The 62,787-nt window shown below is 51.1% G+C and overlaps 3 protein-coding genes and 1 pseudogene across 8 annotated transcripts in view; 2 read left to right on the top strand and 2 right to left on the bottom strand.

The window, feature by feature from the left end:
* Slc30a2 (solute carrier family 30 member 2) overlaps positions 1-1,458 on the top strand; it is an 8,794-nt gene extending 7,336 nt beyond the window's left edge. The window contains exon 8 of the mRNA XM_015485476.2: positions 45-1,458. Coding sequence (XP_015340962.1) covers positions 45-190 — 146 coding nt within the window. The 3' untranslated portion in view covers positions 191-1,458. The remainder of the gene's footprint in view (positions 1-44) is intronic.
* A 914-nt stretch (positions 1,459-2,372) lies between these two features.
* On the bottom strand, positions 2,373-13,727 carry Extl1 (exostosin like glycosyltransferase 1). Of its 3 annotated transcripts, XM_015485473.2 has the most exons (11): positions 12,101-13,725; positions 8,417-8,507; positions 8,046-8,153; positions 7,691-7,810; positions 7,145-7,277; positions 6,859-6,965; positions 6,054-6,143; positions 5,336-5,422; positions 4,775-4,935; positions 3,742-3,910; positions 2,373-3,568 (listed from the first exon to the last, which is right to left on the bottom strand). In XM_015485473.2, the coding sequence occupies exons 1-11, from the start codon at positions 12,871-12,873 to the stop codon at positions 3,392-3,394; spliced, it is 2,016 nt and encodes a 671-aa protein (XP_015340959.1). In that variant the 5' UTR covers positions 12,874-13,725; the 3' UTR covers positions 2,373-3,391. The 3 variants fall into 3 exon arrangements, with proteins under 3 accessions (XP_015340959.1, XP_015340961.1, XP_048672012.1); XM_015485475.2 differs by lacking the exon at positions 8,046-8,153 and having other exon boundaries at positions 12,101-13,726; XM_048816055.1 differs by lacking the exons at positions 2,373-3,568; positions 3,742-3,910; positions 4,775-4,935 and adding an exon at positions 3,971-4,774 and having other exon boundaries at positions 12,101-13,727.
* An 11,829-nt stretch (positions 13,728-25,556) lies between these two features.
* Positions 25,557-59,798, top strand: Pafah2 (platelet activating factor acetylhydrolase 2). 4 transcript variants are annotated; one of them, XM_048816057.1, is made up of 12 exons: positions 25,617-25,710; positions 31,970-32,004; positions 32,253-32,389; positions 34,580-34,733; positions 35,966-36,062; positions 42,227-42,295; positions 42,962-43,103; positions 44,171-44,284; positions 47,847-47,938; positions 49,231-49,401; positions 51,446-51,600; positions 56,281-59,798. In XM_048816057.1, the coding sequence occupies exons 3-12, from the start codon at positions 32,300-32,302 to the stop codon at positions 56,373-56,375; spliced, it is 1,179 nt and encodes a 392-aa protein (XP_048672014.1). In that variant the 5' UTR covers positions 25,617-25,710; positions 31,970-32,004; positions 32,253-32,299; the 3' UTR covers positions 56,376-59,798. The 4 variants fall into 4 exon arrangements, with proteins under 4 accessions (XP_048672015.1, XP_015340963.1, XP_015340966.1 ...); XM_015485477.2 differs by lacking the exon at positions 31,970-32,004 and having other exon boundaries at positions 25,558-25,710; XM_048816058.1 differs by lacking the exons at positions 31,970-32,004; positions 51,446-51,600 and having other exon boundaries at positions 25,557-25,710.
* Positions 32,693-33,291, bottom strand: LOC107142101 (annotated as a pseudogene).
* Positions 59,799-62,787: the final 2,989 nt, after the last annotated feature.

The following is a 62,787-nucleotide window of genomic DNA, read 5'->3' on the forward strand; positions in this document are numbered from 1 at the left end:
AAGCACTGAGTAAACAGGTCTCCCTCGGTCGTCTCTTCCTCCAGCTCAGAACGCAGACGCCCAGGCGGTTCTGAAGGCAGCCAGCACCTGTCTCCAGGGGAAATTCAACTTCCACACCATGACCATTCAGATCGAGGACTACTCTGAGGACATGAAGGACTGTCAGGCGTGCCAAGGCCCCTCGGATTGACTGCCTAGCCAGGCACCAGCTGAAGTGTGGCCAGGACTTGCAGGTGGCTGGACCGAATGTCCCACAGCCTCCACCAGGACTCTGCCTACCCACTGTGTTAGGAACCAGGTTTATAATGCCTCTTTCTGCTCCGGGTTCAGCATGGAGCCCTGCCTACCGCAGCGGTGGGCCTCTTCCTGGCCTCCCCTGTTTACAACAGCCAGCACCTGGGTGGGGACTCAGCAGATGTAAAGCCAGTTTAACCAGGCTCCGGATCCCCAGGGTTAGCTCCGGAGGGCTGTGTTCTTCAGAGCTGACACCCATAGTGGGGAGGCATTGAGGTACAGCCTGGAACAGCAAAGGGGAGACTGGCCTCAAGGTGTCCTCACTGACCTGCATCTCCCACCTGCATGATTGGCCTTTGCCTATGAACCTATAAGAAGCCGCGGAACAGAACCTCTACCTCCGCCATCGCCATGACAAAACGGTTTAAGGCCAGGGGATGGGGGAGTTGTGAGAGTTCCCTGAGATGGGAAGCCAGGGGCCATCTGAGGCCTGTCTGGGCCTTAGTCACATGTACTGTGGGCCAGTGCTTCCCTTCCTGGAGGGGGAGACTTCTTACTAGGTAAGAACCTGATGGGTTTTGTCTTTCCTTATTTCCTAACCCAGGAAGCTGTGCCAACACAGGAAGCCTTGCCTCAGGTGGGGGCAGGCCCACACAGCACCAGGGCCACTTCTCTTGCCCTGATATGCAGGCTGTGCAAGGACTGCCAAGCCCGAACTCATGATTGAGCCTTTTCTGTGGCCTGCCTATGCAGTCCAGGGCCCTGGCTTCCTGGGGCTTGTGCATGAACAGTTCTAACTTAGGGGCTGGGTATGTTTACAAGATATAAGAGGGGAGACCTGTCCCCAGTCCCACAGAGTCAACACACTAGGGAACCTCAGGGCCTAATGTCTACCACTGCCACCATGAGCAGGTGACCTTGGCCAGTGGGCCTCTCAATGCCTCTTGTCTGGAGACCAAGAATGTAACACCTACCTCACAGGCTTGTTGTGAGGACAGTCTGCCAAGCACCAGTGGTTGTTGGTGAGTAGTTCCCTTCATCCTCCTGGAAAGGGGACTTTGCAGTCTGAGGCTGCTTATGAGAAGCCCCCTGGGCTTCCCAGCCTCCCTAGGGGCAGTACTGAGTTCTTGTCCTGCCCAGTGTGTGTGTGTGGGGGAGGGGGCTGGTCAACTACTTGCCCCTCTGAGCCTCTCCCCATTAATAAAATGACTTCTTTGTGCCTTTCTTCTTCTGGTGATGTAGTTCAGGGGGTCCTTCAACCCCTCAATATCTGTGGGATCAGGGTTGGCCTGGAAGTAGGGGCCACTGTTTGTAGCTGCTGCAGTTGACTCTAGTCTCAGAGGGCCCACTCTTCAACTCCTGCAGGCCCCAGCAAACTGGATCCTGGGCTTCACTGTATACCAAGTCCTTACACCCCTCTTGAGAGACAGGCATTGCTGTCCTCCATTTTTAGAGAGACTGAGTCACTTGCTTGAAGTCACACAGCCAGTATGAGGCAGGTCTAGGATTTCTGCCTCCCTTCCCTAGACCACCCCTATGCAGGGGATGGGGACATGCCCTGAGTTGCATGCTGGTACAGTATGAGCCCCTGAAGCCAGCAGTGCCCTCCCCACAGGCACAGCCATGCCAAGGCAGTTCAGCGTCCTGGGTACAGAAGCCAAGACTGGAAAGGTGCCTCTCCCCTGGCTGGGCCCCTGCTGGGAGCCTTCCCCATTCCTGGAAGCTTGCCTGGGTCACAGCTGTGTGCTTCCTCACCCACCCTCAACTGTTCTTGACCCTGGGCCAGCCTCCCCAACCCCCGCTTAGTTTCCAGACCTTTTCCACCCTAAGCAGCTGACAGTCTCCCAAGGGACAGCCCACTCTGCAGGCCCAGCTGTGACTGGCCCCAGGGAGCACCTACGTCATCCAGAGGTCGAGCTGAAGGATGGGGGTGGGAGGCTTTGGAGAGGCCTAGGGGACGGCGTGTTCTGACCAGCAACCTAGTCACGGGAGTTTCCAAAGCTTCAAAGCAGGAAAACACCAGACACCCTGGGCCTGGCCTGACCCCTCCCTCTGGAGTCGCCATGCTGGGGGGGTGGGGGAGTCCTGAGCTTCCCTGCCGCCCCACAGCAGCTGTAAGGGTATTTATAGCCTGAGCGTGAGGGGCAAGGGCAGGCAATTTATTTCGGAAGTGATAATTCCAATTCCAGGTGGATGAACCCGGGAGAACCAGCGTCCCCTCCCCCTTTACACCCTCACCCACAGGGACCTGGGGCATCCCTCCTCCCGTCCAGCCCACCTGGAGATGGCCCGTCTTAATGATCTCCAAGTGTGCAGACCAATGGGGTAATGCTATTTCAGATTCCTTCCCGGTTTGGAGTCTCCGGGCTGCACACACCATTGACCCTCCACGCCCCTTGTCCACCATCTCACCAGGTGTGCGTGTAAAACTCGGGGCCCTCCGCAGTAGGGAGTGCGGGGCGGCGCTGACCTCTAGTGGCCCAGGACGGTAATGCAAGGCACCCGGCTGAGCCAGAGCCAAGGATCTTTGGCAAAGTTGGGACAAACAGCCTGCATTTCCATCCGTACTCCTGGCTTCTCGGGCACCTCTTTGCTTCTCTGGGGCGCGAAGATTGAGCCTGACAACTTAGGCGTCTCCGGATAGCTGTGTCTCGGTACACCCAGACCACACTCCGCCACGCCAGCATAGAGTCAATGTCCCTTCTATCTATCTAGTCGTCAAATATTTGCGACGCACCTGCCAGGCCAGAGAGAAGAGGACACGACCCACCCTCCGGGGCTCCCAGGCGGGTCCTAGGACCCAACGGTGGACACACAGCCAGCTAGCCAGCCTGAACACTGCCGGGACTGCGCGAGCTCTAAGCAGCAGAGCGACCCCATCCGACGTGAAGGGCAAGGATGTGAAAGACAGGTAGAAATCAGCCCAGCGGAGAGGCCAAGACAGGCCTTCAGCCACGGGAACCAGCCTACCCAAGGCACAGGTGCAGCCGCCTAGTGGGGCGCATTCTCAGCCCCGCCCGAGTGAGGGGAGGCCCCGCCCCTCAGGACTCCCTGGCCGTGATTGGCGGACCCAGGTCTGACGTTTGGCCGACTGGCTGTTTTGATTGGATCTCCGACGTCCCGCAGGCAGGTGCCGCTGCGGCCACCGAGGTCTCTCCTAGGGTTTCTCCAGACTGCGGTACTTCTTTCGCTGCACAGACACCGGGTCCTTGAACAGCACCGGGTCCAGACGGACGCGAGAAGATACCAGGGGCATGTGGCCGAACTCTGCCGCCATCTGGTTGATGCAGTCCGGGACGGAGGGCTGGGGCTCTGGCCCGGGACCACCAGGAGCCTAAGAGGTGGGAGAGAAATGCACCGATGGCTTCTCTGCCCTTTCAACCCCGCCCCGCGCTGCCCGCAGCAAGAAGGATTTGGATTAGGACATGAGAGGGACTACCACTCCACCTCCCCCAGCCCGTGCCCTCCCAGTGTCCACCTGTCCACCCGTCCACCCGAGCTCCTCACCAGTGCAACAGCTCCCAGAGGCTGCTTGCCATAGGGCACCTTGATAGGGGGCAGCTTGGTGACTGCTGCTACTAGGAAGTTCATTAGGACGTCTACACAGGTGGGTGCCTCATCTGCCATGGTCCTCAGAGCCTTGGGCAGGGAGTGGGTGAAGAGGGTGTGGTAATACCTAGGGAGGGAGGGAGGGAGGATGGACAAGGAGAGACTGCAGCCAAGTTCATCCCCTCCCCCAGGCCTCATTCTCCTCCCTCCTGACCTCCCCTCTCCTTTGTCCCCAATCCCCAAACCTCTTTCCAAAGCCCTGATCCCGGCTCTGGCTGCCTCAGAGAGCGCCCACTCCTGGTATGAGCCCCTCTCAATGTGCGCTGCCCGTGGTGAGTCTGCCTGCAATAGCGTGAGCCTGTCCTCTCCCTCAGCTTGGTGCCCACAGCCTGGGCTTGAGGTCTGAGCTAAGGCAGAGCCAGATTTGGGGAGGGGATGGATCAGCTGGTTCCCAAACCATCAAGCATGGCACCCAAAGACCAGCTTCAGGAAGGATTAACCACGCTGATGCTGCGCTGAGTGTCACTTGCTTCCCACCACACCTTGGCCCCCCAACAGGACAAGCTGGGTCCACCCTGCAGACACAGGCTTCCTCTTCACTCTACTGAGAATTCCCGGCAGAGCTCCAGGATAAATCTGCAGAAGGTTCCACGTTACTCAGATTTGGTTTAAATGTGTTTAAGGGGCCCTCCAGAATCTAGATCCTGCCCCAAGACTGGCACATCAGGCAGATTCCTGAAATCCTGGGATGGTTCTACTTAACATTAGATATTGTTGAGATCTGTGTCCAGGGATGGGATGGTCATACCACCTCTGTGACATGTAAACTCTCACGTTACAGATGAGGAAACTGAGACTCAAGAGAAGCAGGGAGACTTGCCCAGGGTCTCATAACTGGCAGATCTGGGCCTTGAGCTCTAGGCCACCCTACTGCTGGTTCAGTGAGGGGTCTCTGGTCCTCTGATCCCTGTGCCAGGGCCTGTGTCTGTACCTGTGGTAGAAGGCAGCTGTGCTGAGAACCATGGAGAACTCGTTGGCCATCTCAGCAGTGTAGCCCCAGCCACCCCTGGCCTCGTCCCAGAAGTGGCTGCACGTCAGAAAACCCACCATCCGCTCTGGGAAGCTCTGCCACACCGAAAAGGCAAAGTCCACCTGGAGAGGGATTTAAGTGAGCTCTGAGGAAGGACTTCCTGACCAACTTGGGACATCCTCACATCCTATAGAGGCAAGGCCGGTCTGGCTGAGGGGCTGGGACAGGGCTCTGGGGAGAGGGGATGGGAGCCATTACTTCAAGTTGACAAGAAGTATAGCATTAACATTTCCAGGGAATTCCTAGGGGAACTTTCTCATAAGGGAGCCACAAAGGCAATGTTTTGAAGAGTCTGCAGAAGCTTCTGTTGGATTTTTAAAGAAGAGGTTGCTGGCTTGTTCCATTGGTTTCCAGAATAAAAGTCTGCCCCTTAGGACCCCTGGTTGTCCCACCCCTGGGAGTCTTAGGGGCTGTCAGTGCCCTGAGTCTCTGTCCCCAGGAATCCTTGAGCCTGGGCCTCACCTCACTTGTGGATAGATTGGTGTGGGCATCGAGGCTGAGGATGGCGTCCGTGCTGATGGCGCTGTACGGGAAGAAGCGGTCACTGACCTGCAGCGAGGGGTAGGGGGGACAAGCAACTCAGCTACGAGAACCCCCCGACCCAATAAGTCGGAGCGCTTCCACACGGTGTGGAAGGAAGGGACGGAGACGCACAGGCCTCTGGGACTCGTCCACCCTCGATTTCAGTTTTCCCTTTGGTGAAGTGGAGCCGTTGGTCCCCAGGGGCCCTTCAGGTTTGACATCTCAGGTTTCCTCTACCGTCATATTAGACACTCACATCCACCCTGGGGGAAGATGTCAAACTTCCTTCATTTGAAAGAAACAGATCCAGAGTTGAAGGGACTTGCCCAGGGACCCCTGGCCAGTGGGCAGTTACACTCATCCTGCTTCTCAGAGGCCACCGGCTCCAATTTGCTGCCCTGTGTCCATATTTCCCTAAGGTCCTAGGTTTTTCCCCATCCCTCATCTGAGACACTCACGCACTCCTCTGCCTTCCCTCATGCTCTGGAAGCACGATTCACAAGGGCCAGGGAGGGAAGAGAACCATTTCTGTTAGATCTGAAACTGGAACCTGTGGCCCGATTTCTGCAGGCTTGTGTAGAAGTCTGACTCTAGCCTGGGCCCAAGTAAAACAGCCACGGGCGCCCTCCCTAGTTCCCAGCACAATCCCACCCCTCACCTTTCTGCGCCCCTCAATGACAGTCAAGGGCACAGCTGTCTCAGGCCACCTGGATGGAACTGGCCTGTCACTGCTCCAGAGAACCAGGATCTAGGAGGAAAGGGGGATTGCTCCTGAAGTCTGGGGTCTGGGGCAGAAAGAGGTCCCAGGAGCAATCTTTGTCAAGGCGGAAGGAACGTGGGAGAGCCGCTGTGTGTGCGGGAGAGAAGGGATGGTTCAGTGGGATCCCCGTCCTCTCCTGGGTTCCCTGTCCTTGACTCTGGGTTTCTGGAAGGCAGGAATTCCTGTGCAGTTTGGTAGCCCCTAGCCTGGGCTCTGTCTCCTGCCTCAAGGTTTGCTCTTCTTCCAGCAAATTTGTCATGCCAGCCCCGCCCAGCCCCAGTGTCCCATTGGTGGAGCTGTTCCTTCTGCGCCCTGGCTGAGCTGCTTCCTCCCTTGGCAGGAGGAAATGCCCACTGAATCCGAATCCTGGGGCAGAGCCCTCTCCTGCTTTCTCTTTGCAGCCTCAGCTCTACCAGGGCCTGGCCCAGAAAATGACTGCAGAGCGAAGGACTGAATGGATGGAGGGGTGTGAATGGAAGAATGGGCGACTTCCCCCGCTCTCCAGCCTCTCAGGGCCTTTATGGAGTCCCCTGAAGTTGGGGGAAGGGAAGAAACTTGGAACTTAAAAAAGAAGGCAAGAAGAACCCTTGGAAATCCTCCCTGTTCCCCGCTCCCGCCCCCAATGCGTGTTCATCCTTGGGGTCTAGGAGTCTTCAGGGATCCCCCCTGGGTACCAGGCCTCCAGCTGGTGAAGGGGCCGGACCTGGGCGCAGTGCTGGGAGCCTGCCACAGCCTGGATGAGCTTCAGGGGGGCCTGGCCAGGGGGGCCCACCCAGATCAGGGTGCTGAATCTGCCCTCGGGGCGAGAGCCTGGAGAAGGAGACAAAGGCTGTTAGGGTGGGAGGAGATGGAACCCTGTGCAGAGAGACCTGAGTGGGGGACCCCAGAGCCAGGAGACACTGGGGGTTGGGGGGGTCTTGGAGGGGTTTCATGGATGAGGTGGGGACAGACTTAGAGTTGAGGGGACAAGTTGTCCCACCCACACATACCTAGTTGCAGGTGGTAGAAGGGAAACTCCTGGGGGCTCAGGGAAAAGGTAGGTCGGGCCAGGAGTGCTCCTGGGGGGCTGTTCCACAGGAGAGAGGGGTGAGTGGGTGCTCCAAAGAACCGGTCCTGAATAATCTGTGAAGTGAGGGGGTGCAGAGGGAGCAGGGAGTGACTCCTGGGGCCCCATGCCGGCCCTGTGGGTCTGGGAAAGTCAGGGTCTGTTGCAGCCCCACGCCACCCCGCTTCAGTCTCTGTGGAGGGCAGCAGCCAGGTCACCAGGCCCCTGGGAGCAGAGAGGTTGAGAAGCCAGGCATCACCAACCAAGGTCATGACATTCTCAGAATCCTGAAAGGTCCTGAGACTTTTCCCAAACCAGCACCCAGGCAGCTGCTGCCACCAGCTGACCCTCTGCGGAAAGGGAGAGTGAGGTCAAGATTGGAGAGAAACAGGTCCCAAGTGTCATGGCTAAGTCTCGGGTTCATCCCACCATGGCGCGGGCCGGATGAACAGGAGTCCAGGGTCAGGCCCCTGACCAGGGAGCTCCTCACCTCCAGAGTGGTCCAGATGACCTTCTCCACTGATGAAAAGTAGGCATCCCACAGAAACTGGGTCTGCTGACGCAGGGCGAGGACCCGTGCAGGGGACATCTCCTGGAGGGCAGACAGGACCTGGGGCACAGAGGGAGAAGAGGAGCTGGGAGAGGTCAGGGCTTGCTCTCAGAGCCCCCAGGGTCTCCCCCTCCTGCTGACTCCAAGGGAGCCCCAGAGGAAGGCTTGGGGCTGGGAAGATTAGTCAATTTACATAGATGGGGGACAGGAAGGAGGACTGAGGTCAGCCTGCGGCCAGGATTCTGAAGTCCCTCCCATGTCTGGTCCCCACCCAGTGCCCAGGGATCTGAGCTACCTGAAGCGGGAGCCTGTCATCGACTATAATGGCGGCCTTGGTCCAGTCAATGACTTCAGAAAAGGGCAGCTCCCAGCAGGGACTGAGAAGCACAGGAATGCAGCCAGCCTAGGGGGCAGGGTGGTCACTGGGGAAGCCAGTCCCACCCCCACACCCTCATTCCTCCCCTACCCCAGTTCCAAGACAGCCACTGCTGCTGTCGGGGCCGAGGGGAGGAGGAAAAGGAAATGGTTTTTGATTTGAAGATGAAGCATTGTTTTGCACCCCTGAGCCCCAGAGCAGAGAAGTGGACAGCTTGCTGCCCTTCCCCAGAAGCCCAGCATACCTGCCAGCTCGAGGGGACAGAGGATGGGGATGTCCAAGGACTGTACCTGCAGGGCTTGGAGAAAGCGCCAGGCTTCGGTATGGTGGCCAGGGATGAGGCAGAACGTGGCGTTGGGTGGCCTTTCCCCTGGGAGTGTCCTAAGGAGGCACAGCAGCCTGAGATACCTCACCCTACCTGGTCCCTCCACAGCCCTAGCACCCACACCATGGCTCCCGAACACAGCCCTGCCACCACGTCCTCGTGCTGACCAACCCTTGTGGCACACACTGACACACCCGCTACACACGTCCCCCTCTGCTCTTGGACCAGGAGACAGGAGCCCCGAGTTCTAGCTCAGCCTGAGGCTCCTCCCTTCGCTTCCCTGGGCCTCAGTTTCCTCACCTGCAAAATGGGAGGCAGTGGGACCTGAAGTTTCCCAGGCCCCTTCCCACTTCCACTCTGCCACACGGAGAGTCTTCCACATCCCTCACCTGAGTGGCCTCCATGCCCAGCCCTTCCCCACCCCCAGCCCAGGCCCATGAAAGGCCTCTCTGTCAGGAGGTGGGCTGGGCCCCCAGCCTGGAACCACAGGAAGCTCTTGCCCAGAGGTCCCCTCGCCAGGCGGACAGGCCTCCTCTGTTCCTCCCACCTCTTCCCCGCCAGCCCCAGGGCCACGCTCAGGCTGTGCCTGCCCTGGGGGAGGGGTAGAAGTCAGAGCCACCTCCCTGGGATTGCCCAAGACCCAACTTGGGGAAAGAAGGGGGACCAGGACCCCTGGGTTGACAGGGCCTCAGAGTGAGACTGACGAATAGGGGGCCTGTCTGGTGCTGAACCTGATCTTCAAGAAACCTCAACATATTAGGCAGCCTCAGCACCAATCCCCATTGAAGGGATGGGGGACTGCATTGCAGAGAAGCCTAGGGCCCGGCTGGGACTCAACCTGAGGAATCCTCCTGCTCCATGTTAACATGTGAGCACAAGCACCACCTCCTGGGAAGCCCTCCTGGGTCCCCCAGCAGACCTTGGGGCCTCAGTTTCCTCATCTGTTAGGTGGGGCACTAACAGTGCACGCTTCCCATCTCTGGGAGTTGCTGTGAGAATGATGCGAATCAGTGCATGTGAAGCATGGAGAACGGTGCCGGAGCTCAGTGAAGGTCAGTATGGGGTGGCAGCTGGGTGTGAGGATGCACGCCTGTAATCCCAGTGGCTGGGAGGCTCGGCAGGAGGATCACAAGTTCAAGGCTGGGCTCAGCAACTTAGTGAGGCCTTGTCTCAAAATAAAAGATAAAAAGGACTGAGGGTGTGGGGATGCAGCTCAGTGGTAAAGTGACCCTGAGTTTAATCTCTGCTACAGAAAAAAAAAAAAAAAAAAAAATAAAGATGGGGGTGGGGCTATATATATGTGTGCGTGCCCAGAGCTTCTCCGGGGACACAGGAGAAACTGGTACTTGGCTCCAGAAAGGAAACCTGGTGGTTAGGAGACAGGGTGGGAGGGAGAGGAGACTTTTTACTGTACACCCTTTTATGCCTTTGGAATTTTGTACCCTGTGAATGAAGCACCTATTCATAGAAATAAATAACAATTTAAATGGGTGGACCTTCTTCCAAAGCAGCAGGAGCCTATTCAACCAGGGTGGAAAAACGCGGGCTTTGGAGCCCAGAGGACAAGGGTTAGTTGTTTGAACTCCAGGGTTTCCAAGAGCCTGATCCGAGACGCGAGGGCTCGGTGAACAGGCCCCCTTGTCACCTACGGCCCTCGCGTGGCCACTTCACACCGCTCTCTGAGCCCCCGTGTCCTGCGCCCTACATGGGGATGGCGAGGCCTCCCTCCAGGGGCGCCTGGGACAAGTAGCCACAGTTGCGCCTGGCTCCGTGCCTGGCCCTGCGCCCTCCTGCCAGCTGAGGGAATGTGGGACCGTGGCGGGGACTTGAATCGCCTCTTTCTCTGCCTAGTGCTTGTTTATTCAGGCCACTTTCTCGGGCTGGCCCCGGGGCCATCGGCCTCCCTCTCTTCCTCTGTCCCTGGACGTCTGTCTGGCCCAGGCATCTGCCGGGCACTTCTGAGAAAATGAGGCTCAAGATACCCCAGAGAGGGGGTCCTGACGCCTGCAGGTGGGCCGAGGTCAAGGACGGTGACACTGCCACGCTCAACCCTGGGAAGTAGACTTAATAGAGATGCAAACCAGCAGAGGGTGGCCCCCAAGGCCTGGAAAGCCAGACGGGGACGGGGTCTGGTCCATTTTAGACCCGTTAGGGACACTTAGCCCGCACCCACCTGCTCGCGAAATCAGAAAAGCCAGGGGTGGCGTGGTGACTTGTCACCAAAAGTGAGCCTCTGCCTGGGCCGAGTGCTGAGCTTGAGGGGCCTCGGGGGTCCCCTGCTCCTCTTCAGGTTGCTGCTAAGATGCTAGGGACAGGTCCCGCTGGAGGGCCGTGGGAATGACAGGGCCATTCCCTTTTAACCCCTGGCTGCTTGGCGCCCCGAGGCCCCCAAGTGCCTTAGGAGGAGGAGGGATTTCATTCCCAGGGGAGCCCTGTGGCTGGGAGAAGCCCCAGGAACCCCAAGTGGCCATATTGGAGGTTGGCCACGTGAGGAATGCCTGGGAGGGAAGCAGAGCTTGGAATAGCCATGTTGTTCCAGCAAGAACAGAAAGGGAGCCCAGGAGGAGCCCAGGAGGGACACCAGAGTGACGGTTTCCAACTCAGGTCCGCCCCAGGGGATGGGGAGGGAGCCCTCTGCCACAAGGGCCTGGACAACCTCATAAGGCTTCCATGTTTTGGCTGCCCAGACAGCCTCTGGAGACCGCTGGCCTCCTGGAGATGTGGGGGTTCAGAAGCTTAGGGGTTAACTCCTTTATCACCTGGGGTGTGTCACCCCAGCAAGCCCAGTGAAGGGAAATTTCTGCATAAGCCATGTGCCACAGGCCACCCATGTCCTTATCTATATTCAGGCATTCTCACTGGCAGGAAGTCCTTCTTTAGATCTAACTCAAGACACACATATTTGCTTTGGAAACAACCAAAGGCTGTTTCCTTGAGAAGTTAAACCCAAGATTAGCCACAGGAGCAGCTTCTAGCTCTGAACAACTACTAATCTCTCCACCTTTTGGAGCATTTGACAAGGTCAAAACTCAGAATTCTGGAGGTTGGGGGGATAGCTCAGTGGTAGTGTGTACTTTGCATGCCTGAGGCCTGTGATTCCCAGCACCACCACAAATAATGAAACAATAACAACCCAACTCAGAAATCTCATACGGAAGGCTTTGGAAACAGGCAATTTTGGATTAAAATACTAGCAGTTCTCATTTTGGCTGGGTGGCCTCAGATAAGTTACTTAGCCTCTCTTAAGGCTCACTTAAGTGATAGCAATTAGTATTATTTTATTATGCATAATCATTTATATAAGAGAGCTTAGCACAGAGTAAGCATCTTGCAAGTGTGTAGTTACATAAAATGTTAGGGTAGGAGGAATTGGATTAATGAGAGGGAATAAGCAAGCGTGAGTCATGTTTTGTTTTGAAGATTCCCAAGGGAGAACTACAAAATCTGCCTTTGACACCCCTTGAGACAAATCTCCATCTCGATGAAAGTGCTCCCTGCTGTCTAACCTGATCTCCTCCTGCTTCAGCTGACACCTAAGTTTGCCATGACTCTGAGTCCTCCATCTCACTCCTGCCCTAAACTCTGGCCTGGGCTCACTCCTCTCACTGTCCCCCTCCCATCCATCCCCCGCAAAGGAAGGTTCACTTACGGCTCAGCTCCAGAGTCCTGCTCACAGTGCCCGTCCCAGCCAACAGGAGGGGAGTAGACGTCTGCCGGGCGCCACCTGCCCATCTTCTCTGCCACAGCCAGCAGGGCTAGCCCGGGCTGGGGGCTGTGCTGCCACAGCTGGCCAGGAGCCCCGCCTCGCAGCGGGTGAGCTTCGGGGAGAAGCGGGAGGGCCACATCAAAGCCGGGACGGAAGGTGTCCACCTTGGGGCTGGCCTCAGCCACCATCGCCCGTCCCAGCTGAGAGGCCCAGGGGCAAGGGGCTGAGTGGAGGCTGAGGACCAGGTGGTTGCTGCCTGAGTTCCAGTGTGGAGGCTCCGGGCTGCAGCCTCCAGTTGGGGTGTCTGAGCTGAGGAAGAGGAGGAGGCAGGCCTCGGCGGGGCTGGAGGCGACGTAGCGCGAGCCTTCCAGGGAGGCCGTGACCCGGTGATGCATCTCGGAGGTCGGTCCAGCTGCTGGGTACACGAACACCTTGAGGCCATCTCTGCACCTTGAGGTGTCAAAGCAGGTTCCCCAGGTACAGCGGCCACCGTGGGGGGATCGAGGACACGCAGGGGCATCTTCTGTAGGCTCCTCAGGCTGGGAGAAGCTCTGCAGAAGTTCTGCATCCAGCCAGCGGGGCCAGCCTGGGGAGGCCCCTGGCTGAGGCCTGGGCGGCACTGCCAGGCGGAGAAGGGGGAAGACCCCCAGGAGGACAAGAAGGAGCCAGGAGGCTGACAGTGCCACCCAGAGAGACTTTCTCTTCAGGGACTGCATGTGGCCGCCCACGGCCAGGGCTGGGGAAGTGGGCAGCTCTGCAGTCACACAGGAAGAGCGGGCCTGAGGTCAGCTTCCTAGTCCTGAGCGCCTACTGTACAGACGGGAAGACTGAGGCCCACCGAGGCAGCTCCCTGCCTAAGGTCCAGCGGGGAGTCACCAGCCACACGTGAGGAGGACCAGCTTTCTGGACTTGCTCTCCTGCTCCCAGGGGGACTCTGCTTCCTTGGCTTTGGGACACTAAGGCAGCCTTTGCCCTCCTCACAGGGCCCCTGCCGCCCGGCACGGCTCAGGATGATGCAACCCTTGACCAGACAGTAAGGCTGTGGCCCTCTGCCCTCCCGGCTGCAACCCCTGACCTTGCCCTAGACCAAGAGGAAGGCCATCTGCCAGGCCACGGAGGGCTGTTGGGGGCTTCCATGGGGCAGCCAGGCTAGGGATATGGGCTGGAAGGAAGCAGGCTGGTGTCCCCTACCCAGCCCTCCTGGACAGCTCCTGAGCAGCCCTGGCCCCCCGCTGTGGCCCCTGGCAGGCACTCTTGGGCGGGACTAAAATTAGACGCTACACCCATTGGGCCACCGGGGTCAGCTGAAGGCAGGACCTGTGTGCCGCCAGGGACCCTGCCCGGGGGCGTCCAGGGGGACTCAGGGTCCTGGTCCTCTTCCACCCTGCCGCCGACCCCAGCCCAGGAAATGCAGCCCCTTCCCAAGCTCGCAGCTGCCCGGCACCCTCAGGCTCAGAGCTGTCACAGGGCAGAAGCCAGGCCCGGGGCACCGAGCCCCTGCCCCGTGTCCCCCAAGCCCTGCCAGCGTCGTCTCGTTCCCTCGCAGCATCTGGCCGGTCCACAGCTCGCACGGCCCGGCTCCGCCCCTGCCGGCCTGATTGGCTCCCGGCTGGGAGGCGGGGTCTCCAACTTAACCCCTTCCCACCAGTTCCCAGTTTGGTAATTAGAACCCGGGACAGGCGCCGCTCTAGTCCACGGGGAATTTCTTCCTGAACTTGGCTTCCTTCCCACCAGCCTGTGCCCCGTCGAGGGACCCCCTGCCTGGTCCCTTGGTCTGCGCTCTGGGACGGGAGTTGAAATGGGGGATGTCATCCACTGATTGACTGCAGAGGCGGTGGGGGGGGACACAGGAGCCCCTGTCTGACAAAGGAGGGTTCAGAGGGCAGACCTGGAGTGGAGCGGCCTGCTAGGCCCAGAGGCGTGGGGCTCTGCTCCCGAGTAGACAACATCCCCCAGGGGATGGTGATTAGCTCAGATCCAGGCCTAACTCCAAGAGGTCCCCTGACACGGGGTGGCCTCTTTGCCTGGCTTTGACTCCCCTTCCCTCCTCAGAGGGCTGCTGATCTGACCCAGGAGCCACCATCGTAAACCGAGGGTGCAGCACAGACGGAGCACCCAGGCCTGTCCCGAAAATGCCCAGCTAAGGAAACTGGCCTCTTGCCACCAGCAGAGGGTCAGTCTCTGTTTTGGATGACCCAATGACCGTCCCGTAGGCACCAAGTCCTCTCGTGCTTAAAGAGGCCTTCACACAGGCCTGGCTGGCAGTTTCTCCCGCCCGGCCACCTTGCCGGCTTCCTCGTCCGCAGGCTTCAGGAGTCCGGGGAAGGCTCCCTTCCTGCAGGAAGCGGCCCCAACCCTCCTGGGCTGGGTTAGGGCCTCCGCTAGGGTCTCCTGCCACTCTTCATTTCTCTACCCGCTCATTCCTTCCTGCACTGGTGCATCCAGCAAATGCGCAGGAGTCTTAACTGGGCGGGTCCCCTGTGAGGCTGTGGGATGCAACACTGACTGTGCGCCAAGCACACAGGAGGCGCCCGCATGGCGCTCATTCAGTCCTTCCCCTGACCCTACGAAGGGGATACTGTATCATCCCCATTTTACAGATGAGGAAACCAAGATCCAGAGAATTTAGATCACTTGCCTACATTCCCATGGCGTAGCCAGGGCCATTTTAAGCATCACACCATCCTACCAAGACAGACATCCCTCACCCTCCTGAGCTCACCGACCAGGAGGGAGCAGTACCCAGCAATCAGAATGAGCAGAGGAGACAGGCCGGCATAGAGGGCGGCTGGCAATGGCTTCTGGGAAACCAGACTTACCCTAGGACCCGCAGGACAGCACTATGGCATCTTGGATTTTGCTTTGTGTTGGTTTGTGGTGCTGGGATGGAACCCAGGGCATGCTCCGCTCTACCAATGCGCTCGGACTCAGCCCCAGCCGTGTGTTTTTTAGAAAAATCACCGTGGCTTTGTAAGAACGGGCAGGAAACGGGCAGCCCTAGAGCAGGGACAGGCTTTGATGCTTGGTCTGTCAATCAAGTCACTCCTTCAAATGCTACTCCATGAGCCCCTGTAGAGGTGTGGCCAGGCCAGGCAGGTCCTGGGGCTGTGAGCAAGCTGGGGAAACCCTGCCCGCAAGGAGCTTCATTTCCAAGGTGGGGAAGGAGGCCGGGACAGAGGAACAGGAGGTCTGTCTCCTGGCCGTTTGGCGGTAGCTCTGGGAGAGGGGGAGGATTAGGGGTGAGGGTGGGAGCCCACTGCACAGAGAAGCTGGCTTTGGGGTAAAATGCTGAAGAGGTGAGGGAGGAGTGGAGGGTATTTCTAGAGGGAGGGTCAGCCGGGGTGTGGGTTCTGAGGCAGGAGAATGGCTGTGTGCCAAAGGCATCGCCTGACCTTGCTTTTCCAGCACCCTGGAGGGGTCGTAGGAGAAGAGATCAGCTGCAGGGGCAGGGCAGGAGCGGGGAGCCCTCCTGGGCCAGACCCTCGTGCCAGGACAGTGGCTTGGCCCAGAGTGGCAGGAGTAGAGGTGAGAGGTCACTGGATTCAGGAACGTTGTGTCCAGGGCAAAGGGCAGGCTGGCTGAAGGATCAGGTGAGATTTGACCTGAGCCAAATCTGAGAGTGAGATTGTCACCCACTGAGACGGGGAAGATTACGAAGTGGGGGGCAGTTTCGGGGAGGATCAAGAGTTCAGTTTTGCGACTGGCGGTCAGGTCTGCTGCCAGCACTAATACGACACATGCCCGAGGAGGGTTGGCGGACAAGTGAGAAGCACATGGATGGAGAGAAGCAGAGTGGCCAGGAGGCCAAGGCTACTGGCTGGGGGCATGGAGGAGACGCTGTCCTGCTCCTGCTGCCCACCCCAGCCTGGCCTCGCTGTCTGGCTCATGCCCATGCCCATGTTGGAGCATGCACAAGCCCTCTCCTGCCTTCACCCCCGCAGGGATGTGCTCAGGCCGGCCCGAGCATGCCTGGGCTGTGATTCACAGGCTTGCCAGGCGTGGATGGGGGAGAGGAAGGTGGGGCCTCCTAGCACAGAGAACTGAGCTGATCTCATATTAAAAAAAAAAAAAAAAATAGATCCTGGGATCTGTCAAGGGCTCCTGGGCATCTGTAGGGTACCCTCCTGTAGCTGGGCTCTTATCTGGGGGCCAGGAGCCAACACACTTGGGAGAAGGGAAAGGGGCCAGGCAGGAAGGAGAAGAGAGCAGTGAGCAGGTGGAGGAGACCCGGCCAGAGAAGCTGGGAAAAATCCTAGGAGCCTTCCTGGAGGAGGCAGGGCAGGCTGAAGCAGGTCTTTTTGTGGATTCGAGGACAAGGAAGTGTTCTGGAAGGGGATTCTGGACCTCAGCGCAGCAGTGTTGGTTTCACCGGTGGTTGTTCCACCCTGAGCCTGTGGGCTGCCTGGGTACGGAGTTGCTTCCTGCCTGAGGCACCAAGTGTTTGATGGAGGCTCCAGGAGAGGGGGGAAGGTGGGAGCCCACCGCACTGAGAAGCTGGCTTTGGGGTAAAATGCTGAAGAGGTGAGGGAGGAGTGGAGGGTATTTCTAGGGGAGGGTCAGCCGGGGTGTGGGTTCTGAGGCAGGAGAGTGGCTGTGTGCCAAAGGCATCGCCTGACCTTGCTTTTCCAGCACCCTGGAGGGGTCGTAGGAGAAGAGATCAGCTGCAGGGGCAGGGCAGGAGCGGGGAGCCCTCCTGGGCCAGGCCCTTGTGCCAAGACAGTGGCTTGGCCCAGAGTGGCAGGAGTAGAGGGGTGAGCTACATCCCCAGCCCTGTTGTTTGTGTTTTTTTTGAGACTGGGGGTAAAGTTTAGGGGTGCTTTCCCACTGAACTACCACCCAGCCCTTTTTATTTATTTTTTTATTCTGAGATGAGGTCTTGCTCAATTTCAAGTTTGGCCTCGAATTTACCATCCTCCTGCCTCAGCCTCCTGAATTGCTGGCCACTGCGTGTGGCCATTGTGTTTTTCCCTCCAGAAGTCTTCACCTGACTTTGACCCTCTCTGAAGGCTCAGGAAGCCATGTGCAGCCTCCCTCCAGTTAGTTCCTGGACCCTCCGGGGGCAGCCAGCCCTAGTCACCAAGGAGTTAACCAACAGAGCTGAAGGTGTTTACCCAGCAAGGAGGCTGCAGAGCCCAGGTAATGAACAGTCCACGGTGGAAGAAGGATTTGTTTCTCCTCCTCCCTCCCCTGGGAGGCTGCTTGGCAGAGTGAACACAGCCCTCTGTTGGCTCTTGAGGAGATGCACGTGGAGGGGTGGGAGCTGGGGCCCAGATCAGGCCTGGGGGCGAAGGCCCAGAGGTGGGCTTCGAGAAGGACGAGAGGATCTCAGACTGACACTCTCCTCGCAGACTTCGCCTCACTTAGTTCTCAGGACACTGGAAGGGCTGGGCGCCCTTATCTCTGCTTCCAGATCAGGGTAAGAAGACAGAGAAAGGTGACGTCTCTTCCCTAGGGTCGCCCAGCTAGTGGGTGGTAGAGCCCGGACTCAAACGTGGCCTGTCTGGCATCAGATCTGCTGGGCTTTCTGCTTCCCCTGATGGAAGAGAAAGAGTTGATTTGTGGAGTCCCTGCTCCGTGCCGGCAATGTGTTGGGCGCCCTCTCCAATCCTGGAGGTATCCTTTTCTAGAAGCCCCACTAAGCCGTCGACATCAGAAGAGTGAGGTGGCGCTGTCCAGGCCGGGGAGGGGACAGAGGTGGAGATCCCAGGCACAAGAACAGGGTGGCCTCCAGTTGTCACTTGTGATCCCAATGGCATCCCCACCGGGCGTTCATCATGTCCTGTCAACACCCCTCCAAACCAACCCTGAGACCAGCCTCACCCCACTCCCCCGCCCCCACGACAGACACAGCTGCCATTATTTGGCACCTAGATCACAGCATTGGCCTCTGGTCTCTGCCTTCCTCTTGTCTCTCCCCTTCTCCGTGCGGCAGCCAGAGGCTCACTCTAGAACACAGGCTCCCTTCCCTTCTGGGCTTGAACTCTGGACTAACCATGTGGTTGGATTTTCTGCAAAACCTCACGGAAGCCCAGGGCTCATCGCACTTCACTGTCTCTGGGAGGTTTGTCAGTCATCATGGAGGAGCAGAAGAGACAGCACTTCCTGGGGTTTTCCATGTGCTGGACCCTCCGTGCAGTCACTCCAGTCACTCTGAATTGTCACAACGACCCTCTAAGGTACTAGGATTACTATTTCCACTTTGTAAGTGAGGAAACTGAAGCTCAGAGAGGTTAACTAACATGACGAAAGTCTCACAGCTGACGGGCAAGAGAGCGGGAACTCAAACCCAGCACCCCATGTCCCAGCATGGCGAACGTTCACAATAAATAGGAGCTAGCACTGTTAGCAAAGATCAGATTTCACCCCCCAATTTTCTTTAATATAGAATTTGAATTCCTTTAGCAAGTCATTTACTGTCCTGTTGGCCACAGTCCCCATTTCCTTTCATCTTACACCAATTTACCTGACTTATGGGGACCCCAATGGCATTCATGACCCAAACTCTTCCTCGTCCACTCGCTCTCGTAACCAACACCCACCCTGCCAGGCACCGCGCCAAGCCTGCGGGGGGTGAGGGAAAAGGCCTCCTGGTCCTAGGGGTCACACGGAGAGGCAGTCCTGCACCAGGTGGCTTTGCTGGATGCTGTGTGCTGTCCTGGGGACGCAGGGAGTGTTAGGGGAGCAAGAAGAGCACGCAGTGGGGGCGTTCAGCTGGAGAAAGTGACATCTCCGCTGGATTCTAGAGCCCCGGCAGGAAGCAGAGGAGAAGGTGCAAATAAATGCGGAGCATGGCTGGCTGCCCACTTGTCTGGGGGCGAGCAGTCACACTGGATGTGCAGGAGCCGTGAATCTGGTTGGCAGGAGGAAGTGGATCTAGATATTGGAAGGCTCTGAGTTTGGATTTGGGGACTGCAAGCAGCTCCCGAGGGATTTTTATTTATTTATTTATTTTTGGTACCGGGATTGAACTCAGGGGCACTCGACTATGGAGCCACATCCCCAGCCCTATTTTGTATTTTATTTAGAGACAGGGTCTCGCTGAGTTGCTTAGCGCCTCACTTTGCTGAGTTTGTCTTTGAACTTGCCATCCTCCAGCCTCAGCCTCCTGAGCTGCTGGGATTACAGGCATGGGCCACCACGCTTCCAGGAGGATTTTAAAGCAGAGACTGACACAAGCAGAGGATTCCACCCCCACCCCCGCCCCACTCCAGCTCCTGCCCCATTTCTCCAAAGGTACCTACCTTTGCCAGGTAGGTACCCAGCAGGCTGGCTCCTGTTCTGCAGGCCTTTGATGGGCTTGATGATAACAAGGTCAAGAGCCAGAAAGAAGGCTGAGACGGGAATTCAGGCCTGCCTTGGCCCCTGGCACCTCAGAATTGGCCCAGCCTCCACAAATCATTTTTGATGAGAGATTCTGGGAAGCAGGATGTTGACAAGGCCAAGTAAACTCCCTAAGGCCCAGAAGGAGCCAGAAAGCAGAAAGGGTAAGGCCCTCACCAGCTTCCCTCTGCTCATCGCGCTTCTCCTGCTTCTGAGCTACATCTCCAGCCCTTCATATTTTGAAACAGGGCCTCCCTAAGTTGCTGAGGCTGGCCTTGAACTTCCAGTCCTCCTGTCTCAGCCTCCGGAGTAGCTGGAATTACAGGCACCAGCTTGTCCAATCCCTTTCTTTGCAGATTCCATTGTCCCTCCCCCTCCCAGCTAGGGATCTGGACGATTTTGAGAGCAACCTATGAGACCCCAGTTCCTTTTCCTTCCCTTTCAGCTAAGCATCAAGGTATGATGGCAGAACAGGTAGATCGGGGGGTTTATTTTGTGTTGCAGTATTAGCAATGCTCTGCTAATGAGCTACATCCTACCCACCCTTAACCCCCCCCCCCCATATCCTTAGCATTTTTAATTTTTTATTTGGAGTCAGTCTTGCTAAGTTGCCCAGATTGGTCTCGAACTTATCATCTTATGGCCTCATACTCCCAAATAGATGGGTACAGGGGTGCAACAGCACACCCACTTGTTTTTATGTTTATTGATTTTTTTTTTAACTAGGAATTGAGCCCAGGAGTGCTTAACTGCTGAGCCACATCCCCAGTCCAACCCTTTTTATTTTTAATTAATTAATTTTTAGATTAGTTAATTAATTTTTGGTATCAGGGATTGAACTCAAGGGTACTTACCCATTGAGCCACATCCCCAGTCCCCCCCTTTTTTAAAGTATTTTTTTAGTTGTAGTTGGACACAATACCTTTATTTATTTGTTTGTTTGTTCATGTGATGCTGAGGATCGAACCCAGTGCCTCACACGTGCTAAGCAAGCGTTCTACCACTGAGTCATGACCCCAGCCCCCAGCCCCAGTCCTTTTTATTTTTTATTTTGATACAGGGTCTCACTAAGTTGCCTATAGCCTAAGTTGCTGAGGCTGGCTTCGAACCTCAATCCTCCTGCCTCAGCTTCATGAGCCCCTGGGATTACAGGTGTGCGCCACCATACCCAGCTTTATTTATTTTTTTATTTTGAGTTAGGGTCTCACTAGGTTGCTTATAGCCTCACTAAGTTGCTGAGGCTGGCTTCAAACCTGTGATCCTCCTGCCTCAATTTCATGAGCCCCTGGGATTACAGGTGTGTGCCACTGTACCCAGCTTTTATTTTGAGATAGGGTCTCACTAAGTTGCTTAGGGCCTCACTAAATTGCTGAGGCTGGCTTCGAACCTGTGATCCCGCCTCATCCTCCAGGTGCTGCCGGGTTCATCTAATTCTGGTTTTGCCAGTCATTAATTAGAAGACCTTGCTACCTGGCTTCAGTGTACCTCAGTTTGCTGCCTGTAAACTGGGGACGATGCTACCAGCCTTTCAGAATTATTGTGCCAATTGAATGAAGTCAGGAGTGCCAAGCACTTGGCACAAGTATGTTCCTTCCCAACACTGGACACTGGTGTCCACCGTGGAGGATGGTGGGGACGGGGTGAAGGTGGATATTGAGTGGGTCACGTAGTTTCAACATATTTCTGCAGAGAAAGCACTTGCAAAGGTTTGGATGGGTGACAGGGCAAAATTGGAGAATATTATGTTCCCAAACAGTTTGCTGTGCCTGGAACGAATGCTGGTCAAGACAAGGAAGAGACCAAAAAATGATCATCTGGGATGAGGATGGGAAAGGCCTTGAGCCAGGCTCAAGGGCGGGGGCTCCGCCTGCAGTCCTGCTGAAATGTGGCCTGGCAGTCACAGCTGGGGCCATGTGATTCATATGGACCTGGACTCGAATTCCAGTTCTGCCACTTGGGCAAGTCCCTTAAGCTCTGTCTTAAGGAGTTCCCGCTGAAGCAGGCCCTGAGACTTGGGTGCTGGGACTAAATTTGGGAAGTGATTTTAAGAAGCAGAAGTGAAGGCTAAGAAAGTAATAGGGGGCACATCAGTGTGCAGTTGTCCTTCAGGTTGAGTCCCAGCCTGGAGCCCGGGGAGAGGTGTGAGCCCCACCTCAGAACCACGCTATCTGAGCTGGGGGAGGATGGGCTGGGTACCAACTCGCTTGATGGTTGAAGGTGGCCCTTGGGGTACGGGACACCTCTCCCTTTTGCCTGGTCCCCAGATGCCTAAGCTGAATGAAGCAGGATCTTGAGTTGGCAGCTCAGCTCACTAGAGGCAACCACAGGGGAACTCAGAGGAGGAACGAGGGTGGGGCAGCTGTCAACAGCACCTTCTGTTACCTCTTTGAGCATCTGCCTTCTCATCTGAAAACACGGGAAGAATTTTTTTTTCATCTTAAAATGGGAAGACACACTTCACAGGAGGATTCAGTAAGGAAACACACTTGAAAGGAACTAATGAGATGTGTGACACATGGTGAATCATTAATACGTGGTCGATACGCTGCGCTCAGCTCAACCACCAACTTCTCAGAAACTCCCTCCCTGACCTCCGTCCTGTTTTCTACGGAGAATGCCTGCAGCATGTAACTAACTGTCTTGGTTAGATGCTGTTTATTTCATCTGTCTTTTCTCACTAGAATGAAAGCAGCATGAGGACAGGGAGTCCATCTCTCCTATCCATTGCTTTACACCCAGCCCTGGGCCCAGTGCCTGGGGCATACTAGGTGCTCAATAAATCTTTTTTGAATGGAAGAATTATTGCAGAAACAATAAAGAAAGATAGCTACTGTTCTTGACCTTGTACTAAGCACATACTCTGTTAATAACAAGTTCAAGAGGATCATCTGGACTCTAGCTGGGTCCCCGTGCTGAAAATAGTAGGTACCGCTCCAGTCAGGTGACTCAGGTCAGTTCCTGCATCCTGGTGCACTGCCCACTAACTTCTAGGCTGCAGTGCAAGAACTTGTAAGAGCACTGAGCGGCTTCAGCTTAGGACATGGGTGTTTGGGGAACACTTGTTTGAAGGTAGAATTTTAAAAGAATAAAGCTATTGTATAATTTTGCCCTTTCTCACCATCAGTGATGAGAAAGCTAATGAAGTTTAAGCTTCAGAGCTCCTTGAATGTGTTCATGTGAGGCTCATGTGATTTGCAAATTTAGTAAAAATAAGTGATTAAAATGGGGATTCAAGTTGGGTACACCAGTAATCCCAGTGACTTGGGAGGCTGAGGCAGGAGGATCACAAGTTCAAAGCCAGCTTCAGCAACTTAGTGAGACCCTATCTCCAAATAAAATATCAAAAGGGCTGGGGATGTGGCTCCATGGTTAAGCACCCATGGGTTCAATCCCTGTTATCAAACAACAACAACAACAACAACAACAACAAAAAAAAACTTGGGATTGAACACAGGTACACTACATTCCCATGAGCTACATTTTCAGCCCTTTTTAATTTTTTTTATTTCAAGACAGGGTCTCACTAAGTGGCCTAGGCTGGCTTCAAACTTGCAGTTTTCCTGCCTCAGCCTTCCAAATAGCTGGAATTACAGGTGTGCACTACGGGGCCTGGTTTAAAATTATTTTTCTTAAAGAGCGTGCTCTCAAAATTGTGTAAGCTTCAGCCTCACAAAACCTAGATCCACTTCCGTCTTCCATAAAACCCAAGAAACCAGGGATCCATGGGTTTTAGTCCATTTCATAACTCCACAACGGGAACACTACTGTTATCCCAGTGGAAGAAATGGAGGCTTAGATGGTAGTCCTTGCCCCAGGCCTCAAGGCCAGTAGGTGGCGCAGCTGCACATTCAACAGTCTGGGGCTGGGGTGCAGCTCAGTGGAGGAGCATGCGCTCTGTAGGCAAAGGCCCTGGGTTCCACCCCAGCACTAGGAAAAGTCTCAATCTCTTGTCTCCAGATCTGACCCTTAGTTGTCCACCTTCCCCACTCACCATGAGGTCTCCAAGGACACAGGACAAATCACTGATATACACCTGGCCACCAGCCCAGAGGAGGAGGCACCAACACAGGTTGACAGGTAAGAAAGAGAAAAGCAGCCTGTGATCCTGGCACCCAGCTGGCTTCAGTGTTCCCCTGTTGAACCCAAATTTCACAGAGAATCAGTGGCAGATAAAGCCACTCAGCGACTGTGATGGGTCATGACACAAACAGGACACTCTCTTATGATGTCTAGCATGGACAAAACATGAACATTGTTTAAACCAGAAAAAAAAAAAAAAAAGGATCAGCCATCCCTTTTCATTTTTTATTTTGAGACAAAATCTCACTACATTGCTAAGGAGATTGCTAAATTGCTGAGCCTGGCTTGGAATTTGTGATCCTCCTGCCCCAGCCTCCAGGAATAGAAGATCGAAAGAAATGACCTCCAGCTGTCCAGCTCATGACAAGGGACTCTGATTTGTCATGAGTGTTCTAGGCCAGCTACACAGCCCCTATCAGTTAGCCAAAGGCTAACTGTTCTGATTCACACTAAGCTTTTTATGTATTGTGGCCTGTGCCACCAACTACAGCTTTAATCAAATCCGGGCTTAGTCACCATAGTGCAGTATGTCATCGCCCTCCTGATGACTTTATCTTGACTCCCAGAAAGATGGTGGTGGTGAGAGTGTTCCAGGAGAGAGAAGCCTAAAGAAACCTAGAGCGGAAACTAGACACTGGTGAATTTTGTGGGGACGTGGATAGAGCATATAGAGGACTCCTGATCTCAAGGAGCTCACAATCCATTGGAGAGTTAAGACCTCCAACCTGATAGATGTCGCAGGTAGTGAGGATAAAGCCTCCAAACAAAAGGTGCATGCAAATGTTCCAGCAGAGATACTCTGGGACAGGGAAGCTTCATGGAGAGGGGGAACTTGGAGGAACTTCAAAGGCAGAACAGGATTAGAGGGTCCACCAGGCAGGGCAGAGTACTTGGTGGTACCAGGGTACCTGATGGAGGGGGACAGCCTGTGCATCCCGAGAATTTGGAGGGGAGACAGTAGTCGCGGACAGGGCAGTTGAAGCTGGGAGAGGCTTCTGTCTGGGAGTAGCAAAGAGCAATGCCAACAGGGTGCGGTGGAAGGACCTTGAAGGCCAAGCTAAGAAGTTGGGACCTCATTCATAGGTCGTGGAGAGCTGTTGAGTTTCTGAGCGGCACGAATGATCCGAGTTTCTAATGGAAGTTTGCCGGTGGGGCCCTGCCTACCTCTCCCATGCACCTCCCCCGTTTAGTCCCTCACACTCTGTGCTCTGGCCAGCAATGAACTTTCCACGCAAACTGTCCTAGGCACTCTTCGCGCTCCTGGTACTCCCAGCTAAGTTCTTGGCATTAGGTCTCAATTTTCCCATCCCTTCCTCTAGGGAGCCTTGGGGACACAGCTTTCCTCCAAGCCTGGGCAGGTGCCCCACATCAGTCCCCCACACTCGCTGTTTCTCCCATTATTAGAGTGCGTGTCGCTGTGTTGTCATTATTCCTTTGTCCGAATCCTCTGCTAGATGGGTTCGGTTGAGGCTAGAGACCGCATCTCATTCGCCAGCGTGTCCCTAGGAATCAGCATAGGGCAGTAAAACGGGGATGCACTGAGGGGTTGGACCCGCTGATCTCGCAGGTTCCTCCCTGGTCGGGTCTCTAGGGAGTCTCTTGCGAAGGACAATGGAAATTAAAGGTGTCAACAGGTGTAGGCTTGTAGGGAATGTGCCCTTAATTGGAATGATCAGTCTCATCTCCAGGAAGCAAAATTTATGGAAACAAAGAACCTCCTCCCCACCTCCCTGAGAGTAAAGCGAAGCCAGGGCTGTTTCCAGGCACGCCCGCGAACTATTTGCGAGACCTTCAGGCGGAGGGTTACTCACTGGGACTATAAACTGTAACCCTCCGCTCGAGACCACCTCGCCGCGGTTTCTGCTCAGACCGCCAGAGGGAGGAATCGCACCGCACCCTGGCCTTGGGCGGTTTCACCCATCCGCGGGCCCGTAGGGCTCTGGGAATTGTAGTCTTAACGGTTGCGATGCTCGAGACGGCGCGGTGCCCACCGGGAATTGTAGTTCAGTACAGAGAGGCGGGAAACGCTCTTAAAAGCGTCCACGTCGACTCCTGGAAACTACAATTACCAAGGGGCCATAGGACCCTGGGCGGTTTCTCTTTTCCGTCGAGTGAAACGTCTGAAGTTGCTTCTGAAGGATCACCTTGACTGGGTAAGTTGGTTGGAGAAAGTTCTCGTGGTGAACTGAGCTGGCTGCAGACTTTTTCTTACGCCAGCCCGGTTTGGGGCTCCCTTGCCTCTCGATGCCGGGAACCGCACCTTGACCTTTAGTCTTCGTGCCCTCCCCCCCCCGTTCCCTATTCAGACACCTCTGGTTTCCCACCCACACGCTAAATCCTCGCACTGTCAAACTCGCGCGCCCCGAAATTGTTTCTCTCAGCGCAGCCTCGCGCTCTGTGCGCTTGGCCCCGTGGTTTTCAGGCAGGTGGGTGGGTCCCTATTTCTTTTTCGCTTTGCCGTGAGCTTTAAGTCAGCCAGTGTGGTTCTCATCCAGCCCAGCCTCTCCCTCTGTGACCTCCCTGGGACCCGCTTTCTTCCTCTCTAAACTGGAGGTGGCCGTCAGCCTTCGGGCGAGGTTGGGTTGTAGAGCTGGCCGGGGTGTAAGTGGATCTGTAAACCGTCAGGTCTCCACAAACGACATTTATCGCGACCTCATCGAGGCTGCTTTTCTAGACCCAGCAAGCTTGTTGCTCAAGCGCGTCCTTTTGAACCCGATGTCTCCATTTAAAAGCAGGGTGAGATTTCCTCACTTCCTCCAGAGACCGAAGGTCACACAGTGAACTTTTAGTATCCCAGGGGCCCTTGTCTGAAAGGAAGGCTGCTAGAGAGGCGCTTATCTTGGATTCTGTCCTGAAATAGCCAGTGATGAAAGGTTCACCCAGCTAGCAGAGAGGCCGTCCCTACTCCCTAGAAGCAGGGCCCCAGCAGGAGGACAGCTGCAGCGTAAGCCCTTGTCGATGCCCTTTGAGCTCTCTGGGGCCTGAGTAGTAACTCTGGCTTTGGCAGGGTGACTGAGACCTGAGAAATCCACTTTACTGAAGGGTATAATCCAGGAAAAATGAAAGAGACCTTGGCTGGGTATGTTGAAAGAGAGACTTACCGTTGTTAACGAGTTAGTTCCTGACATTTTGTGAGTACTTAAAATATACCAGGCCCTAGGCAATATCAGTTTACTCATTTAAATTTCACTTATGAAATGTCCCCATTTTACATATAAAACAACTTAGGCTCAGAGAGGCCATGTAGTTAGTTAAAATAACTGTAGGTATAGCTACCTTCCGTGGCTCTACTGCTGTCTGAATGTCAGGGGCTTCACATATATTACTTAATCCTCTTCAACAGCCTCATGAGTAGTGTTATTTCTATCATGTGGTTAATTCTTAGAGGTTTAGAGTTTAAGGAACTTGCTCAAGATCTCACAGCTGCCAGGCATGGTGGCGCACGCTTGTAATCTCAAGGGCTCAGGAGGCTGGGGCAGGAGGATCACGAGTTCAAAGCCATTCTCAGCAATTTAGTAGGCCCTGTCTCTAAATAAAATATAAAAAAGAGCTGGAGATGTGTCTCAGTAGTTAAGCACCGCTGAGTTAATCCCTGGTACCAAAAAAAAAAAAAAAAAAACCCTCATAGATAAGAACCAGAGGAATTCAGTTACCAGAGCCTTTCTTTTCCTACTATGCCATATAGTTTTATTTTTAGATAAAAAAATTTAAAAAGAATTGAGGGGTCTGGGGTTGTGGCTCAGCGACAGGGCACTTACCTAGCATATTTGAGGTGCTGGGTTCAACCTCAGCACCACAGAAAAATAAAAATAAATAAAGGGATTTAAAAAAAAAACATGGATAAATGGTTTGGCCTACAAAGAAGTACAAAACAGTCTTTTTAAATTTTCTTTTAATTTTTTAGTTATAGTTGGACACGATACCTTTATTTTATTTATTTATTTTTATGTGGTGCTGAGGACCGAACTCAGGGCGTCGCCTGTGCTAGGTGAGTGCTATACCACTGAGCTACAACCCTAGTCCAAAACACAGTCTTTATCCCTGGAATATATCTAAAAGTTTTAACTGTGGGAAAATTTAAAGAACATTCATTGAATAAATTAATTATTGAGACCAACTGTGAAAAGGGCACTACATTAAGCCTAGTGACTGGTAGGAACTTACTTTTGGGGTGGCCATTGGCGATTATACCCGGTAAAAACTTAGTCATAAAAATCAGGGGACAAGAATACAGGGTACTGTCAGTGTTCATTGCATGCACACAGGTCTGAACAGAAGAAAGACCTCTCACTATCTAGACCAGGTGATTAGAAATACCAGGAAGCTTTTAAAAACTAATTGGGGGCCAGGCATGGTAATGAATGTCTGTAATCCCAGTGACTCAAGAGGCTGAGACAGGAGGATCATAAGGTCAAGGCCCTAAGCAACTCAATGAGACCCTTCTCCCTCCCCCACCCCACACAAAAAAACCCAAACTAATTGGGGGCTAGGGTATAGCTTAGTGGCAGAGTGCATGCCAAGCATGGGGGCTGTGGTTTTATTCCTAGCACCTCAAAAAAAACCATATTGACCTCTGAGAATGGAGGCCCTAGAATATACTTTTTTTGCCCAGGGTTTGGGGAGGGACCCAGGGATTGAATCCAGGGGCATTTAACCAGTGAACCATATCCTGAGCCCTTTTTATTTATTTATTTTTATTTTGAGACAGTCACTAAATTCCTGAGCCTAGCCTTAAACTTGCAGTCCTCCTGCCTCAGCCTCCCAAATCGCTGGGATTACAGGTGTAGCATGCCTGGCTAGAATATACATTTTTGAAGTTGCCTGTGTGAATGGGATCTAGGCCAAGGAATACCTGAGCTACATTCCACATGGACCACTGTTGGAGGCAGGTCACTGTTGAAAGCTGCTAGAAGAGCTGCCTAAAGCAGCCCTGTGATTGGATTCTAGATAAGAGATGGGGACTGTGCTCAGAAATTGAGAGGAGGAAACATTGGAAAGACTTGGGAAATATCCCCAGAGGACATGGTGACCTCACTGGGCCTGGATGGATGGAGAGGCTCCTGGACAGGAAAAAGCCTACCATGAACTGTTCAGGCAAGAGGAGCAAAAGAAGCAGAGACACCTGCACCGATTTCCTTGGAAAATTCCACAGTGTTTTTAGAAAGGACTCTGGATGCTCTGGGTGGATTGTCTTCAGTAAAATTGGTCAGGTTGGGGTTTTCCATCTCATTCTATCTGAGCACCAGTCAGTGTGAGCGTAGGGAATACAGATTCATCTCTTCATGAAAGCCTCACTTCTGGCCAATGATCTTTTTTTCTTTTTTCTTTATTTCCAATCAGAATTTAATTGATGACCTTCTCAGAAGTTTGCCAGGGATATCAGAAACACCTTCTCCCCTCTGGGCCGCTGTTTCCAAATCCACTTATCTTGCCGCCTGTCCCACACGCTGCTCCCTGTGTAGGATGAGACGAAAAATCTCTTCCCATAAGAAGTTACTGTCAATGAACCCTGAAATCTGACTGTCTTTGGCTCTCCCTTCTCCCTTGATTCTCCAAACCTATACAGTTGCCAAGTCCATTTGGGGAGGAGGGTGGTACTGGGCATTGAATCTAGGGGACTCTACGACAGAGCTACATCCCCAGCACTTTTTATTTTTTTACTTTGACACACTGTCTTGCTATGTTGCTGAATCTGGCCTGGAATTTGCGATCCTCCTGCCTTAGCCTCCCTGCAATAAAGAATTTTTTCTTGGGCAGTGCTGGGGATGAACCAGGGCCCCACAAGTGCTAGCCAAGGGCTCTACCGCTGAGTTAGCCTCCCAGCCTTTTCCAAAACCTGTTGTTTTTTCAATCAACAGATATTTTCTGGAATCTTGCTAAGAACCAGGAGTATGCCAGGTGTTTTCAGTGCATTATTTCACTTTATCTCCTAGTGTCCCTATGAGGATGAGAAATGAGGCTTATGAGAGGTCAGATGACTTGTCCAGGGGAAGCAAGCTAGGCCGCAATGGAGCTGCACCCCAAGAGCAGGTCTTTCAGATGTGGTTTCTTGCGCAGCAGCCCTTGGACATCTGCCACCTCATTTCAGAGCAGAGTGGCACTCCTTAGTTTAGCTGCCCTTCAGCTTTCTCCTCTCCCCTTCTGTCCATCATTAGCCGCTCCCCGTTTCTCATTCTTAGCACACTGCCTTTGCCCACTGTTTTCCTACTTGAATATCAGCCTTTCCCGTTTCCCCCTGCTCCCAAGCTCAGGAAGCACTCTGTCCCCTCAGAACCCCTGTTATCTGTCTCTTATGACAGAACTTGGCAGTTGCTTCACTGTCATGTGGATGGCATGCTTCTCGTGACCCAATCGTGCTGTGTGTCCATCAGCAACAAAGGCAAAAGTCAGGGCCTGAGGCTAAGAAGCTCTGGTCAACCACTGATTACATCAGGAGCTTAGCATCCTTTTAAAGAGAATTGGGTTGATTTTCAATATTTTTTAAGATGGTGTCTTCCAGTGTTGCCCAGGCTCACCTTGAACTTGTGGAATCAAGTGGTCCTCCCATCTCAGCCTGCCAGAGTGGGATTCTTTTAAGATTTGCTTCATGGGGCTGGGGATGTGGCTCAAGCGGTGGCGCGCTCGCCTGGCATGCGTGCGGCCCGGGTTCGATCCTCAGCACCACATACAAAGATGTTGTGTCCGCCGAGAACTAGAAAATAGATGTTAAAAATTCTCTCTCTCTCTCTCTCTCTCTCTCTCTCCCTCCCTCTCTCACTCTATCTTTAAAAAAAAAAAAAAAAAGATTTGCTTCAGAGAAGCAAAATGGAGTTAAGTCTATGGTACAAATAAATGAGACTGAGAGCATAGCTATCTTAGTGATAGAGTGCTTGCTTAGCCTGTGTAAGGCCCCAAGTTCCAACTCTAGCTCTGTAAAAAAAGAAAAGAAAATTGTTTCTTACCTACTAACGTTAAATAGAATGATATTAGGATTATTTGGGGGTGTCCATTGGACCAGGCAGTTGGAAGTTGGAGAGCAGGAGATGTGTGTTTAATAATAATTCTGGTTGTGACATGAGCAGCTCACTTAATCTCTTAGGATCTTGGCTTCTTCAGTAAAGTGCATGTATGTACCAGGCCAGGGATGGAGAGATGATCAGGGGAGGATTGGCAGGAGCAATTTCTGGAGGACTTTTCTTGCCCAGGCGTGCTTGGACTTGAACTCTCTGAACCCTCTGAGAGCATCTTGCAGGAAGCAGAGTAATACAGTAATTAATAACGGGGAATTCTTTTAGCTGCTCTTGATTGCAAGCAATAGGAATCTAAATTCTGTTGGTTTATTAGTTGTTGTTGTTTATTTTGCAGTGGTGGGGACCAAACTCAAGGCCTGGTGTGCGCTGTTGGGAATGTATTGACCCGGGTGATCAGAAAGTCCAGGAATGGGTCAGGTTTCAGTTATAGTCTAATCTGGGGACTCATTTCCCTGTGGTTTTCTCAGCTCTGCCATCTGTGAATGGAGGACATAGAGGGGCGAGGTGGCGCAACAGTGACGCAGGTTTATTCATGACAAACCTGCGGAAGGGGCCCGGTGGAGACTGACACCTGTCTTCTACTCAGCCTGGGCCAGACACAGGGGCATGAGGGAGTGGGAGAATTTTTGCAGTTGCGCCATTGCTAGGAGATTGACCCAAAGGACGTCACCTCTATTCTGTGAGGTGCTCACCGTTCCATGTCGAAGCAGGTGTTTTCAGGGTTCCCGTCCCAGATAACCATGTCCTTAATTTGTACGACAATGAAGCCTTGTCTGGGGCTTAAGGTCAGGCTGAGTCAGAGTGACCACAAGGTGACTCTTCTAAGATATATTTCAAAATGGCGTTGCTGTGTCAGGTTCTGCCTAATGCTATCCACCATGATAGCTTCATTGGCAAAGTACCTACAGCAGTTCAAGGCCAGGTGACCTGTGACATCTACATTTCACACTAGTGCAAAACAACAAAGAACTTTACTCCCCTCAACCATCAAACCAAACTAGCATTAATATTTTAGGTCAGCGGTGTTGTGTGTGTCTGAGTGTCCCCCATGAGCAGGGTCAGTCGTGGCTAAGAGCTCCGTGCCTGGCCCCGGCAGACCTGTGTGTGCTCCTGAGCGAGGTAACTTGGGAAAGTTATTCAACCTCTCAAGCCTCAGTTTTCTCATCCATAAAGTGGATCTCAATACTGCCCACCTCCAAGAGTTGTTGAGAGAATTAAAGGAGCTCATGGATGTGAGGAGCTTAGCTCAGTGCCCATAGGGAACTGCTACACCGGTAGCCTGTGGAGGGCAGGTCTGTGTCTCGGTCTCTGCCACAGTTACCCCTGCACTTGCATACAGTAGGTGCTGCATAAACACTTACTGGAAGTCTTCAGTTCCCACTTTATTTCTTTCTTTTCGCAGTGCTGGGGTTGGAACCCAGGGCCTGTGCACGCCAGGCAAGTGCTGCATCCCCAGCTCTTGGCAGGTTTGAAGATGGAAGTTCTTTCTCCTCTTCACCACCATCTCCTCACCTCCCCAGAAAGAAATGCAGCCCCTCTACCTTAGCAAATGATTTAATGAGTGACTGGCAGGGAGGATGGGGAGGTGAGGGGTGAGGGGACGGAGCGGCAGTGGCACATGACTCATGAGTAGCAAAAAGCCAAGAGGAAACCAGCAAGAGGCTGTTCTGTGTTCCACCCTCCAGCCGTCAAGTTCAGCACCGCCCCAGTCACAGGATCAGTTGCCGTTGAGATGGGGACCAGCCAGTCGGTGTGCTTCCCAGCTGTCTCAGGACCCCACCTTGTAGGCTGTGGGGATGTGATGGAGGGTCAGAGTCTCCAGGTAGGTGTCTGCAGCTCCTCCCCTACACGTCTCCCCGCTTCGATCTGTGCTGGGTCTTTTTTTTTTTTTTTAATATTTATTTTTTAGTTTTAGGTGGACACATATCTTTATTTTACATTTAAGTGGTGCTGAGGATCGAACCCAGTGCCTTGCGCATGCTAGGTGAGCGCTCTACCACTGAGCCACAACCCCAGCCCCGTTTTTTTTAAAAATTTTTATTTATTTATTTAATAATCTTTGTTTGTATGTGGTGCTGAGGATCGAACCCGGGCCGCACGCATGCCAGGCGAGCGCGCTACTGCTTGAGCCACATCCCCAGCCCCCCAGCCCCTTTTTTTATCTTTTATTTGCATTTATTTTATCTGAGTTTATTCCTGTGCCATAGTTTTTGCTTCTTCATTTTTTTCTGGGATGCCTTTACTTTCTGTGCAACCTTCTCTTCTGGTTTAGAAACAGTTTGTTCCTTTTCAGTGAGGATCCTCTAGATGGGGCAGGGAGCTCAGGAGTGGGTTAATCCAGACGTCTGTAAGGACAGCGGTGCACCTTAGGTGCACTGTTCCATGGATATGTTCAAACACCTGAGAATCTACATCTAAACCCTTGAGTTCAGTGTCACTCTCTGCATTTTTTAGCAGGTGCAACAAAAATTCAGCATTCTTTTTGGGCCACCGACCCTGTGTCCAGCCCTGTTTGGCCTGGACACACCTCCCAATTCCACCATTGTAACTCCGGAATGGTGCACATCGCTTCTTTAAAGTGACGCCTTGCACGGGCTTGGTGGCTTTTCGGATATGCATACCCTTGATGGCCTATGTGGTTTCATGAATCTTCTTAAAGTGAACATGAAGATCTGAACCTCTTGATTTTGTGGGGTTTTCAGGGTCAAGAGAGTAGGGAACCATTTTCACAGATCATCTCAGGCCACTGAGAGGAGGAGCTGTGCTTGGTCTTCATGGTCACGGGTGAGAGTGCACAGTTCCAGGTGGGGAAGCTGAGCTAGCGCTGGTCTGGATTTGGTTATCAGCCCTCAGGGCTGTCTTCCTCTTATCAAGTACCAGACACTTCCCATTTGACCTAGATGAAGTGTTCTTTCCTCAGCCAGGAGGAAAGGGGGGCGGGGCTCTAGCTCAGGGGGCAGCTCCCAGCTCCTCCCACCTGTCTTGAGGGCAGATGCCTGACCCACCCCAAAAGGTTTTCCATTTCATCCTTATGGGAGTTGGTGAGAGGAAGAAGAGTGAGCACATGCCATTGCCCTTGACTCCCCAACCTGGGTGCGAACTTGGTGGCCCTATCTCTCCTGCCTCCATCTGCTCCTTCTGGACTTTCCTTCTACCAGTTTCTAGATTTGTTGGTTTGTTTTTTGGCATCAGGGATTGAGCCCAGGGGTGATTTACCCCTGAGACACATCACCAGCCCTTTTTACTTTTTATTTTGAGGCAGAGTCTCAGTGAGTTGCTTAGGACTTCACTGAGTTACTGAGGGCCTCATTGAGTTGGTTTGAACTCGAGATCCTCCTGCCTCAGCCTCTCAAGTCGCTGGGATTATAGGCAGGTATCACCAAACGTGGCCAGTTTCTAGGTTTTTCTCTGCTGGCTCCTGGTTTCCTCGTGAGAGGCACCCACTTTTAGTAATCCCTCACCTTCTCCTGTGTAAGATGAGTTCGTCCTGAGAGTTAGCCTAGAGGACTAACTAATCATGGGTCTGTGTGACCCATGATTAGTGCCTCATTCAGCACAAGGGCAAATCTCCACTCCCATGGCTCCTCCAGGCCTGGGCTCAGGACCAAATTTAAATCTTTTTAAAATTTTATTTAATTATTTTTTAGGTGTAGATGGACACAACACAATGCCTTTATTTTTATGTGGTGCTGAGGATTGAACTGGGTCCCGCCCGTGCTAGGCGAGCACTCTACCGCTGAGCCACAATCCCAGCCCCAGATTTAAATCTTTTGATGTCCTAAGCACTAAGTATTTTGGCACCCCCCCCAATGTCATTCAAAAATACCATGAGCTATTTGAAATAACATTTTTCATGTATGCTAAATTCCTTTTTTTCTAAATGTAAAATTCGGGTGTGTCATTGAAGCTTAAGGTTCCCTGTGTCGATGCCCTGCCTGCCTGGTGCCCTAACGGGAGATCCAGAGGTGCCTGGGCTTCTTGCTCTGGGCAGCTGCTCTCTTCTTTCCTGCAGGGGAGCTTCTTTCGACTCTTCTACCCCTGCCAGGAGTCGGAGGAAACTGTGGAGCAGCCCCTGTGGATCCCCCGCCCTGAGTACTGCGCTGGCCTGGCCGATTACCTGCGGTTGAATAAGCGCTGGGTGGGGTTGCTGTTCAGCCTGGCTATGGGTAAGGCTGGCCCCATGCTTTCCCAGCTGCTTGGTTATGTCCCTAGGCTGTCCCCAGGTAGACAAAATACCTTTAAGCTTGCAGAGTCCAGCCCTTTTGCAGTGGGTGGGTGTGCAGAGCTTGGCCATTGAGTAGCGCTCTCCTGGGCTTTGAATCCAGGCTCTCTGATTTACTAGTCGTGGGGCTTGGGCATGTTCCCTGATCTGTCTGAATACCTGCCTTTGTGGGGTCACAGTGTGGGAGGTGTGGGGTCAGGTCAAAGCCTCTAGTGCAGTGCTTGGGATGCGGGATGCCTGCCTAGGTGGCGGGTCTGGCTGTTTGTCCAGCAGGTGCTCACTGCCAGCCATCCTGCAGGTTGGCCAAGCTTCGCTCTCGGGGAGCAGGGTCTCCTGCAGTTCTCCCTCCAGGCTCCCATCTTCTGGGCAGGGCCACACGAAATCATCCACTTCCCCCCAAGGATTGTCCCAGGTCCTCTGTCCACTCCTTGGCATCTCAAGGTTGCCAAGACTTGCTCAGCATTGTCCCCATGGATGATTTTTTTGTTTATTTTTTTTTTAAAGAGAGAGAGAGAGAGAGAATTTTGTTTTTTTTTAACGATAGAGAGAGAGAGAGAATTTTTTTAATATTTATTTTTTAGTTTTCGGCAGACACAACATCTTTGTATGTGGTGCTGAGGATCCAACCCGGGCCGCACGCATGCCAGGCGAGCGCGCTACCGCTTGAGCCACATTCCCAGCCCCGATTTTTTTGTTTTCTTGCCATCTCGGCAGTTGAGCCCAGGGTCTTTCTTGCTCAGGTGGGTGCTCCACCATCTAACTACACCCCCAACCCCAGGCCTTTGATATATCTCCCCATTTTGTGGGGTACAAGGGATTGAACTCAAGGGCACTTGTCCACTGAGCCACATCCTCAGCCCTATTTTTGTATTTTATTTAGAGTCAGGGTCTCACTGAGTTGCTTAGTGCCTCACTTTTGCTGAGGCTGGCTTTGAACTCAAAATCCTCCTGCCTCAGCCTCCTGAGCCACTGGGACTACAGGCCCACTCCCATTTTTTTGTATTCCCTCTCCCTGGGGAAGAAAAGTGGAAAGCATAGGCTAGGTGATGATTGTCCTGGGATGCTCAGGGGTGGTTGGCAGGTTCCTCAGAGGGAGAGAACCCCTGCCTCTGCTGAGCTGCCCTCCTGGTGACAGCTCTGGGCAGCCAGGGATTCTATAGCCTGTGTCTCTGCTAGGATCTTGCCGCCTGCCTGTTAGCTGGAACGGCCCCTTTAAGACGAAGGACTCTGGATACCCCTTGATCATATTTTCCCATGGCCTTGGAGCCTTCAGGTAAGAACTTATATCCCTGTCTGGGGAGACTTTGCCTAGTGACAGCGACAGCTGCTGAGTCTCAACTTATTCTCAAAGGGCAGAAAGACAGACATGTCCATCTGCTAGCCGTCTTAGCTCCGTCTGCTCCGTGCTGTAACTTTGGGTCCACCTCCTCTGGAGGACCCTTCCCAGGGCTGCTTTGTGCAGCCTCCACGTTCTTCAGGTCCGTGTTCCACATCTGCGTAAAGGTGTGTTTTCACCCTCTGTTCCCACCCAGAAGTGCTAGAACTTTATATTTGGACAGCCATTTACTCAACCTGTGTTGACTGCCTGCCCTGTGTGTGGCACTGGCATGTCAAGGAATGGGACAGGCTTGCTCCCTGTGCTCACAGCTAACAGCTTAGCTCAAACCCCCGCCGTGCCACTTGTGCCCCATGTGACCTTGGGAAAGTTGGGTAACTCTCTGAGCCTAGATTTCCACACCTACCAAACGGGGATGCCACTCCCAACAGGTGGCTCGTTGAGGCCTTAGTTGGACGGGTGCCTCCTGGGTACACACTGGTGCCACTTCTCCTTTTCTTTTCTCTCTGTGGAGGGACATGGGGTGGCAGACTCCAAGACCTCTTCCACCAGACTCTCAGACATGATACCCACTGAGCATCGTTCCTGCGGGTTCTGCTTCCGCCCCACGGTGGGACCAGCTGAGCCTGTGATGTTTTCTGTGCTCATCATCAACTGTCCCAGAGCCTCACGCATCTCGCAGGTTTCCTCATCGCCAGACCCTTGGCCGCGCTCTAGCTAAGGAGGTGTTTTTGTTTTTGTTTTGTTTTTTCAGTACTGGCGATGGAACCCAGGGTCTCTCTACCCTTGAACTACATTCACAGCCCTTTTTTTTTTTCCCTCAACCATCCCAGGTAACTTTATTTCTAATATTTTGCAGAGGCATGAGTTATTACAACAATATTAACTCTAATACTTTTTAAAAAATTTTTATTTTTATTTTATTTGTTTTTAGTCATACATGACAGCAGAATGTATTTTGACATATAATACATACATGGAATGTACATACATCAATCATGTAGTCTATTCTATTCTGCTGCTCTTCCTATCCCCCCTACTCCTCCTCTCCTCTCCCGTCCTTTCTCTCTATCCAATCTAATGTGACACACATTTTTTTTTCTTTTTCTCATTACAGCAACATATATGTATTCTGTATAACAATGAGGTTCTCCTTCCATCTTCCGTGCAACTCCCCTCTCCCTCTTTTTCCCTCCCACCTCTCTTCCCTATTTAGTGGTAGTCTTCTTATGCTCTTCCTCCCTATCCCATTTTGAGCCACCCCCCGTATATCAGAGAAGACATTCGGCATTTGTTTTTAGGTATTGGCTAACTTTACTTAGCATAATCTGCTCTAATGCCATCCATTTGCCTGCAAATGCCATGATTTTGTTATTTTTTAGTACTGAGTAATATTCTATTGTGTATAAATGCCACATTTTTTTAATCCATTCATCTATTGAAGGGCATCTAGGTTGGTTCCACATTCTAGCTATTGTGAATTGTGCTGCTATAAACATTGATGTGGCTGTGTCCCTGTAGTATGCTCTTCTTAGGTCTTTTGGGTATAGTCCGAGAAGGGGAATAGCTGGGTCAAATGGTGGTTCCATTCCCAGCTTTCCAAGGAATCTCCATACTCATACTGCTTTCCAAATTGGCTGCACCAATTTGCAGTCCCACCAGCAATGTATGAGTGTACCTTCCCCCCCCATCCTTGCCAGCACTTATTGTTGTTTGTCTTCATGATGGCTGCCATTCTTATTGGAGTGAGATGGTATCTTAGAGTAGTTTTAATTTGCATTTCTCTGATTGCTAGAGATGGTGAGCATTTTTTCATGTATTTGTTGATTGGTTATATATTCTCTTCTGAGAAGTTTCTGTTCAAGTCCTTGGCCCATTTGTTGATTGGGTTATTTGCTTTTTTGTTGTTTAACTTTTTGAGTTCTTTGTATACTCTAGAGATTAGAACTCTATCTGATGTTTGAGGGGTAAAAATTTGTTCCCAGGATGTAGGCTCCCTATTCACCTCGCATATTATTTCTCTTGCTGAGAAAAAACTTTTTAGTTTGAATTCGTCCCATTTGTTGATTCTTGGTTTTAACTCTTGTGCTATAGGGTCTTATTAAGAAATTTGGGGCCTGCCCCCATGTGATGAAGGTTAGGGCCAACTTTATCTTCTATTAGATGTAGAGTCTCTGGTCTGATTCCTAGCTCCTTGATCCATTTTGAGTTGACTTTTGTGCATGGTGAGAGAAAGGGATTCAATTTCATTTTGTTGCATACGGATTTCCAGTTCTCCCAGCACCATTTGTTGAAGATGCTATCCTTTCTCCATTGCATGGTTTTAGCACAGCCCTTTAATATTTTTTATTTCAAGACAGTGTCCTGCTCAGTTGCCCAGACTGATTTGAACTTGGGATCCTGCCTCAGCCTCTGGAATAACTGAGATATGGATTGCGGACGTGGCTCTCCTCATCCCGCTGGGGAGATCTCTTTTGAAACCAGAAATTATCTTGTTATTCAGCACCTTGAATGGTGCCTGGTATGTTGAAGATGCTCGATAAGTATTTGTTGAATGAGTAAATGAATGTCCCTCCCCTAATTAGAACAATTTTTTTTTTTTTTTTTTGTACTAGGGATCGAACCCAAGGCACTTAACCACTGAGCCACATCCCCAGCCCATTTTTATATTTCATTTAGAGACAGGGTCTCACTGAGTTGCTAAGTACCTTGCTAATCTGCTGAGACTGGCTTTGAACTCAGCCTCCCCAGTTGCTGGGATTACTGGCATGCGCCACCATGCCTGGCCCCTAATTAGAATTTTTTAAAAGCTCTTTGAACTTAATTCGGTTCTTTACATGGTCTTACCTGGATGCAGGTCCAAGACAGTTTCCAGCCTCATGTCTTGCTATTTACCCATTCCAGCTCTCCAAACAAATTGGCCTTTCACTTAGTTAAAAAACACTTACTTACTGCCTGGGGGCCCTCGTCTGGTGTATTTTGAGGCCTTTCCCTCTGCCTAGAATCTTCTGGCTGTTCTGTTCTTCGTTTCCTCTTTCCCTGCTCCTTCTTTTGCCTGGCTAATTCCCAGTTACCTTCAGGGTCCTCGTTTAGAGGTCAGCTCCATAGGACACCCCTCCTGACCTGCACATTATCTGTGTACTTCTCAGTACTTGTCATAATTATGATGAACTTACTTATGTTAATTATTCTTTTTCTTTAAATATTTATTTTTTAGTTGTAGTTGGACACAATATCTTTATTTTATTTATTTATTTATTTTTATGTGGTGCTGAGGATCGAACCCAGGGCCTCGCATGTGCTAAGCGAGCGCTCTACCGCTGAGCCCCAGCCTCAGGCCCTGAGTTAATTATTCTTTAATGGCCGTCTTCCCTATTTCTAGATTGCAGGCTCTTGAAGGCAGAGACCTTGTCTGTGTCATTCCCAGTGCCTAGAAAACGATAGTCTCTAAAGAAATACTCATCCCGTGACTGCAAGGGCTATTTTGCTGGGTTCTCATTCATTCAGCAGACACCTGTGGGGCACCTGCTCTGTGCCAACTCCGTGGCACGAGGGGAAGGTTATTCCTAAATCAGGGATTGAATCCCCAAGAAGAGCTGGTATAGAGACTTAGCCTGGGCAGAAGTGGAGCATAGATGCAGAGGTGAGGCTGGCAAGGCAAGCAGGTAAACTGAGAGCCTGCCTCATGCCAGAGCTTGTGCCAGGTTGGGCATTGAGTAGTGAGTGAGAGTCTCTGCCCTCAGGGAAGGGGTGGTCGGGCCAGGAAAAGAAACTAAGAAACATTCCCTTCTGAGCCTACTATCCTGCTCTGGGAGAGTAGTGAGGACCTGACTTGGAAGGTGGTCCTTGGGGTCTAAGAATCTGTATTCAGATTTCACATCTCAGGGACCAGGCGGAGCCAGTTGTAAACACTCTTCATTAACCAGAGTGAAATTCCAAGGCAGGGCAGGGAGGGCCAGGGACATTGTTTCCTCTCCATTGCTGGTTATTTCGCTCTGAGGTCCTTTCTGTGGGCCACAGACCTGTGGCTTCCCACTCAGGGAGGAGCATGTGCGCTGAGGTGTGGGACAGGCAGGCCACTGTCACCAGGCCCCACGCAGTCCTCTGAAGTGGGCAGGTGGGGACATGGGCAGGCAGGGACGCATGCTTGTTTTTTTTTTTTTTTAATATTTATCTATTTATTTTTTTAGTTATCGGTGGGCACAACATCTTTGTTTGTATGTGGTGCTGAGGATCGAACCCGGGCCGCACGCGTGCCAGGCGAGCGCGCTACCGCTTGAGCCACATCCCCAGCCCCTCATGCTTGTTTTTTTGTTTTGTTTTGTTTTGTTTTTGCAGTGCATGCATAGTAGGCAAGCACCGTACCACCCGGCTGCACCCCCAGCCCAGGGACACACACTCTGTACACTGAGCAGACGGGCTGTGAGTGGCAGGTTGGCCTAACGTTGCCGCCGCTACACAGTTCAAACTAGGAAGGCGCCAGAAACCTCTCTGCCTCTGAGGTGCAGTTCCCTGCCTCCCCTTGGAAGGGGGGAAGGTGAACAGAGATCCAGGAAACTGATCTTGCTGTGTCAGTGAGGATTTGGGCAAGTTGTGTGTAACAGAAAACCCCAAATAATAGAGACTAACACAAAATAAATTTTTTTTTTTTTTCTCTTCTGAGAGAGAAGAAAGCTAGCGGTAGACAGAGTGATATTGTAGTTCCTTGAAGTTATCGGAGAATCAGACTTATTTTATAATCTTGCTCTGCCCCTTGTGGCTTCCATTTCTAAAGTCCTCTCATGACCCAGGATGACTGCTTTAGTTCTAGCCATTAATCTGCATCCCAGGCAGGAGGAAGGAGCTTTATAAAGGAAATTTTATAGGAAGTTCTATGTAACACAACTTGTTTACATCTCATTGACTAGTCCTGCTCTGCCAATTATGGTAGCATCAAACTCTGTGTGCCTATTGAACTCTTGAAATGTGTCTGGGCCAATCAGGTAAGCTGCAAGTATGAAATGTATGCCCATTTCAAAGACTTAATATGAAAAAAAAAAGTAAGTTTCATTAACTTAAAAGATTTTTTATTATATATTATAATTATAATAGGTTAAATAGGTTATAATTCAATAAAACATAATAAAATGATTAAATATGATTAAACAATTAATATTTAATATAATTAAATAAGATATGATTAAAATATAATGGGTTATTATAGATTAAATAAAATGTGCAATTAAAGTTAGTATGTTTCTTTTTACTTCTGGAAATATGTCTATGAGAAAATTTTAAATTACTTATTGATTTAGCATTAAATTTCTGTTGCACTGTGCTGCATTAGAACTTTAACTACACAGACTAACAGCTATAAGGGAGGCTGGGAAATATAATACTTTGATGGCATAAAAGGGTTGTTGGCCAAAAATCATTCTGTTATTGAGGAGAAAGGGAAAATAGGTGTTTGGGGTAGGCAGTCGGCAGAATCTGCCGTATTCCTTTTTTTCCTTCTCCTGGGCAGGTGGAAGACAGAAAAATCTGCATCTTAAGTCGTATTTAAATTGCATATAAAAGAAATGTGCATGCCTATGATCCCAGCCACTCAGGAGACTGAGGCAAGAGGATTGTGAGTTAAAGCCAGCCTCAGCAATTTAGCAAGCCCCTAAGCAATTCAGTGAGACCCTGTCTCAAAATTCAGAAGGGCTGGGGATGTGCTTCAGTGGTTAGGCACCCCTGAGTTCAATCCCTGGTACCAAAAAAAGAGTTTCTGTCTTCCAGGAGCTTAACAGCTAATTTGGGGGACATACAGTGTATGACAATAAAAATGCTATTGAAGTAGTCAAAATGTATTTGGGACGTGGGGCTGGGCTCACGGAGGGTCCAAGGCCCTGTGGGTTGATTTGCAAACAGTGCCTGGAGGAGGAGGCAGAGCCTTGTGGGATGAGAACTGTGGGGCTTGGGAACAGTACCTGGAGGAGGGCTGCCCGCTGGGGCACTTGCTCTGCTTAATCCTTTGGGGTGGTCACTAGCAGAGCATGGCTGGAATGGGTGCAGTGGAGTGGGGTGAGCCCTGGGCCGTTCTTTTGATCCCTTCTCCTTATTCCTTTCTTTATCTCTAGGACGTTGTATTCAGCCTTCTGTATGGAGCTGGCCTCCCGTGGCTTTGTGGTTGCTGTGCCAGAGCACAGGTGAGGGATGACAGTCACCGTGAACTTTCCTGGAATGGGTGCCTGCAGTGAGCGAGGTATAGGCTAGTCCCCTATCAGTGTTTTCTTTTTTAGCCAGATGTGATAGCATACACCTAATCCCAGTGACTCAGGAGGCTGAGGCAGGAGGTTTGCAAGTTCAAGGCTAGCCTCAGCAACTTAGTGTGATTCTGTCTCAAAAAAATAAAAAGGGTTGGGGTGGTTAAGTGCCCTTGGGTTCAACCTCCAATACAAAAAAAAAAAAGTTTTTAGATTTTTGTTTTGATCTTTGCAGTGCTGGGGACCAAACCCAGGGTCTGCACATGCTAGGCAAGTGTTTTATCACTGAGCTAATGTAGCATTATCCCCTGTGTATTATTTCTAATCCTCCCAACAATCATATAAGGCAGGCGTTATGCCCATTTTAAAGAGCAGAAAACCAAAGTTCTAAAATGTTAAATAACTTGCCAAAAGTGACACAGCTGAGCTGGTGTTCAAATCCTGGTCTGTCCAAAAATATGTCTTTTTCCTACTCTTCCTTGCATGCCTCAGACCCCTTCCCTACTAGCAAAAGGGGAGCCCATGTGACTTGGCTGAGAGGAGCTGGTCAAAGGGAGAAGTGAGTTCATGGTGTCTTCTGCCCTCTCCTCTACGGCGGGTGTATTTCAGAGACCAGTCAGCTTCGGCTACCTATTTCTGCAAGCAGGTCCCAGAGGAGAATCAGCCCACCAATGAGTCACTAGAGGAGGAATGGATCCCCTACCTTCAAATTGAGGAAGGGGAGAAGGAATTCCATGTTCGGAATCCCCAGGTAGGCGTGTGCGACCAGGGAAGGAGGGTTACTGAGCCTGCTTTCACTGTGTTGGTCAGCTCTCCGTCACTACAGTGAAATACCTGGGAAAATTAACTTGTAAGAGAAAAGGATTATTTAGCTCATGGTTCTGAAGGTTCCAGTCAAAGATCAGGTGGACCCACTGCTTTGGGCCTTTAGTGGTGCTAGATGGCAATGCGGGGGGAGAGCAGACCCACCCACCTCGTGAGCCAGGAAGCAAAAGTGAGGAAGAGACTGGGGTCCTGCAAGTCCTCACCTCCTAAAGATTTCACCCCCTCCCAAAGTGCTCCTCTGGAGACCATCTTGAATACATAGACCTTTGGGGGATACTCACCCAGACTGTTGCTCTCAATAAACAATTCTTTTACTTTCTAAATCTTTACTCCCATCTTAGTGGGAATAAATGGGGTATTAATCAGGACTCTTAAAATTGCCAGTATCAGAAACCCAGCTTAAGTTTGCTTAAGCAAAAAAGGGAACTGATTGGCTCATATAAGCAGACTGTAGGAAGAGTGAGACCACTGGAACCAGCTTCAGGCGCCATCAGTTCTTGCTCTCGGAGGAATTCACTGTCTCTGGCTCTCTGCCGTCGGGCTCATCTGCACACTGGCTTACTTCCTGAGGTTTGAACCACAGCCCTCTGCAGCTCTGAGCTTGCATATGTTCAGCTGTTTGGGGGCTGTTCCCTAGTCCCCTACACCTTGCCATGCTGGAGTTTGAAAAATCCTGGGAGAGGGAGTCCTAGCCTGCGGAGAAGTGCCAAAATGAAAGTTCCTACCAGAAATGCCTAGTTAGATTTGGGGTGGGACGGTCCTCGTCATCTCATCGGATCCTCCTGACAACCCTGTGGGCAGGCAGAATCAGAACGACAGGACTGATTGCCTTGTGCTGATGGGCGGTGCTCATGTGAGCTGCAAGGGCCCCATGCTTGCTGAGTGTAGGGGGCAAACAAACCTTCCTTACATTCTTCCTTGGTTGGCTCTGTAGATGAGATTCTTGCTGGATGGTTGTGGAATTTCCAGTGCCCACTAGTCTCTCTGTTGCAGGTGCATCAGCGCGTAGGAGAATGTGTGCGGGTATTGAGGATCATGCAGGAAGTCACTGCTGGGAGGACTGTCCTCAACATCTTGCCTGGAGGGTTGGATCTGATAACCTTGAAGGTATGGCAGCAGCTGGTGTGACCCAGAACTTCCTTGGTTACATGGAGCAAACCAAACTCACTATCTTAAACCAAAGAGAACTTACTGGCTCACATATCTAGCCAACTTTAGGCCAGTCCAGGGTCACACTGTCCTCAAAGCTCTTCTCTCCCTTCTGGTTGAACTTCTGTCTGTATGTGGGTGTCTTTCTTACCATAGTCCCTGCTTTTGCCAAGAAAGATGGTTGCTGGCAGTCCAGTCCTGTATCTCAACTCACTGCACCAGAATTGAAAAGAAAGGAGACTGAGTTTCCTGGCTGTGGCCCTTTGTGGGTCACATGCCCCTTCTGGACCAATCACTGAGTGTTCTGTCTGCCTGCTTCTGGGTGGGGACTTGAGCAGCAGGATGCAGGTTCCCACCCAGGGCTGTGTGGACAGAGGAGGCGTGTTCATTCCCTCAGGGAGGATCTACTTCAGGCTGGCTCCTTCCTGTGAGGGACTCCCGGGAACCTCCAGGAGGTTACGCAACCATCCCTGCCATAGCCTGGAGTGCCTAGGAAGGCACCTTCAGACCCCGCCATTCACCGCCCCCACCTGATTTCCTCAATAGCTCAGGCTTTATTCATGGAACCAAGAAATCACATAAAAGCATGAAGAAAAAAGAACAGTTCTTTTGGACATTTTGACATTGGTCCTTCCAGTTATTTTTAAAATGCATTAATACATACATGCGTATTTTTGTTTACTTATTTTTGATATAGGGAATTGAACCAGGGACACTTAACCACTGAGCTACATCCCCAGCCCTTTTTTGTTTTGAGACAGGTCTCGCTAAGTTGCTTAGGACCTCGCTAAGTTGCTTTGGGCCTTGCTAAGTTGTTGAGGCTGGCTTCAATCTTGTCATCCTCCTGCCTCAGCCTCCCAAGTCTCTGGGATTACAGGCATGTGTCACCACACCCAGCTCATACATCATTTTTAAAACAATAATGTTATCATTTAAAACAAGTAGTTCTGTGGGCTTCCCCCGCCCCCACACACACTTAGCAAAACAATCTATCTTTTTGCGATAGTCAGTGGTTTGGGGTGGCATGATTTTTAGTGGCCATGCAATATTCCGTTGTAGGAGTAAGCACACCCCTACATTATTTCCTAGGTGAGCTCCTTACACCAACTTAGGAAGTCAGCATTGTTAACCTCTCCATATCAAAAGAAAACAGATTAGACAGGCTAAGTGTCTACCCAAGAGTACTCAGCTCAGTTGTAGAGTCAAACTTTAAACTGGAATTTTTTGACCCATCAACTATGCTGTGTGGCTCAAAACCTCTTTAAAAAAAAATCTCTCGTAAGCCTCTGGTAGTGTCCTCTGAGGAGAATCATCTTCCTGGATGGCCAGCAGTGAGGCAGGACCTAGAATCTAGAGGGTTTTACCAGTGCCTTGCTGTATGTGGTCCCCCCCTCTAGAGAAGCAGCCTCTGAGCGCAGAGGTGCAGGTCTACCTGCCTGGGAACCTGAGGAAGGGCAGCCACGGCCCAGTTCAGTTATTTAAGAAGCAGCCTTTGGAAACACAGAATTAAAAAACATAAGTAATTTTCAACCATCAGACCAAGTAAAACTTGATTATTTCCTGTGTTGACACATTGGAGACGTAGTCATCCTCCTAAACGGCTGGTGATAGTAGGGACTGCCCCGAGGAGAGCCATTAGGTGTAGTTCTCAGCAGTACAGATGCATGTGTGCTTTGATCCTCCCATCTCCAGTTTTGGGACTTTATCCTGTAACACCTGCCCTCATGAAGTGTGCTAATGTGCAAGTTATTTCTTCCTGTACAGAGTGTAACAGCAAAAGATTGACATTGACGGTAGCTTAAATGTTTACCAGTGACAGAGATGGTTGATAGGCTCTGCAACCTGGCTGTATTGTTTGGATAATGCTCACTGCTACAGCACATAAACCCCATATCTCAGTGGCTTATACTATTGAAATTTATTTTTCTCATATGTAAGTCTATGGGGTACCCCTGAGCAAGAGGTGAATCAGGGATCGAGGCTCCTTTTACCCTAGGATTCTACCATCTCATTTGTAAATCCCAGATTTGTTGTGTACATTAAGCCAACAGAATGGGAGAGGGCAAGGAGGTCCATCTGAGAGGGTTGGTGTGGACCAGCCTTGGGCATGGAGATAGCACTTCTGCTCACATTCTGTTGGCCAGAACTCAGTCGTGAGGCCTCATCTGACTGCTGGGAAATAGTCTAGCTGTGCGTCCAGGAACCGATTTGGTGGTTAGCCAGCTGTCTGTTCCATGGGGAAATAAAATGTAGCTGTAAGAAAGGTTGGGGAAGCTCTTTCTGTGCTGGAATTGCTACACAAAACAGCCTGATACTGAACCATTAGTATAAAAAGAGGGTGACGAATGAATTCCTGTTTGCTTATGCGTGCAGAAAATGTTAGCTGTCTGTGGGAGGAAGTGGGCAACCTGTGGAAAAGGCATGGGGAAAGGAGAGACCCCTCAGTACTTCTGGTTTTCGGAGGCACCTGAAGGTATTGACCTATCTTTTAAAAAGCTGAAAAGTCCACCCAGCACAGTGGCCAAGCTGAAGGTGCTGAGTGAAGGGGAGGATTCCAGCAGGAAGCCTTTGGGTGAGGGAGCAGGCTTCAGGGCAGAGGCTGGGCCACAAAGCCAGAGAAATGTCTGGCCCTCCTCAGCAGGCAGCTGCAGCAGTTTTTTTATATAACCATGCCCTGAAGGCTCATGGGGACAACCAGAAATAGATACTTCCAGATCATGTTAGAATGAACAGATTCTTTCTCTCTTCTTTTGGGCTTTGGATAAAAATCAGGACAGATACTCAAAGAGGAAGTAGAACCTGAGTGGGTGACTGCACAAACAGTCCTTGCTCCAGAGCAAAGTGGAGGTGCCATGGGAACACCCCTGTCCTCCCCTCAGTGTGGTTCAGGGATCCCCAGGACCTGTTCATAAGGCACTGGGGGACGGAGACAGATCTTATTCTCGCCGTGCTCTAAACTGGCGAGCCAGTGTGGAACCTGACAACATATGTCCATTCACTTATTCACAGGTATTTTTTTGTAGTTGTACAAGGACAACATGCCTTTATTTATTTTATTTTTATGTGGTGCTAAGGATCAGTGCCTCACACGTCTGAGCTGCAGCCCCAGCCCCTATTCATAGGTATTTGAATGTCTACCCGATGCCGGATATTGGTAGGTTGGTAGATGGTAAGATTACAGAAATAAAGGTGAGATGAAGCATGGTCCTCAGAACTTCTGCCTGCAGCAGGCCGCTCATGCCCAGCACTGTCTGCCTGCCTCGTAGGCAAGAGGATCTTCTTTTTTTGGTGGTGTGGTGCTAGGATTGGACCCAGCGCCTCATCCACAGTAGGTGAGTGCTCTACCACTGGGTGACACTGCGCCTGCTCCAGCAGGAGGCCCAGTGTGGCTCTGGTGGCCTTCTCTGTGTCAAGCCTCCTCATCCCCTCAGTGGTTCTTCCTCTTGCTGTTGAGGAATTCCTTAAGGGGAAAAAAAAAGTCCCAAATTTCTGGCTTGGCTAAGTTCTGTGCTTCCCTCAGGGCAGCATTGACTTGAGCCGCGTGGCTGTGATGGGACATTCATTTGGAGGGGCCACAGCTGTTCTGGCTTTGGCCAAGGAAGCCCAGTTTCGGTGAGTTTCCCAGCGATGCTCCGGCTCATTCATTCACTGTTGTGCTCATGTATCAGGAAGTGAGTGCTATGTTCTAGGTGTGTTTGTGGGGGGCTGGATATTCAGTGGTTACCAGATCTCTGCCTTCCTGGAATTATGTAGCTGTAGGAGGGGCAGCCTGATGCAGAAGCTAGCAGATAGGGAGGCGCCTAGCACCTGAGTGCAGTGAAGAACATGAAACAGGCTGTTGAGCTGGACATGAAACAGGCTTCTCTGAGAAAGAGACATAAACAAGACGAAAGGCAAAGAGGCCAGCCGTGCAAAGGTCCAGAGGAAAGTCCTCCCCACTAGTGGGAACGACTAAGCAAAGGCCCTGAGGTGGACACATGCTGACTGTATCAGAGTGGGCGGAGCGTAGTGAGGGACAGGCACCGAAGACAGGGGCGAGATGACAGGGCCTTTGGGCCAGGGGAGGGAAGCTTAGATTTTATTCTAAGTTCGAGGGGAGGCTAGTGAAAGATTTTAAACAAACAAACAAACAAACAAAAAATGCATCTTACTTTTAAAAAGTCTGTGGCTACTCTAGCTACTGTGCGAAGGATGGATGGTGTCAGGACCAGACTGAAGGCCAGAGGTGACTGTCAGCGTGAGCTGAGAAGTGAAGGATTTGCGTGAGGGTGGAGGGAGCCGGATGAGAGAAGTGAATGAAACACGGGGTGCACTTTGAGTTTCAGGGTTGAGTGAAGGAGAGGAAGTGGAGACTTTCCTTTGGGTGTCCATCATTTGAGATGGAGAAGATCCAGGTTGGGGTGGTAACTAATCGTAGGGCCATGGTTTTGCCCTCGGCACCGAGGAGGTCTTCCTGACCTCCCCTGCCAGGCCGGCCCTGGGCTCTCCCAGCACCTTTCGAATCGGGGCACTGAGCTGGGTGCCCGCTGCCTTGCCTGTCAGTCTTCCCTGCTGGCCTGGGAGCTTCCTGAACTCAAGCAGAACTCTGTGTCCAGAGCACAGGGTTAAGCACCCAGCAGACGCTCGGTGAGCACTGAATGGGTGAGTGGCTGACTGAAGTGCCATTGTGCATGACTGGAGTCAGTGCCCCGAGAGCAGGTCCAGAGATGGAGGTCTGGTCCTTGCTGTCGGAGAGGATCTTTGGTAACTGGTAAATCCAGTATCCTAACTGAGGGGCCTGGGCCCTGGTACCTCCTCCCTGGCTTCCTGAGTCTTTAGCCCACTGGAGGGAAGCACCCCACCCTCCCCCACCACCCTGACTCTTCTTTCTATGTGGCAGCTCCAAATATCTGGTCCTCTTCCAGATGTGCTGTGGCCTTGGATGCTTGGATGTTTCCTCTGGAGCGTGACTTTTACCCCAAGGCCCGGGGCCCTGTGTTCTTTATCAATGCCGAGAAATTCCAGACAGTGGAGAGCGTCAACTTGATGAAGAAGGTTTGCACCCAGCACAAGCAGTCCAGGATCATAACTGTCCTGTGAGTAAACCCCGTGGGCAGGACCTCATGTCCTCTCCATTGACTCCCTTAATTTCTTCTGGATTGTCTCGTAGTATCTGGAATTAACAGAATACCCGAATAGCTCCTGAATTCCACAATCTTAATTCCTTTATAGTTTCTTCCCATCCCTCTTCTCCACTTAGCTCCACCTACAGGGATTTCTGCAGGAGTTGATCTGACTTTACGACAGGGTTTACCTGGTGCTTTCTGGTAGAAGAGCATTGTGGGATTGCGTGTTGGAGAGGCAGGGGTGTGAGTCTGGGTGGGTTCCAGAGATCTCCGTACCCTTCTTGGAGTTTTGTTGGGTCTTTTGGAGAGTGTCTGTGGGAGACCTTTGACCTTCATCCATTGGAAGTTCCTTAGCACTTGCATGAACATTCGAATCTACAGATGTCACTCTAAAGTGTTCTTTTCCGTGACCTTCTGTATTCCAGCCAAACCACCTTCTCTTCACCTTCACCTCCAGCACCATCAGTTGGTTTTCTCCTGGGAGCCACTTTTCAGGAAGCAAACAATTTCTGGTGACTTAAAAGACAATTGACTATATAGGAGGTGACGAGGACCTTTTCAGAGACAGGACTGAAACCGCCCTGGCTTGATCCTGCCCTGCACGAGCCCAACAGCACACACATCAGGGGTCCCAATTCCCACTTCAGGAATGGGATGTGGCTGTGTGCCCAGACCTTCAGAGTCACTCGGTGGTTGGCATGTCCTGGCGCCAAGCCCCTGAACATCAGTCTGTTGACGGTCGGTGGCTTCTCCCCGGCCTGTCTTGGCCCAGGCTGTTCACTAGGACCAGCCCCTCCTCTTTCATTTTGGTTTCATGGCATTAGAGGGGACAGGACTGCTGGAATGTCTGTCCAGGCCAGACTCCAACATTTGTGACCACTGGGGAGAGGAGGGGAGGGAAGTTGGGACAGGGCATGCAAAGGGGACTTCTGGCGGGTGTTACTTCTTAAACTGCGTGCTGGATACCCAAATATATTATTCTATTCGTTTTTTTGCTCTCTTACCTTAAATAATGCATTTTTTCACATTTAAAAAATTATTTATTTATTTTTAGTTGGACACAATACCTTTGTTTTATTCATTTATTTTTATATGATCCTGAGGATCGAACCCAGGGCCTCGCACGCGTTAGGTGAGTGCTTTGATGCTGAGCCACAACCCCAGCCCTTTTTTCACATTTTTATTGGTGCATATTGATGGGATTTGCTGTTGCATATTTGCACACACACAACATAGCAATATAGTGTGGCCAGTTCACTCCCCGGCATTTTCTCCTTTCTGCCTCCTCCCTCCCACTTCCTGGCCCCTTTTCTCTACAATCTCCCTTGGATTTTCAGGAGATCCACCCCCAATTCTGTTTTTCTTTTTCCTCTTATTTAACATGATGGTCTCTAGTTCAAATAATGCATTTTTTTCCGGTGCTGGGATTAAACCCAGTGCCTCACACATGCCAGGCACACGCTCTACCACTGAACTGCACCCCCAGCCCAAGTAATGCATTTTTAAGAAATCATTTTTTTTTTTTTTGCATGAGATCACACAGAAATGTAGCATTTAAATTTTCCATCCCTCGTTGAATTGAATAGTGAATTTAGTTATGAGTAATTTACCCTAAAATGAACCTTCTAGTAAGGATTTCACCTGTGAATTAAACATATTTAGAGGGCTGGGGGTGGAGCTTGGTGGTAGAGGGCTTCCCTAGCTTGCACAAAGCCCTGGGTTCCACCCCCCTGCACTGCAAAGTGCACAGTTGTGACAGGGAGCTGATGTGTGCGGTGAATGTTTGGCATTGAGGTCTGGTGATAACACCTGGGTTCAAATCCTAGCTCGGTGCCCTGTCCCCTGTGTCACCTTGGGCAGACCACTTCTCACATTCTGTTGAAGGGAAAAATACCTCCTAGACAGAGTTGCTGTGGAAATTATGCATGACGATGCATAGAAGCTTCTCAGACACACAGGTGCTCCGCGGGTGTGCCTCATCTCCAACCCTACCAATGCTTTCCTCTTCCTCTAGTGGTTCTGTTCATCGGAGTCAAACGGACTTTGCTTTTGTGACGGGCAACTTGCTTGTGAAATTCTTATCCACCCAAATCCGTGGGAGCTTGGACCCCTATCAAGGTCAGGAGATTATGGTGCGGGCCATGCTGGCCTTCCTGCAGAGGCATCTTGGTAAGAAGAGAGCTGGGGCCCAGGGGGCAGATGTGGGGTCCCTTAGAATTCACTGCAGCACAGTGATCAGTACGAACATGGCTGAGCCCCAAGACAAGGAGTTACATAACATTGAAGAAAAAGCACGCGCCTGGAGGTTGGGGGACCCCGAGTCTGGCTCTTACTGGTCATTCAGCCTCGCTGAGCCTTGGTTCCTCACTGCAAATAGTGCGCTCACCTCTGCACTCCATCGCCACTGTCCTAACCCAGGCTTATCATCACTAATTTATCTGCATTGCGAGGGAGATTATGATAACTGAGCTAAATGCATGAAAGTTCTTTAAAGAAACCAAGCACAGAAGGATTGTGACTCATGACATAAGTCACTGTCAGCTAATTGGCAAGGCCTTTACGAGCTCTGGTCTCCTCCACCAGAGGGGCTGTCTTCCCCAGGGTGCCATCAAGCCCTCTCTGCCACTGGGAATGTGAATGGTTATAAGGGTTGATTCTAGTCTTTTAGTTGGAAAGACTACAAGTTCACTATCTTACCTTGAGAAAAAAGTGAAATTCATGTAAGGGAGGGCGCCTGGGCCAAGGGGCTAGTGCAGTTACATGAGCCAACGTCACCTGCAGGACTGTCGTCTTGTCCCGTCTGTCTGGCCAGCTCAGCCTCTCTGACCTGTCCTCTCATGATGTCCACGTCTGTTCATCCAGGATGCCTTTTTCTTTCTTCCTGCTGTTTTTTCCTTGTGCTGATGGCGTCCGCTCGTTCATTCCACTCCTCCTACCCCTGGGTCTTTCCTTGTTGGCTCCCACTGCTCTCCGCCATGTTTTTAAAATGTCTTCATCCAGATTCTCAAGAGAGTCAGTTTGATCGCATCAGCATATCTTTGCCTGCCAAGGCACATTGTTGGCCACTGTTCCACCTAGTCCAGGCGTTCCCAAATCAGGTGTCTGATTGGAGGCCACCACCACCTGCCATCAGAAGGGAGCCGGGCTCTGCTGGACTCTTAAGGTTTGAAGCGTTTTCTAAACAAAATGAAGCTTGCTCTTGATCTTGACGGGAGAAGAGAGCTCCCAGGCAGGGAAGGGACGAGAGTCCCATGGGCAGTGGTCTTGATCAGTTTTGAGAAGCTCTCTGGTGTACCTGGAGCTCAGGATAATGAATTGTTGAAATGTAGAGGTAGAGAAGCGGGCAGAGGGCAGATGTAGAGCCCATGCGTTTGCTGAATCAGTTTGGGATTTATCCCACAGGCTAGGAGGAGCCCTTGGTGGTTCTAAGCAGGAGAACGTCACAGTTAGACTTTTAACGTAGTCTGCCTGCTGGAGGCCAGGAGGGCAGGGATGAGTTGAGAGGCAGCGAGCCCAGGTGGAAGGAGCTGGTAAGGTGGTGAGACGGCCTGGGCTGTTCGCTTGGCAAAGAGAAAAGCTTTTTTGGTGGCTGCTCAGTGTGTTGTCACATGGAAACTAAAATAGTCTGCAGGTGGCTCAGCTGCACCTCTAGCTCCTGAAAATACCATTCTGCTGATCCAGGATGTCACCTTCCAGGAAGAAGATGGCTGCTTGCTCTGTGTTCACTGTGCGCCCCCGTCTCCAGCTCCTCAGCCTTCCACCCACTCTCCTGGAGGACTGTTCACACCTTCCCCTTCCTTCCCAAACCCCTGGCACCTCTTGCCTCAGCCTGTCTCTCAGCTCAGCAACTTTGCCTCCCACTTCAAGGCGACTGGAGGCGACTAGCACTTCCTCAGACCCCCGCAGCCCCTCCCCCGGGCCGGCTCTTCTGTCTGCTCAGGGTGGTCACAGCAGCAGCTTGTCCTCTACTTTAGATCATCCTTCTCTACTGGTTTATTTCATGCCAAAGTTTCTTCCTTAAAAACTAAAGAAATGGGGGAGAAAAAAACCTGCCAGTTGCCATGACATATTCCTGTAACCCTAGTGACTTGGGTGCTGAGACAGATTGCAGCTTGAGGCCAGCCTGGGAGACATGAGACCCTGTCTCAAAATAAAAAATAAAGAAAGGCTGAGGACGTGGCTAAGTGGTAGCGAATCCCTGGGTTCAATCCTCAGGACCACAAGTTGAAGTAAAAAAAATAGAAACTCTGGGGCTGGGCTTGTGGCTCAGTGGTGGAGCACCTGCCCAGCATGTGTAAAGTCCTGGGTTCAGTCCCAACACTGCAAAACAAGCAGAAAAGAAAATTATCGGGCTGAGGATGTGGCTCAAGCGGTAGCATGCTCGCCTGGCATGCGTGCGGTCCGGGTTCGATCCTCAGCACCACATACAAACAAAGGTGTTGTGTCCGCCGATAACTGGAAAATAAATATTAAAAATTCTCAAAAAAAAAAAAGAAAATTCTCCCGACTTCAGTATCCCCTCCAGTTATCACCCATTCCCTGTTCCCTCCAACTCTCAGAATGACATCTGTCTTTATTTGTCTAATTCCTTTCTTCTCATTCTCATCTATCTTAAGCACAGTCCTCTCAGGCTTCTGCAGTGCACTCCTTCATCAAAACTGCTGGGGTCAAGGTCCCCATGACCTTCACAATGTCAAATCCTTAGCCAGTTCCTGTTCCTCATCTCACTGCAACTCTGAGCAGCTCAGGGAGGGTTGATAACGCCCTCCGCTGCGGAGGGCTTGCTGCCTTTGCTTCTGGCGCTATAGATTGTCTCCTGTCTTGCTTCCCCCAGCCAGCCTTGCCACTTCCAGGGCTCAGTGCTTGGACCTTGGCTTAATATATTTTCAAAAAATGCCTGATGCTGAGACTTTATAAAGAAAAGAGATCTATTTAGCAGTTATAGTTAGCAGGTATATTTAACAGTTCTGGAGATTGAAGAGCATGGTGCCAGCTCCATCCTTACAGTTAGTTCTTAGGTCAAAGATTGTCACTTCTAGAAGATCTCTCATCCAGTCCCTCAGAAATGGGCTGGGGATGTGGTTCAGTGGTAGAACACTTAACCTAGTATATCTAAGGCCCTGGGTTCAATCCCTAGCACCCCCCACCAACAAAAAGGAATATATGTCACCAGTCCCACAGCCCCATCCTGTCTGTCACCTCTCACCTCAGTTACTGCCAGTCTCCAGCCTGTCCCTCTTTCCCCCCATTGAGTCTTTTCTTAACAGAGCAGCCAGAGTGGTCCTTTTAGGAAGTTAGTCGGATCTTGTCACTCCTTTGCTCTCAATCTAACAATGGCATTTCTCATTCCTTCTGGGCCTGTCTGATGTGACCGTCCTTCCTGGCCTCTGCTCCTACTGCTCTTCCCTTAGCCTACTTCACTCTCACCACATAAACCCTCAGTGTCAGGTACACTCCTGCCTCAGGGCCTTTGCATTGCTGCTCCCTCTGCCTGGAACATTCCTCCCTGATAGTCTCATGGCTCACTCCCACCTCCTTTAAGTCTCCACCTTGACTACCTTTTTTACATCACAGCACCCTCACCTCTGCCCTCAGCCTTGTCCCTCCCCGCATACAGCACTTACTGCCTTTTTACATCCTCCATAATTTATTTTGTTTGAGTCTCTCTCTGCCCACTAGTTGATGAGCTCTCTAAAGACAGGGTTTCTGCCTCTTTTCTCTTGGATGTATTTTAAGCACTAAGAACAGAAGGTGGCACACAGTAGGTGTGTTCAATATTTTTTGAGTTAGTGACTATGTAGCACTGATGTGTTGAGCAATTACTCCATGCCAGGCACTGGATACCCAAAGAGAAATGAGAATGGTCCCTCCCTTTGTCCCGGGTTCTGTTTGTCTTGATCGAGGCACCGTTTGCCCATTCAGCTGAACCCTCCTCCCTTGGCTAAAGAGCTTAGACCCTTTCTTTTTTAAATATTTTTTTAGTTGTAGATGGACAAAATATCTTTATTTATTTTTGTGTGGTGCTGAGATTTGAGCCCAGTGCCTCGCTTGCATGCAAGGCAAGTGATCTACCACTGAGCCACAACCCCAGTCCCAGACCCTTTCTTTTTTTTTCTGGTGCTGGGGATTGAACCCAGGTGTGCACTACCACTGAGCTACACCTCCAGCCCTTTGGACTTTTTTTTGAGACAGGGTCTCACTAAGTTGCTGAGGCTGGCCTTGAACTCGAGATCCTCCTGACTGTTCTTGCCACGTGAGGCCACTCTGCACGTGATCCCAGGGCCGCCTCTGGAGTTAATGCTGCTTTGTGGTATTGCTACTCTGGTGTTAATGCTGCTTTATGGTATTGCTACTCTGTGGCTTCTGCCTGGGATGACGTGGTAGTTGCACCCAGTGGCCATGTACTAGGATCTCTTCTTGTTTAGCAACATCCCTGAGCCTGGAAGCCGACTTTCCATTTTCTCTGCCTTCCTGTCCTGGGTGTAAATTTTGTCTCCAGCTCTTATCAGCTGCAGCTGACCTTGGGCAAATCAGGTTAGCTTCTCAACTATAAAATAGTGCTAACAGTGGCACTTAGCCCATAGGGTGATTGTGAAACACCATTCCCTGGAACGGTTCTGCTTCAGGGTGTATTGCCAGCTGTTACATCATTACTGAGTTGCCACAGATTAAGTCAGTCATTTATAAAGGCACAGAGTGATCGTTACTGCTCCCACCGTCACAACCACCAGCCAGTCCGTCTGGTATCCCAGGTGCTCCTCTCTGGGATGACCCCCGAGTCCCCGAGAGCTCCTTTTTGGCCTCACTTTACAATGATTTGCCTAACCTTCCTCTTCTTTCCCCTTTCAGACCTGAAAGAGAACTATGATCAATGGAACGACCTCATCGAAGGCATTGGACCGTCCCTCATCCCGGGGGCTCCACACCATCTGTCTAGTCTGTAGGCTCAACTGGCCATTTGTAAAAGGTCACTCGAGCTGTGCTTCCCGGGGCCACCCACAGCCTGTCGGAAGGGGTCCACAGGACTCTCTTTCACTGACTGAGAGGATTAATCACCCTGCTGATTGGATAGCTGGGTTCTTTGATCTTGGACTTGTTGATCTTAAACTCACGTTGTGACAGGGATCATTAACTGATGGACAAAGTGATTCTGTGGGACCCTGATGGTGTGGGGAACAAGCAATGGGGGGGTGGGGGGAGCGAGGGGAGAGCCGGGCCCCAGGCTGAGCCCTGTGGAGCCGGGAGGTGAAGACTCAGCCCCTACCCGGCCCAGCCTCCTGCCTCACCTTGGGCCAGTGCTGCTTCCTCTGTGGCAGAGCACAGAGGGAGACCTTCAGGGCTTTCTGCCTGCCTGGCACTTCCTCTCCCCGCCTCTCCACCTTCTCCCTCCCCAGGGCCACTTGGTGACACAGGCACTGTAGGTAATTTTCAAGGATATGGGCCATCACCAGATTTGCCATTTATTTTCAATTTTTCTCATTGCGTGAAGCCTAGTTCTGGGCCTCAGTTATACCTCCAGCCCATGGGAGGCGGGTGGTATTGTTCTGACAGGGAGAGTCTCTGCAGGACAAAGGGGTGCCTCAGAGTTCTGGGTGTTTGAGGGTTTTGCCAGGAAGCAAATGAGCAAGTTGGTTTGGGCAGAGAGGAGAGTAGTGCTGTCACCGTTAGCACAGGACTTGCCACAGAGGGAGGTAGTTTGGTCAGCTCAGACTCCGAGGCCACTCCTAGAGAAGTCTAGGATCAGCTCAGTTTTGCCTGTTACCTCAGATAACTTGAACCACCAACCTGCTCAGAAGCAGGGCGCTTTAGTGGTCTTTCTTCTTTGCCTCAGGATCTGAGGCAAAAAAAAGAAAAAAGATGAAATTTCCTTTCTGTTCCATTTATAATTTGAATGATATCGATACTCACGTTTGCCTAATGATAGATTTGGAATATTCTCTCTCTTTAATCTGCATTAGATCAAGAGGGGGAGCCATCTGGAAGTTACTCTTCCTTCTGTCTTTCTTTGTTCACTAACCACGTGGGCCCTGTGTACAAGTGTTTGTAAGGAAAGGAAGACTCCAAGGCATCTAGTTCATCAGCCTGCAACTCCACCTCCACCTTCACGGCTCCTAGCCTCTGTCCTGGGAGGGGACCCGGAGCAGGCAGGAGCAAAAGGGAAGGGCATCTACACAGTAGTCCAAGTCAAGGGTCACCAAGCAAGCTGGAGGCTGGGCACAGTGGTGCACGCCTGTGGTCCCATGGTCCAGGAGGCTGAGGCAGGAGGATCACGAGTTCAAAGCCAACCTCAGCAACTTAGTAAGACCCTGTTTCAAAAAATAAAAAGGGCTGGGGATGTGGCTCAGGGGTCAAGTGCCCTTGGGTTCAATCCCTGCTATCAAAAAACAGAAAAGCACACTGGAGGATCTGTGAATTTCGTGGCACCCTAGGAGCATCAGGAGGATGTCATTAAGTCCCAGGGATCTGGAGCTATATAGCCTGGTTTGGAGTCCTGGCTCCAACATTGCTAACTGGGTGAATGAGCAGATTTTATTCTCTTCCCAGTCTCAGTTCCTGCATTTCTAAAGTGAGGGTCTGCACTATGAAGAGTTGGAAGGATTAAGTGAGGGGTATATTTAACCCCTGGGTTATTAAAATTTATGTTTCCTACTTTCCAAACACATGAGGGTTTTCTAGCTGTAGGTATTATTTTCTTAATCAGTTGCTTTGTGGTTAGAGAAAATGACCCACATGGTTTACATCCTTCAGCATTTGTTGAAACTTGATTGTTGGCCATGTGTGAGGTGCATTTTGTAAATATTCCGTGCTTGAAAAGACTGGATTCTTTATGTGATGACGCGCTCTTCCTCAACAACGCATCATGGATTTCCTTTCACAAGAGCATATTCAGATACACGGTAGGGCCCTCCAGCCCCCACGTGGGGACCAGAGTCCCTCAGCACTTACAAGATGATCCCTGGACCAGCCCTAAGGAGTTACCACCCAAATGCAGTAGCACTTGAGACCCTGCTTCTACCTAAGACCCATAAGTAATACAGGTATGTTTTGCAAAGCCCTCAACAGAAGGTCTGGGACCTCTCAGGAGAAAGGAATGGTTAGAAACGGGACCCTCTTCTCCATTCAGTTCAGCTATGACTCATTGGATTAGGTAGATTTTCCATCTAGGTTAAAATTACCCATTAAGCCACAGCATGTAATATTGACTCTTAGGAATGGGCATACCAAAGAGAACACCACTTCTTAGAGTGAACTGACCCATTTAATCTTTTAGGATTGTGTTAGGATAGACTAGATGATATGGTGCTAACAAGCAGCGCCCCCAAAAGCAATGAAAGTTCGTTTCTTGCCCTTGCTGCTTGTCCTCTGTGGGTCAGCTGTAGGCTCAGCTCAGTGTCATTTTTATCCTTATTCTGGGACCCAGGTGGATGAAGCACCTACCAGCTCCAAAAGCTTCTATCTAGAAGTGACACAGTTACCATTCATGTATTGTAAGTCAGAGTCCATTATCTGGCCATTCATAGGACCTCCTGCCATTCCAAGAGAGCCCAGATATCAGGGACCAGGTCTCATGTCAGAGCGGAGGAGACCTCTGGTCTCTGGGTGGTGGGTGTATTTGCACCTGCCCTCCAGCTCCCAGCAGCTGTCCTTTTAGTCCTCTTGATGGCTTTTCAGAGTTTGCGTTCTCTCCTGTGGTCTTGCTGCCAGTTGTCACTCTTCCAAGCCTTTAATGTGCCAGCCACTAGCAGCCTCCCTCTTCACATCAAATTTGTGACTCCTTATGTCCGTGGGCTGAGAAATCAGCCACGTTATTTGAAACTGTGCATCAAGGAAAGCTGGACAGTCACAGAGGCTTTAGGGACCCTTCTACAACCAAGCCTGTTTCCTGTACCTCAGGGGCTTTGTGGTCCCTCTGACTGCCGGGGAGGGATATCACGAGGCCTTTTGTCATTTGTTCTGCTTTTGGGTTAGCTGTGTCCCATCACAGCCGGATGCAAAGGCCAAGTGTCACTGGCCATAGCTGTGTGGCAGAATGACAGTGATGATCACAGTAATCACAGCCAGTGTTTCTCGAGCCCTGCCGTGTGGCAGGGACTGCACTTGGTGCTCTGAATGCATCCTGTACTTCTCACCGTAACCCCACGAGGTCAGGGGCATGAGCTTCATCTTACGCACAAGGAAACAAGCTTAGAGAAGCGATTTCATGACCGGAGCAACAATTTGGCAAAAGTGGGTCTTGGCATCAAAATCCAAGCTTCCCGTCACTGAGTCATAGTAATAGTACCTAAGAGACATACCTGGTTTTGCACTTGCTTTGGTTTCTTCAGACTGTCAGAGTATGGGCAATAAAACTTCATGATAGATTGAAATGTCAGGATCTCTGGCGATGTCTATGGCCCATATTGAGTTTCAGTGATAACTTTAGTGCTATTGAAAAGGGGGTTGGGGAGAGAACTGAGCCTCATGAGAACTCTGTAAGTCAGAGTCCATCTTCTGGCCTGTTGGTTTGATAAACCTGGAATGCAGGATTAAGAATGTGGGCTTCAGGGCTGGGCTTGTGGCTCAGTGGTAGAGAGCACTTGCCTTGTACATGTGAGACACTGGATTCAATCCTCAGCACCACATATAAATAAATAAAGGTATTGTGTCCATCTACAACTAAAAATTTTTTTAAAGAATGTTGTCTTCAAACTAAGCATGGTGGTGCACATCTGTAATCCCAGTAACTCAGGAGGCTGAGGCAGAAGAATTGCAGGTTCACAGCCAGCTTCAGTAATTTGGTGAGGCCCTAAGCAACTTAGTGAGACCCTGTCTCAAAACGCTCGGGGCTGGGGATATGGCTCAAGCAGTAGCGCGCTCGTCTGGCATGTGTGCGGCCTGGGTTCGATCCTCAGCACCACATACAAAGATGTTGTGTCCGCCGAAAACTAAAAAATAAAATATTAAAAAATTCTCTCTCTCTCTTTAAAAAACAAACAAACAAACAAACAAAAAAAACGCTGGGATGTGGCTCAGAGCCCCTGGGGTTAAAGCCCCAGTACAAAAAAAAAAAAAAGGAACATGGTCTTCAAAGTCAGCCCACTCTAACACTGTTAGCCTGTCACAGAATGCTTCTTTATCAACTTAACGTGACTTTGTGTGTGTGTGTGGTGTTGGGGACTGAACCCAGGAGTGCTCTACACTGAGGTACATCTCCTGCCCCTTTTTATTTGAGACAGGCTCTTCCTAATTTGCAGAGGCTGACCTTGAACTTGCAATCCTCCTGCCTCAGCCTCCCAAGTAGCTAGAAATACCTGCTGTAAAATGCAAATCATAACAGTATCTCATCATATGATGTGATCATTAAACAAAGTAATGCATAATAATTACTCAGCATAGTGGCTGTATTAAGGGCTCAATATACATTCACTCTTACTAGTGTGGTTTCATTTGGTCCTCCTTACAGATCTGACAGGTTAGGTGTAATTTGCCCTAAATGGTCCCGCTGATCTTGGGTTAATTTCTCATTCTTGTATCTAAAGTTTCATGAAACCTTCTAACTGCCACTCAGTTGCTACCCTTGTGTTCTCCTGTCAGGTGGAGCTAGATGAAGAGAAACAGTTTCCCATTCTCTTTGTTCTGGTTTCCCTGCTTTAGACATCCAAAAATCTGCAGCCGTGTGTGGTGGTGTACGCCTGTCATCCCAGTGTCTTGGGAGGCTGGGGCAGGAGGATCACAAGTTCAAAGCCAGCCTTAGCAACTAAGTGAGGCCCTAAGCAACTTAGTGAGACTTTGTCTAAAAAATAAAAAAGGGATGGGCATGACCAGTGTAAGGCCCTTGCTTAGCATCTGGATGGCCATCTTAAGTGACAGCCTCCATTTTAAGAAAAATTTTGCTTTCCATCCTTGGGCCTTTCTGAGAAAGGCTCACCACTCCCTCATACCAACCCCACCCTTAACCACCCGCATTGGGACTCACCAGGCTCTAATCCCTGAGCCTGCCCGATAAAAGTCCAGAACCCCAAACCTGTGTTGCCTCTCTGTCTTTGGAGAGATGGCCTTTATTTGTCACCTGTATCTCTGCCTGGGCTCCATCTTTTGTTTCTCGCTTGCCTGTCTCTGGGTTCCTCGCTTTCCTTTCAACCAATGCGACTTGCCAAAATACGCTCTACTGTCATATATATATAAAAAGAACAAATAGCAAAAGGAAATTTGAGGAAGAGAAAAAAGGCTGGGGATGTGGCTCAGTGGTTAAGCGCCCCTGGGCTCAATCCTTGGTACCAAAAAAAAAAAAAATCAGAATCCATACCTGGTTCCAGCCCTGCAGGTCCTCTGTCACCAGGGGCACGCCACACTCAGGTTCTGGTCTGGGTTTTAAGTCACACCTAATCATCCACGTGCATTTATGCACTAGGTACCCACAGAAGGGTCTGAAATGTCAACTGGGAGAAGTGGGAGAGGCTCTGTGTAGCGTGGCCAAAGGGGAGGACCAGGCCAGGAAGATGGTAGCAGAGGCCACATGTGTTGATTTTTGTCTGTCTGCTTCAAGCCTGGGATCAGGGGGTGAGGTGCCTTGTGTCCTCAGGAGACATCCCCCAGCCTGGGAAGGGCCTCTGCACAGTCCCTCCCTCCCTGCAGCATCCCCTTCCTGCCGAGCTCTCTCCCGTTCACTCCCCTGGGTGTTCTCCAGCAGCTGGCCCTGAACTAACCTTACAGGCTCTGCTGCCAGGTGGGCCTGGACACCGCCCTTGTGTAGAGTCCCAGCCCCGCGTGCCAGGCCACATTGGAGCCCTGAGCCCTGAGCTCCTTCCTCATTCCTTGTCACTTCACCTTCTCTTGCTCTGAGACCCTCTGTGTGTGTGTGACCCTGGACTTCAGCTTCCCTGTCTGTCAATGTGAGGTGGCCGTTGTTGAACTGGCTGATCTGTGAGTCCCTTCAGCTCTGGTGGGTTTCTGTCACTGGGTTCTTAAGATCTGCAGGATGCCCAGGGCATGGTGTGTGCCTGAAATCCCAGCGCTTGGGAGGCTGAGGTAGGAGGAGGGTTTCAAGTTCAAGGTCAGCCTCAGCAATTTAGGAAGACCCTGTCTCTAAAAAAGGGCTGGGGGTGTGGCTCTGATTTGCAGGCTGCTTCTTTCCTGAGGAATTGGGCTCTTTTCCTCACTCTGCCTGGTCTTGCCCTTCCTCTCCTGCCCCCTATTTCTTGCTGAAAAAGTGCTCTTCTCTTCCATGGTCCCCTTCCATCGTCCCAGCAGACATTCACCCCCCTTCTCAACCATGTTTGCTTACTTTCAGATCTCCCCAGCCTCCTTTCTTTTCTATTTTTTTTAAACTCCTGAAAATTTTATATATATATATATATATATATATATATATATGGA

The sequence above is a fragment of the Marmota marmota genome, unplaced genomic scaffold, assembly GCF_001458135.2.
Source record: "Marmota marmota marmota unplaced genomic scaffold, marMar, whole genome shotgun sequence".
In the NCBI taxonomy this organism is placed as follows: domain Eukaryota; kingdom Metazoa; phylum Chordata; class Mammalia; order Rodentia; family Sciuridae; genus Marmota; species Marmota marmota.

Bases quoted from the DNA above. Each gene is read 5' to 3' on its own strand.
- Extl1 (XM_015485473.2), bottom strand. From the start codon at position 12,873: ATGCAGTCCCTGAAGAGAAAGTCTCTCTGGGTGGCACTGTCAGCCTCC. The intron at 7,278-7,690 runs GTGAGGAGCTCC...CTCACTTCACAG, and splicing joins TCATCTGGACCACTCTGGAG to ATTATTCAGGACCGGTTCTT. The intron at 6,966-7,144 runs GTATGTGTGGGT...CTCCTTCTCCAG, and splicing joins CTTCTACCACCTGCAACTAG to GCTCTCGCCCCGAGGGCAGA.
- Pafah2 (XM_015485477.2), top strand. From the start codon at position 32,300: ATGGGGACCAGCCAGTCGGTGTGCTTCCCAGCTGTCTCAGGACCCCAC. The intron at 36,063-42,226 runs GTAAGAACTTAT...CTTTATCTCTAG, and splicing joins CATGGCCTTGGAGCCTTCAG to GACGTTGTATTCAGCCTTCT. The intron at 43,104-44,170 runs GTAGGCGTGTGC...TCTCTGTTGCAG, and splicing joins TCCATGTTCGGAATCCCCAG to GTGCATCAGCGCGTAGGAGA.